The 72089-nt window shown below is 40.4% G+C and overlaps 2 protein-coding genes across 2 annotated transcripts; both read left to right on the top strand.

Moving 5' to 3' along the window:
• The first annotated feature begins 5634 nt into the window (after positions 1 to 5634).
• Positions 5635 to 7853, top strand: LOC103715348 (UPF0481 protein At3g47200-like). Its single transcript, XM_039129695.3, has one exon. The coding sequence runs from the start codon at positions 5818 to 5820 to the stop codon at positions 7582 to 7584; it is 1767 nt and encodes a 588-aa protein (XP_038985623.1). The 5' UTR covers positions 5635 to 5817; the 3' UTR covers positions 7585 to 7853.
• Positions 7854 to 58712: 50859 nt separating this feature from the next.
• LOC148703349 (uncharacterized) lies at positions 58713 to 62494 on the top strand. Its single transcript, XM_089931133.1, has 3 exons — positions 58713 to 60263; positions 60350 to 60534; positions 62477 to 62494. Exons 1-3 carry the CDS (start codon positions 59606 to 59608, stop codon positions 62492 to 62494), a joined length of 861 nt encoding a protein of 286 aa, XP_089787259.1. The 5' UTR covers positions 58713 to 59605.
• Positions 62495 to 72089: the final 9595 nt, after the last annotated feature.

The raw sequence follows: 72089 nt of genomic DNA on the forward strand, positions 1-72089 counted from the left end.
TTTGGTAATATAACATAATATTAAATTATTTAACATAACATATTAATGTATTATGATATAATGTAATGTATATTATATTTATAGTATAATACAATAATAAAAGTATAAAATATTATAATTATTAGTATAAATTAATTTCTCATAATATAACATAATATTAAATTATTTAAAATAACATATTAATGTATTTTAATGTAATGTAATATAATACAATATTTTTAGTATAATACAATAATAAAGGTATAAAATATTATAATTATTATTATAAATTAATTTTCCATAATATAACATAATATTAAATTATTTAAAATAACATATTAATGTATTATAATGTAATGTAATATAATATAATATTTATAGTATAATACAATAATAAAGGTATAAAATATTATAATTATTAGTATAAATTAATTTTTCATAATATAACATAATTTTAAATTATTTAACATAACATATTAATGTATTATGATATAATATAATATGATATTATATTTATAGTATAATATAAAAATAAAGGTATAAAATATTATAATTATTAGTATAAATTAATTTTCCATAATATAACATAATATTAAATTATTTAATATAACATATTAATGTATTATGATATAATATAATATGATATTATATTTATAGTATAATACAAAAATAAAGGTATAAAATATTATAATTATTAGTATAAAATAATTTCCCATAATAATTTTTCATAATTTCTCATAAAATAATTTTTCGCGGTCCAGGGGCTCTTATTCGTGGTCCACGCTCGAGGAGGACCTCAGCGTGGGCCGCAAGGTTGATGATAAAAAAAAAAACAATAGATTGATTTTGGAAGGTATAGAAAAGGATTAAAAGTTTTTTCTTCTAAAATGTGGTTCAAGAGATGCATACAAAAATTGAAAAGAAAAAAAACCTTTTCTTACGGAAGGGAGTCTGACGGCTAGGGTTCTTGGCTCTAGCAGATTTTTAGGTTTATAAAGGAACAAACTATGTAATTATGTTATTTTAATATGGGCATTTTTGTCAAAAATATAGCTTTCCGAAAAAGCTGAAACAGCTTCCTCCCAAAAGCTCCAAATTGGAGCTTCCTCCCAAAAGCTGTTTTCAGCTTCCCGCAAAAGCTGAAACAGCTTTTTGAAAAATTTACCAAACACAGTTTTTCATCTAAAAGTACTTTTGGAGGGCCAGAAAGTGCTTTCTGGCCCTCCAAAAGCTCTCCCAAACAGGGCCTAAGTCGTGCGCAATAGAGCACACCAGGAGGGTTTAGTTAAAGAAACATACCTTGCTCATGAATGCTTGACTTTTTACTCATAGTACTTATTGGGAGTTGAGACTAAATTCAATTGACTTATAACGAATGATAAGGATGTCATTTCATCTTTAGAGGAACATATACTTTATCTGCTCTAGGGCGACCATTAAGGAATGAGGGCCGGTATGAGTGGAAGATGAAGAAGTGAAAGAAAGTGCCGCGGGTTGTGCTCGACAAGAAAATATGGGTACAAGTTACGTTCTATTCAACTGTGATGTAGTTACCCTGTTTCAAGTGTAAGAAAAGCTAGATCTATCATGAAACCAAATTATGTACCTTGATTTCACATTTATTAATTTTATGATTCTTTGTCTATAGACAATATGAGGTAGTGATTAAGGCAAACACGTCATCTTGAAAGGATTCAAAGCTAAACATTTAAAGACTGGTTTCATGATCGAGTAAGTATAGTGAAGTATTGTTTAGTTAATTTGTTTGTATAGTGTAAATTATTATACTGATAGCTCTTAAATTGAATTAGGTTGCACGATTGGATGAAAAAGAGAATGAACAAGTCATTGATAAAATTAGGTTGTTAGCGCATGGTCCGTTGGATGTGGCAAAGAGGTACTCTGGATTTATAGTTAATGGTTTCCTGTTTCACACAATAAAATGTGAGAGAAAACACAGAATAGTAAAGTTGTTGTGACTGTTGAAGGACAAACTAATTACTACGGTGCACTAACAAACATTATCCAATTGAATTATTCTAGCAAATACAAGATTGTGTTGTTCAAAATGTAATTGGATTGATATCAATAGGGGTTGCAAGAAAGATAACTTTGGGTGCACACTTGTGAATTTCTCCCATTTGTCATATATAGGTAATAATTTGACTGATGACCCTTTTCATGTTGGTGCTAAAGCCAAAAGGTATTTTATGTCGAAGATGAGAGGGACAAGAATTGGCTTCTTATGGAGCATGCAAAAGATAGGGATATGTATGATATGGATGATGTGTTTATCTGTTGAAAAAGAGAAAGTAAATGAGCACAGGTTTGAAGATACATTTAATTCAAATTGGATTACAAATGAACATGATGATGGTGAAGGAGAGGAGGTTACACCAGAGATGGAAGACAAGAATGTGGAATATAATGAAGTAGAAGGAGATGGTGCAGATTAGAGTTCTTGGAAGAGGCCATGGACTAATGGAATGGATAAAACTTAAGTGGTGTGCAAACTTAAGATGCCAATTTTAAGCTCTGATAGTAGAAATGGATGCGCAAGGTTTTGCTCTTCCACATATTATGACACGGGGAATTTTCGAATCTCCCTATACAGAATGAAAAAGTAACAGTATTATGTAACAAACAAAATTATGCATAATCATAACCTTGTTTGGTATTGGAGTAAATGCATTTCTTTGCCTAGTTTAATAGATCTTGAATTAATTCCGATTATCCATTCCATAAGAAGTCAGATAGTGGCATATGACTTATTGGATTGACAATTAAGATATTGAAAAATAATTTTGGGACGTTTGAGACCCTTATTTGGTTAATGATGGAATTCTTGACGACTTTGCCTTCATTGGATGGTTTGAACTTCCAGTATCTGCTAATACTAGGCAATTGCTTATGTAGCCAATCCTGGAAACGAACATAAATACTTCCTTCTAAACACCTCCATTATGTTTTCTTTAAGTTATACCTTTTTTGTGTGTGATTCAACTTAACAAAGTACACATTTGTCCAACATCTCAACATCTCTACATCTCTAGTTTTCATTAAACATGGCCAAGCCGTCTGAAATTGCACCGATATTTCAGGCAACCAGAATACCATCTGATGTTGCCTTCAAAAGTCCCCTACCCCCATTGTATTTTTTGGTTTCCTCTCATCCTACTTAAAATCTGCACATCAAAACCATTTCCTACCAGGATCATCACCTACCGATGACAAACATAACCCAACAATCTGAGTCTATAGCGTGTCTAAAAACTGCTACACCCAACCTCATCATGTACACCATTGACGAATTTCCACTATGACCGAGGTCAATGTTTAACAATACATTCTATGCTGACAAAGTGGTTCTTACATTTGTTTGTGGGAATAGTTTCTATAATTTTAAATGGCACTATTGTCTGTTTCTGATGGTTGAGGTGCAATACTCTTTGACTACCTCCGCAACCTTCGCCTCGGTGCGGATGACCTCCTCCCTAATCGAGCAGTCAAAGAACGGATACCCACCGAAAATGGAGGAATATAGAGGATGCTGAAGCTGGAGATGAAAAACTTTGCCAGAGCACCACCCATGAGCCTGAACACTCGAGTACTCAGGCCAGGGAGCACCAGAAGTAAGAAGTAGAGCCTGAAGGTTGGGGCGTCCTTATATAGGGGCGCACACGGCCACGATCGAAGTGCCGGTCCGGTTATCCGAGCATATCGAGCCACATGTTAGCTCGGGTTATGTCATGGGCGATCTGTTGGATCGCTGGATTAATAGCATCTTAGAGTCGTCCGATAATGATGACATCTTGAGATGGCCTAGATCCGGTGATGCTTTGGAAAGACCGATTGATACCTTTAATGCCTCTGATAGAGGTCTCGCCTTCGATTGAGGTAACGGCTCGAGTTTCATTGCTTGAACCGGCATACGCAATCACAAGTGATATACGCATAATATGCATGAAATATTACTCATGGAACCACCTTCTACTAAAATTCTCTCTCTTTCATACTATTACTCTGTTATTCTGACAAGGCATTGGAGGGTCCCTCACCGAAAATTCTCTAGCAAAAGAATTTCTTGTAGGCCACTAGCGAAGGAAACCAGCACCCGGCGTGTCAACCAATCTACTCAGCTCATCTCTAGCCGACCTCAGAAAGTTTGAGCTACGCTCCCACCTCGGTCCGAATTTGGTGGCAACACATCTCATCCTTTTATTATTTATTTTTTTTAATATTTGAATAAGATTAAATAAAAATAAATAACTTAATTTTTAATATTTCTTCATTTATTTTTATTTATATAAAAAATATTTTTCTTAAAAAATAACATAATGCATGCATCGGTCACGTTCTAGTAATAAATTATGTTAGAGCCTAGTATAGACTAATCTGACCACCTATGCTAAGGCTGCAAATGGATCGGGTTGATCCGTGATTCGACCCGACCCATTTACACCATATCCGACATGTTTTTAAGAACCTGTGGGATTGGGTCAGGGTAGACCCACTTTATTTTCTGGTTTGGGTCTGAGTTTACTGAATCTCGGCCCGATCCGATCCAACTCATTATTTTTTGGGTCAATTTTGTATCATTTATCCGATGATCCGATTCAAACTCGGATTATTCACTTGGGACCTGCAGGCCATAAGAGGTTATCTATTTTGAACAACTGCATCGTTTAATCACTAACACATAAATATATCTATTTACAAATAATTTGTATTATTTAAAATAAAGGAAAAGCCAAAGAAGATTCCTTCCAAAGACGTAGTATGATTAAACAGTCTGCAAACATCACAAGATGCTTGTAGCGTGACGACAGCCAATGACCGCGTCAGGGCTGCATATTTCCAAGGGAAAGAAAAGCTCATAATTAATAAAAAAGAAGCAGAGTGTCGTTACTCTACCGGAGACTATATTTGCAAACAATGTAGCAGTTGTTCTACTCTACCTTCACCCCATGGAATGCACAAGGCACTGCAACAACCATTTAGGAAGAGATGCATGGATATCCGCGAGGGCTGCACCACCAACGTGCCGCACGTTTCGCGGTGTCATCGTAGGAAACACGGTCTCCTTTTTTGTCACTTATATAAGGTGGGATGGGTTATCTTAGGGAGACCTTGACCCTCTCCAGATCCGAAGCCAGCTGTCGACTGGTGTCACTTATCAGCGTCACTATGACACCGTCGGGCACATGGTTAGCAGCTAGCTTATTTTGCCGTTCATCTGTTTAGGATGGAGATGGGGGCATCACCCAACATGGGCCGACTGGAATACGAATTAGACCCGAGATCCAAATTTTTCATATTAGACCTGGATAATACATAGATCCCATCTGATCTGAATAATTTATTGGATCAAAAATTATAACTATGGACTATATCCGATCTCCTATTAAGTTAGATTTAGCTCTAAAATTAAAATTTGAATAAAAAAATAAGTCGGATAAGTATCAATTATTATCCAATCCATTTGCTTCTCCAATCTATAGGTACAAATTATTTTTTTAATATTTTTTAGTTGTGGCTCATTGGTTATAGTTATGAGGACTAATTGTAATCTAACATCCATCGGTCATCTTCTAGTAATAAATTAGTCAAAGTCTAATATAGTTTGCCCTGACCACCTATGCCTACAAGTTATTTTTTTAATATTTTTTAGTTGTCACCTCATTCACCATAGTAACAGCCTTAAGGATTCGCCTACTTAAAGGATTCGCCTACTTGAAGGATTCTAGGTCTCCCTGCTCGCCCACCGCATTCCTCCCTCCGCCCCCGAGAGTTCCCAAGCCCTTTGAGTGGCGAGAGGAGATAGAAAAAAAACGAAAAATGGACGGAAGAAGACCACCGACAGAAGCCAACCAACATGTCGCCATGGAGATCAATACGCCATGGTTGGAATCTATCAAATATAGAGCGGGCATGTCCATGCACAGAAAACCCCCGGCCGAGCCAACCATCTTTAGAGTCCCTCCGGACATGCGATGTGGCAATCGGGGTGCCTACGAGCCAAAACTGGTCTCCATCGGCCCCTACCATCGTGGCAAGTCCGAGGACTTGAAGGCCATGGAGGAGCTCAAGTGGCGGCTACTACACCACTACCTCTCCAAAGTTCCGGATGGGAGCAGGAACGAGGGCTTAAGAAAGATGAAGGATTTGGAGGTGGCGGCCCGGAACTGCTACTCGGAGGTGATCGACTTGGATAGCAATCAGTTTGTGGAGATGCTGCTGCTTGATGGATGTTTCCTCATTCAAATATTTATTACTTACCATGCCATTGCGAATACAGATGAAAGTACTTATGATGGTAATGATCTGCAAGCGGAGGAGCTCATATCGCTGCAAAAAGATAACAAGTGGTTTTTAGACCTCATCCCCCAAGACTTGCTGCTGCTCGAAAATCAACTTCCATATTTCATTGTCGAGCATCTCCTCGATACGCTGGTGATGCCAGGGTGGAATAGCTCCCGCCTTCAACAAGTTGCCATCTCGTTGTTCGCTGATCTTGTACCACAGTATTTTCAAGATCAACAGCCAACGCTGCCCGACCAAGGCTTCCAGGTGGATCATTTACTCCACTTGTTCCACAAATGGATCTTGAGTGTTCCAAAGTTAGGGAAGGCGAGAAACACAAGAAGCTGCACTAAGCTGTTGTCGTGGTGTTGCAATTCCTCGCTTTCAGAAGGACTCCCGTGTTTCACTGAAAAAAACGAAAGACTCCCACCGACTGTCCCCACCGCAACTGAACTTGCAGAGGCGAGAAACACAAGAAGCTGCACTAAGCTGTTGTCGTGGTGTTGCAATTCCTCGCTTTCAGTAGGACTCCCGTGTTTCACTGAAAAAAACGAAAGACTCCCACCGACTGTCCCCACCGCAACTGAACTTGCAGAGGCGAGAAACACAAGAAGCTGCACAAAGCTGTTGTCGTGGTGTTGCAATTCCTTGCTTTCAGAAGGACTCCCGTGTTTCACTGAAAAAAACGAAAGGCTCCCACCGACTGTCCCCACCGCAACTGAACTTGCAGAGGCTGGAGTAGAGATCAAGGTGAGGAAATTCCCGGCCAGGAACGGAGCATTCCCGGCCATTGAGATTGATGATCAAACAATTAGCTTTCTAGACATTTCATTCTGTAAAGATAGGGGGGTGTTGGAAATCCCGGCCATTGAGATTGATGATCGAACAAACATGGTTTTAGCAAACCTCACTGCTTTGGAGCAATGTTGCCTTAGACACAAGATGGACATCACTCATTATACCTTGTTCTTGGATGACATCATCAACACCCCAAGAGATGTGCAGTTGCTCCACCAGGAAGGGATCATTTACCGAAGTCTCGGTGCCGACGAGGACATTGCGTCTCTCTTCAACAAACTAGGCAGTGGTGTTAATTATGATCCACAACAAAACTACCTTCAGGGTGTGTACGAAGACTTGAATGCTTATTGCCAGTCGAGATGCCATAGGTGGCGCGCCAAAGCTGTGCGTGACTATTTCGGGAATCCATGGGCGATCATTTCATTAGGGGCAGCTGTTCTGCTCCTCGGACTCACTATTCTCCAATCAGTCTACGGTGTTTTAGATTACTACAAAATGTGAGCAGCCGTGATGGTTGTAATCCTCGACATGGCATGGCTAAGTTCTGCATTTGAATCCTGTTCTTCTTGTAGACTCTCTGCATCGTCGTTGTGCCGGTGTCTGATTTTCGTTGTTGTTGTAGCGTGATTGGTTTAGTCTCTCCTTTGGCTTTTGTGTTTATAAGGCTTATACAGTTAAACCTTTCGATTAAAATTACCAAGGCCAGGCCAAGTATGAGTGTACTTGGGGTTACATAATTAATGTATATGGGAATTCATGTTGTGTTACTAAGTAGGTTATGTTATGACGTATGTAATTATGTATTGCTGGTTATTTAAGTAACTTTGGAACCTAGACGTGATCATGGGTGTAAACTGGTTGCAAACTTTGGTCTATTAAGAAGAATTTGCTTAATGTGCAGGCTTAGAATGAATTTCATAGTATCAGAAAATCACGAAAACATATTTTTTTGATTAGTATTTGAAATTGGATGAATTGAAAGAGTCAAAACGTTTTACTCAGTGGAAAAACTCTTGATTTTCTTCTCTATTTGATGCTTCTTGGTCTTTTGAGTTGAAGTAGATAGATCTCATTATTGCCTGATAATTTAGTAAATTTATAAGTACTTGATTAACCTTTTGAAGGAGGATTCGAAAAGGAAAAAAAATCAGGATACTACAGATAAGGGTATTTTCCCAACCAGAGCATGCACTCAATTGGAATTTATGATAAATTTAAGTTATCCTATTCGAATTAGATTACTAGATTTCTCTTATATTATTATTTTCAAATTAAAAAATCAAAATTTAGGCCTTTGATTCTTTTGAGGATATCTTGATGCTATCAGTGAAATCACCGGTGAAATCTAATACTGTGTAGAAAAATTGATTTGAAAGGCTCACATAAGTTTAACCAAGTAACGAGAAACTTCTAGAGGCTTACCAAGAAATGCTCAGAAGTGAGTTGATTTGGGATCTTCTAATTGATTAGATCATAAAGTTTTGTAGGGGTTTATTGCAAATATTGGAATTTCTAGGTCTTTTCAGTTTGAGGCAGATGCCACATCCTTGGCTTGCAACTTCAGGTCGGGGATGTAACAATAATATATTACTGTACACTCCCATTAGCCTCCTAGGAAACACATAATCATATATTACTTGGTGTTTATACCATTAATGATCTGATGATCAATATACATACATGAGACATGCTCAATTTAGGAGGTCAATATCAAGTTATCTAGATTAAATTATTGTGTAACCTTTAGGCACGATCAAAATTGGTATGAATAGAGAAAGGTCCATCAATAATCAAATTAAAGGCATCACATTTGGTATATCATTCTGGGCCTCAAAAATGCCAATCAATCATCTATGACACACAAAATATTTTTTGATGAAAAAAACACACAAATTATTATCTGCTATCTGGTAGACAAGAACTATAGAGGCTAATAAATATCTAGAGATACCAATGCTAAGTGATACCATGTCTGGCCAATATATGTGCAATAATTTCAATCTAAGTATTGTAATATGATGTTGCCACCTATCTAACTTATTTCCTTCCAAATGCATGTTTCGTTTGGTGACTGTCACATACAAGCAGTTGCAGTAAAATACTTGTTCAGAAATATGGTCGGACATTGTTACGGTGTCCCCATAAGCATTATATGCACCCTTATGTAACCAAAGAATAAACAATAATACATAAGTTTTCACAGTTCCATTTCAACTCACAATTTATGCCAAAATTTAACCAAGAGAAATTATTAGTTGCAAGATCCATGCATAATCATATGATTTTCAAAATATAAAAGGATAGCTTAATATGTATGTACAAATTGTCCCAACTTTATGGATCGCCAACCTAGAGGATCTCTCAGCCACCCACTGCCAATTGCTTTTAATATATATTTTTATTTTTAAAGGATGTTAAAGGATTATTTATTTCCATAAAATATATCTTTAATTAAAAATAAAGTAAGACATGCATATATAGTCCACCATCCAGTGATAAACTTTTCCGAGCCTAGGGTAGACTATCTAGACCCCCATGTGCAAATTGTCTTTTTATAATTTTTTAATAAAAATTATTTTTAATATTTCTATGGCAAATGTTCGCACAACAACTGGCTTGATACCAAGTTGGCACTTGACAATAATGAAAAGTTATCCAATCTTTCCATCCTTTTATTATTTATTTATTTTAACATTTTATTAATATTAAATAAAAAATAAAGCACTTAATTTATTTACCACTTATACTTGTCTTTTCACATCACCTACATATTCAAAAGTTAATTTTTTGCTGCACATAATCTGTAGAATTTTTGAAAAATCTAATTTATCCCCCTCTTGGGTTGCTTCGCTGGGCAATAGTCGGTCCTAGGATGAAGGACCTGACCACCATACCCCTCTCTATTTTCTCATCTTCTCTCTTTTCCATTTCCGTATCCTCTCTCTATCCTCTTTCTATCAACCTCCACCGCTTGATCTTAACTCGAGCCCAGTTGATCAGGCGATCAATGGTCCTGATCATTGCCCTCCACCACTTGATCTTCACTTGATATCAATTGATTAAGAGATCAACAGCCTTAATCATATTATTCCTCCTCAGATCGGAATCATCCTTGATCTTGCTTGTTGCTTCATAAGTCTCTGCAAGATCCTACTTAATGATCCTACTTAATGGGCCACCTACTAGCCATAATAGATCTGGTCCCAATAAATCTTGCCATCTAGGGCCTAGAACATGATATTGTCTCCTGAGGTCAGACCCCTATTCTTGATTTTATTGAGTACCACTTAGATCTGTTAAAATTGGGAATGTCATGTACTGCCACCTGCCTGATCTTATCCCTCCCCATCTTGTGATTTATTTATTCCCTAGTTTGATGATCTTAATTATTTGGGCAGGAAGCCATCTAGTGTGAATTGTACACTCGAATGCTTGGTTGTGGTAAAAATTATAATCTCCTCATTTAGTTAATGTTCATAATTAATTTGGATTAGTGAAGGTCAAGAAAATGTACGAATTATGGTCAAATTTTTTGAATGGATGGATATCTTAGTTTATGTTTTTGATATTAGATTTTTGGAAAGTGTTAGGGCATAGTTGGATTGAAAGGTTCATTTTGGCTTTGCTGTCACATGGAGAGTTTTCCTTGTGCTTTATCAGTTGAGCTGTAGGTATCTCTACTCTAATATCTTTTCATATGCATGAATATCTTTATAATGCTTAATTATACACCGGCATTCAAATATTGATTTGAGTATTGAAATTTAAATCTGAATATTGTTCAGGCATAAGTATATTATCTGTTATGTATGCTCTACGCAACTATAAAATCCTAAAAAAAATATGATCAAGCATGAAATAATTTATTGGGTTATTAATTGCACTATTGTTGCTTTGAAACATTTTTCGATTTTATTTCTTATGATGATTTTATCTCTAGTCTGACTATGACTACACATGTTAGGATCTTGTTTCCTTTCAGACCTCCAATGTGACAATCACTGACGCATGCCAATTGGTGGCATGTTGTAACCAAGAACTAGTTTTCTTTCGGACCATGCCAATGAGGTGCTCACTAACACATACTGTTGCAAGTATATTTTTCATATAATTTTAGAGCTAATCTTGTTCCAGGGTCTCCAGTGAATTGATCATGATTGGTGCATGCCCATTGGCGATTTGTTGTAGCTAAGAGCTAGTCTTTCTCAGAGCTTTCCATAAGTCGATCATAGCCATAGTCGTAAAGGCTAGAGATAAGTGTGAATAGTTAAATACATTAATTTGAAGTTTTATTTTTTTAACAGATGCATTAAGTATTTTTAAAAATATATTATTTATTTATTTATTTTTCAGCTTACTTTTATTTATTTAACTAAAACAATTATATTTTGAGAATTGATATTCTGTGTATATTATGCTTGATCAAACTAGAGATAAAAGTGAGTTATTGGGCTTTTAGCTTATTTTTATTTTTCTCATGCTTCTTTTTAAACATTGATGAATAGTACTGTCACGCCCCGAACCCAGCACCCGGGTCCGGTACGCGACCGGCCGCATGAGCCCTAGAGCAGTGCCCTAAAGATCATGCAAGGCCTATGATTAACAAAAATTCCAATAAATCCACAAGAAATTGATAATTCAAATAGACAAATCCGACATGTCCAAATAGACAAATTAGTTCAATTACGAGCTCTTCAAATATTCATCGACATCAAGAAGAATAAACAACTAACTAACTAATGACTCTGGTGCTTGCACTCTGCGCCCAACCCATCCATGTATGCATCCTGCATCTCTGAAAGAGAAAGAAGAAGGGGGTGAGCTTTACAGCCCAGTAAGAACCCCTACACATCCATACCAACACAATAGTAATATGAATTTTGAAAACCACGGCAAAACGATGCAAACTTCATGAGATCATAAATCGGCCATCAAAAGACTCAAGTAATCAATATAAGTTTGTACGTCAAACAAACATCAATGAAAGTCCAGTCACACAAGAATGATATAGCATAGGATAACTCATATATATTCATTACTGTGTTCATTTTTTTTTTTCCATTCTATATTAACTTGATCCGGATCAATTATCTTTCCGACTTTGGGCCAAATCCCGGTCACGTTTCCAGCCCGTGACAGGGCAAACCAATAGTGTCACACTTAGAGCCTGTGACGGGCAAACCAACATTGTCACACTTAGAGCCTGTGACGGGCAAACCAACATTGTCACACTTAGAGCCTGTGACGGGCAAACCAACATTGTCACACTTAGAGCCTGTGACGGGCAAACCCATAATAACGAGACGGCCCAAAGTCAATGTTCATTTAATCAATTTCACATCCACACATCAATCCCTTTTATTTACAACTATAGACTAATCCGGTCACGTTTCCAGCCCGTGACGGGGCAACCAATATTAACAAGGTTAGTCTATAGCACCACATCCATAAATCCAATTATACAGGTGTAGGTTATGCACATGCATACAACATAATATCAATCACAAGCCAACACAATCAAAATATAGTTTAATATAACAATTTTGATTTGTCTGGATCATAGCATATTAATTCAGATCGTAGCATATTATACATATATAAGTATAAAAATATTTATATTATGCAGGATTGGCGTACAAGGATTCTGTTGCCCAGATAGACAACCCAAGAGGGGGGGGGGGGGGGTGAATTGGGTTTTTAATATAATTTGGCTAATTAAAACTTAGTGGATGATTAATTAAAAACTATAGCAAGTTATTTAATTAAAGCCTAGTGCTGTGAGTAATGTGCGGGGAAGAAGATGAGAGACAATGCACTACAAACACAAAGTTTTATAGTGGTTCGGAGCTAACCCTTGCTCCTACGTCCACTCCCCAAGTCTCACTTGGGAATTTCACTATAACCCCCTTGGATTACAGCCGGTTGTTTTGCAAGCTCACAACCAAACTTGTTGTTTTACGAGCTCACAACGAACTCGGTCGGTTTTCCCAGGCTCACCGACTAGAACCAACCCCGATTGTTTTTCCGGGCTCACAATCAAACCCTTACACACGTTGGTTTTAACTTGGCTCACCAACCAACCTTAAACCCCTTGATTCAATCCCCCGATTGAATCAAGTAAATACAAGAGATAGAAGAAAACAGAAAATAGCTTCTCAAAAAGCAGATTTAAGACAATATAATCGTAAAGGAGTTAGAAGCCCTCAAACGCTTTTAAGCTGGTGAAGAGGTATGGCTTCTGGAACTCCGGTCTCCTCTTGAAAGAGTGGTCGACTTGAATGCAGGAGGAGGAAGCTTTGATTGTTGGGAAGAAGTTGTTGGAGCAGTAAATGCAGATCTCCCCTTTTTCGTTTAAGAGCACTTGGAGAGCTTGAAAACTTGAATGCTTGGAGTGAAATGTCTGTTCTCTACCTTGCTACAGTCCTCTGTGGCTATTTAAGCCAACCCCCACGGAAACTAGCCGTTACTCTGCTTTTTCTGGCCGTTCTGCACACTCTGCGCAGCCTGACAATATGACCGTTGGTGGGTTGGAGTCGACTCGCGCGATCAGGAGTCGACTCGGCTGTAGCAGGAGTCGACTCACGCTTTTCCGGAGTCGACTCGGCAACTGTTCCAAATTTGAATTAAAGTTGCCGTCTTGACTGGGAGTCGACTCGTCTTGACCTGGAGTCGACTTGCCAACTTCTGGAGTTGACCTGGCAATTTTTGGAGTCGGCTCATCCACTGAAGTCCGTGGATCCAAATTTGAATTTTGTCCACTCGAGTCGACTCGACTGTCCTGGGAGTCGACTCGAATCTCAGAGCCCGAACTCTCGATTCTCTGTCGTTTGGTTCATCCAGTCTTGGAGTCGACTCGAACCTCCTTGGAGTCGACTCGGCCCTCAGTTTCCGAAAGTTGGTCTTCTGCCTTTTGACGTGAAGCTTGTCTTGGAGTCGACTCGAGCTGTCTGTGAGTCGACTCGAATCTCAGAGGCAGTAACATGGTCTTCTGTCTGTTGATGGTCGCTCAGTCTCAGAGTCGACTCGTGTACTGCGGGAGTCGACTCGAATCTCAGAGTCCCAAAAATGCTCTCTGACTTTTTTCTTGTGTTCCGCTGAGAGTCGACTCATGCTTTCTTTGGAGTCGACCTGCCAACCATCGGAGTCGACTCGCGTTCCACTGGAGTCGACTCGAATCTCAGACCCGAAAACTGCTCTCTGACTTTTCTGCCTGTGACTGCTTGGAGTCGACTCTTACTTCCCTGGAGTCGACTCGGTGAACATTGGAGTCGACTCGCGCACTTCAGGAGTCGACTCGTTGACAGGTTCTGAGATGAGGCTTTCTGTTCTTCTTTCTGTTCTCAGTCGGAGTCGACTCGTACTAGTCTGGAGTCGACTCGAGCTCGTGCCAGTGAACTTGATACGCTTGGAGTCGACTCGTGATACTCGGGAGTCGACTCGAGTCTCAGACATTGGTTCATGCAGACTTCTTAACTTATCCAAAATACTATGAACCAAGTCTAGAAACACTTGGACAGGTTTTTCACTGAAACACTCAATTGAATTCATTAGTAATCACAAGATATACTCAAATGCTTTGAGCTCATCAAAATCAAATGGGGTTTTAATCAATCACTCCACAATCTCCCCCTTTTTGATGATGACAAAACTTTGAGTATATGTAAAATGAATTGCTCATAAAACAATAAAGTAAAATCCATAAATGAATTCAAATGTCTGATAATTTAATTTATCCAAGTTTGAAAGGAGTGAAACATTAAATTTCGGAGTAAAAGCTCCCCCTTTCATTTGGAATTATATAAGCCTTTATATTATGCAATCAATTGTTTGGCTTATATGTCATTAATGATTTAGCTTGATTAAAATTCAGATTCTCCCCCTCAACATATGCATTCAACTATATTTTGATTTTCTGAATTTCCTCTTCATGCTTTGAAGTTTTTTTTTGAACTGAATTTTATCTTTTTAGAGGAAAAATCTGTCAATTTGTTCTTGAGTAGGATTCAGCTAATCTCCGAATATCCCTTGAATAGATTCTGGAGATTACTCCATTAGGAGCCCCAAAAGAGAGATAATGAGCCTCGAGGTACCGAATCCACTTAGAACAAATTTGTGTGTGTTTTTAAGAGTTTATTGTTTTATTTATTTCCATTGATTTCTTTCAATATTTCTCCCCTTTTACATATTTTACCATATTTTATACATATTTCTCCCCCTTTTTGTCATCATACCAAAAAGGAGGTAATCACACACAATCAATGGCACAATCAACAAATGGCACATCAAATGGCACATAATTGAAGATAAAATGTCTACTCATTGTATTGATATGAATGTGAATACATTTGAGAATACAATAAGTAAAGCAAAACAAGACAAAACACAAAAACATCTATGGCCTCTTCGAGGATGAGGCTCCCCTCTCGAGGATGCATCTCCTCCTCTGGAGGATGTGGCTCCTCCTCTCGAGGATGTGGCTCCTCCTCTCAATCGGCTCTGCTCCATGAGGAGGGTGACTGCATCTGTGACATGGCCAAGCTGTGTGATGATAGACGTGGTGGCTCTGCTATGTGTAGTGGAGAGCTCTGTCACCGACGCCTGAAGCCCAGTCACCGATGTCTGTAGTGCGTCCAGCTTGTCGATGAGTACATTCGACAAGCGCTCGGCCCCCTCGGTGGTGGTGTGCATGTCACGACCTATCTCCTCTCGCATCTGTCGAGTGGAGCTCGTGACCTCATTCATGCTTTGGAACTGGGCCTGGACCAAACTCTGGATATTGTAGATCTCTTCCCGTACATGAGCCGTCATGTCAGTCACGGCTGTCAAGGAAGGGACCAACTGAGAAGATACGGGTGCAGGAGTGGGAGCAGGCACCGCACCTCGGAGCTCCCGAAGCAGCTTGTCCCTCAGATCTCGGACGATCTCCTGCCGCAGCTCTCGGAGCTGCTCTGGATCAATCCGAACCTCCATAGATGGTGTAGCTGAGGAGGAAGGTCCGGCAAAGGTGGTAGGAGCAGGAGGAGTGGATGGGAGGTCTGGATGGTCTGGAAGGTCTGGGTAGTCTGAATCTGGCTCAGGACTGGGTGATGGTCTGGTGGTCTGAGCAGTGAGAGTAGACTTCCTAACCCAGATCCCTTCTCTCTTCCGAAATCCCATCCTGTGCATAGTCCCCGTACACAAGCGATCAGTCCATCGCAAGGCACGAGAGGGTTCCCTCTCAGGAATGGGAATCTCGTACTGCCTAAAAAGAAGAGTGAATAACATTCCGTATGGGAGTGAGAGCCTAGGTCTATCTAGGGGCTCACACATATACCTATAAATGAGCTTTGGGAAGTTGATCAGGGTGTCCTGAAGGATATAAGACATAATAGCTAAGTGCCTCTCATTCACAAAATCAAATCTCCCTGTCTTAGGGAAGATGGACCTGGACAGAATGCTCAAAAGGATTCTCACTTCAATAGGAAGTGAGCTAGCAGATACCTCATCTAGGGGGGACTGAGGTGAATGCCCTAAGACGACCGTAAGGGCCGCAACTCTATCCTCAGGGTGTGCGGGAGCCACCCCTACTAATGGAAGGTGAAGGATATGGGCAATGAGGTCCTCTGTGACACGCAACGGGACACCTACTACCGTACCCTCGATACCTCCATCTCTCCGATGGACGGTACTGTAAAACTCTTGAACTAGGCCAGGATAGGTGGGAAGGTCCAAGGTGAGGAAGTACTCTAGGCCCTGGGCTCTAAGCCTATCGCCTATGGTGAACCCCTCCCGGGAGAGATAGTCGAAATCGACAAACCTCCCGGAGGTGACGGCCTTCCCGGCCAACGGCCTAACGAGAACCACCCTAGGCGGGGAACGATCCGGAGGTGGTTGCCTCGCGGGATCGTGCCGCGCCTTGGAGCGTCGCTCGGGACCGGCCTCGGGACGGGACCTCTTCCTAACGACGGTCTTACGAGGCATCTTGACTTAAACGGGAAGAAAAATACCTAGAGGACGGTGAAGAACCGACAGAGGAAGCTCGGGACGGACCGGAAATGACCTAGGAACGGACGGAACCTCAATGTCCGGCGAAGAATCGACGGAAAAAGGGCTTGGAGACGATCGGGGATGACCTAGGAGTCGGCTCTAGGGCTTTGTGAACAGTGGCGGCTTGAGGAAAAGTGTTTGCAAAACGACAAACCTAGGGTTAAAAAGTCGGATCCCGACTGCGAGTCGACTCCCCTGATTCGCGAGTCGACTCGACCTCGAGTCGACTCCAGAATATGCGCGAGTCGACTCTCTGTTAGCGCATGTAGACTTCGAGTCGACTCCCGACAGTGTGCGAGTCGACTCCCCCTCAGCTGCCAACTTTGCGAGTCGACTCCCGCTAATGCGCGAGTCGACTTCCCCTTAGGAGCCGGCTCTGAAACTTACTCGAGTCGTCTCTAACCTTGGCACGCACCTAAAAACCATGCCATAATCATGCCAAATGAGGGAAAATCACCTAATTAAGGACTGATTTGATGATCACTGCATAGAAACTCTATTTTAACCTCATTCTAATCATCAAAATTAATTAATCTAGTGAAAAACTCCCACTAGGATGGATCAATCACTCCTAATCCCCTTCTAAGCACACTAAACCTCTCTTCACTTAGGGGTTTTGTAAAAATGTCTGCTAATTGATTATCAGTACACACAAATTGGAGTGACACATCACCATTCAATACATGATCTCTTATGAAGTGATGTCTTATCTCAATGTGTTTAGTTCTTGAGTGTTGAATTGGATTTTTAGTTAGATTTATGGCACTTGTGTTATCACAATTAATGGGAATTTTATCTTGTTTAATGCCATAATCTTCTAATTGTTGTTTAATCCATAAGATTTGAGCACAACAACTCCCGGCTGCAACATATTCAGCTTCTGCAGTGGATAATGCAACCGAGTTTTGTTTCTTGCTAAACCATGAGATTAGGTTTTCTCCTAGAAATTGACAAGACCCGCTGGTACTTTTTCTATCAAGCTTACATCCAACGAAGTCTGAATCTGTGTACCCTATTAAGTTTAGGCTAGATTCTTTAGAGTACCACAGCCCTATGTTCTTAGTTCCAATTAAGTATTTAAAGATTCTCTTAACTGCAGCTAGGTGTGATTCTTTAGGATTAGCCTGATATCTAGCACACATGCACACACTAAACATAATATCAGGCCTACTTGCAGTAAGATACAGTAAAGAACCTATCATACCTCTATAAAGTTTTTGATCTACAGATTTACCTGATTCATCTTGGTCTAACTTGCATGATGAGCTCATGGGGGTGCTGATTGACTTGTTTCCCTCCATATCAAACTTCTTGAGCATCTCCTTGATATATTTTGCTTGATTGATGAAGATGCCTCCTTCAGATTGTTTGATTTGAAGCCCGAGGAAATAGTTCAGCTCTCCCATCATGCTCATCTCAAACTCACTCTGCATCAAATCAGCAAATTCCTCGCAGAGGCGATTGTTAGTAGCACCGAAAATGATATCATCAACATAGATCTGTACTAATAACATATCCTTATTTTTCTTTTTCAGAAATAATGTTGTATCTACATTTCCCCTAGAGAATTCATGTTCTAATAGGAATTTACTAAGTCTCTCATACCATGCTCTAGGTGCTTGTTTTAGTCCATAAAGCGCTTTGTTCAGTTTATACACATGATTAGGGTATTGATGATTTTCAAAACCAGGAGGTTGTTCTACATACACCTCCTCATTAATAAACCCATTTAGAAAAGCACTTTTTACATCCATTTGATATAGCTTGAAGTCCTTAGAGCATGCATATGCTAATAGAAGTCTAATCGCCTCAAGTCTAGCTACGGGAGCAAAGGTTTCATCAAAATCTATGCCTTCTTCTTGATTATAACCCTTTGCTACTAGTCTAGCCTTATTCCTTATAACAATTCTATTTTCATCTAGTTTATTTTTATATATCCATTTTGTACCTATTATTGGATATTCAGAAGGTCTCTCTACTAGATCCCACACTTTGTTTCTAGTAAATTGGTTTAGTTCTTCTTGCATTGCATTTATCCAATTTACATCATTTTCGGCTTCTTCTATATGTTTGGGCTCAAAGTGTGAAACAAAAGCTAGATGGTTATTCAAATTTCTAAGAGATGCTCTAGTCCTAACCGGTTGTGATGGATCATCTAGAATTAGTTCCTTAGGATGCCCGTGAGCATACCTCCAAGCTTTAGTTAGCCCATGATCCACTATAGGCTCTTGGTTTGATGATTCTCCTTCAATCAACTTTTGATTACCATCTTGTAATCCCACCTTATCTATCTTTTCTTCAAGTATTTCAATATCATCATCAAAATTAACCTTCTTACTAGATGAGATGTCACTAGAGTCATCAAAAACAACATGTATAGATTCTTCTATAACTAGGGTTCTTTTATTAAAGACTCTATAGGCTTTACTAGTTGTAGAATAACCTAAGAATATTCCTTCATCAGATTTAGGATCAAATTTTCCTAAATTATCTTTTCCATTATTATGGACAAAACACCTACATCCAAAAACATGAAAGTAATTAACTTTTGGTTTTCTGTTTTTCCACAGTTCATATGGTGTTTTGTTGCCCAAGGTGACAACCCAAGAGGGGGGGGGGGGGGGTGAATTGGGTCTTTTAAAACTTTTAAACTACTTCTAATCTTTTAGATTAATTATGCTAAGTTGTATGGATGCTTAGTGAAGCTTAACCTTAGCAAGAGTATGATTCTAATCTAATCAACTATTAAGCAGTGGGTTCAATAAAAGATTAGTCTAATTTTGCCCTAGTATGCTATTCAATTTAATGATTGAGTAAATTGATTATGCTTGCAACTAAAGGATGCACGAAGAAGAGTTAAGCAAGCTTAATATCTAAGTAAGTGAGTGAGGAGGTCAGTCAACAAAGAGCATCACAAACACAACAAAAATATAGTGGTTCGGTGCATCCCAGCACCTACATCCACTCCCCAAGACCTCTTGGGAATTCCACTATAATCCTACAGATTACAGCCGGTTGTTTTACAAGCTCACAACCCAACTTGTTGTTTTACGAGCGCACAACGAACTCGGTCGGTTTTCCCAGGCTCACCGACTAGAACCTCCCCGATTGTTTTCCCGGGATCACAATCAAACCCTTACACGTTGGTTTTACCCTCGGCTCACCAACAAACCTATCACCGTTGGTTTTCCCTTTGGCTCACCAACAAACCTTAACACCGTTGGTTTTTCTTTGGCTCACCAACAAACCTTAACCCCTTGATTCAATCCCTTGATTGAATCAAGTTACAAGATATTAAAAGAAAGTGTGAAACAAATCAAAGCTTCTTAAACAAGCAGATATAACAATATAAACAAAAGGAGTAAAGAGAAGCTCTCAAACGGATTTTGGAAGATGAATGAGCTCGACTTCTTCTTTACTTGACCCTCTTCTGATTCGGCACGAAGTGGAGGATCACGGAGGCATCACACGGATGAAGAGGTAGCTTCGGGATTCACTTGGATGCTCTTTTTCTCTCTATTTCACTTTGAATGGCCCTTTTGTGCTTTTTGGGAGATTTCCCTTGGAATCTCTTCCCTAAATGTTTTCACCCACTTTCCTCAGTTCTCTCCTAGCTCTCTTCTCGTTTTTATAGCTTTAGATGGAGTGGAAACAAGAATATAGCCGTTAGAGACAAAAATAGAGCCGTTGGAACCAGTCTGCAGCTCCTGACAATATGACCGTTGGGTTTGGAGTCGACTCGCGCGATCAGGAGTCGGCTCGGCTGTAGCAGGAGTCGACTCGAGCTTTTTCGGAGTCGACTCGGCAACTGTTCCAAGTTTGAATTAAAGTTGCCGTCTTGACTGGGAGTCGACTCGACTTAACCCGGAGTTGACTCGTCAACTTCTGGCGCTGACCTGGCAATTTTGGAGTCGGCTCATCCTCTGTAGTCCGTGGATCCAAATTTGAATTTTGTCCACTCGAGTCGACTCGACTGTCCTGGGAGTCGACTCGAATCTCAGAGCCCGAACTCCCGATTCTCTGTCTTTTGGCTTATCCAGTCTTGGAGTCGACTCGAACTTCCTTGGAGTCGACTCGGCTCTCAGTTTGCGAAACACAGCCTTCTGCCATCTTGGTGTAGCGCTGCCTTGGAGTCGACTCGAGCTGTCTGGGAGTCGACTCGAATCTCAGAGGCAGTAACTTGGTTTTTCTGTCTGTTGATGGTCGCGGAGTCTCGGAGTCGACTCGTGCAATGCGGGAGTCGACTCGAATCTCAGAGTCCCAAAAATGCTCTCTGACTTTTTCTTTGTGTTCCGCTGAGAGTCGACTCTTGCTTTCTTTGGAGTCGACCTACCAACCATCGGAGTCGACTCGCGTTCCACTGGAGTCGACTCGAATCTCAGACCCGAAAACTGCTCTCTGACTTTTCTGCTTGTGACTCCTAGGAGTCGACTCATACTTCCCCGGAGTCGACTCGGTAAACATTGGAGTCGACTCGAATTCCTCAGGAGTCGACTCGAAGACTATTCTTTCGAATTTTTCCTTTGATTTTACTCCTCCAATTTGAACCTTTTGAACTTTAAACTTGGGCCAATGAATTGTAGATTTCTTCTAACTTTTCTTGAGAGCTTTTGGAGGCCTTCTTGTGTTCTTCCAACTTGCTATGTTCCTTGCAAAATAAATATCTTTCTCCTTGCAACATAAACATTAGTATCTATACTTCAAGGTTTTGTGATCATCAAAATCAATCTATGAATCAATCTTTGGGTCATCAATCTCCCCCTTTTTGATGATGACAAAACTTGGAGTATATGCAATATAAAAGATATTGTTTTCTAGAAGTAATACATAGCTAAGTTGCATGAAGTAGACAACATGTATATTTAAAACAAAACATACTTCATGATAATGCTTTAGATTTAATCAGCTTAACACAATCAAAATATTTCAGTTCAAGCTGATTATCACAAAGCATTATAAGCATATACTTAGATATTTCTCCCCCTTTTTGACAGCATCAAAAAGATAGTGAAACATTAAGCACAAAGATCAGAACACTCAAATATTTCTTTCCCTTACTGTACTCTGGTTTGAATGTTACATTATTGCCAGGATATGAATCATTTAACTCAAGGCAATAATATTGGAATCAGATTAGTGAGCACAGATCAGAGCCAATTAAGATAATTTCAGAGCAGAACACATTGAATGTGATTTCAAGAAGTTTTCTAATTTGATACCACAGATAGTTTTCTAATCAAGTGTGGGTGGAATCTCTCTTAGGTTAATTCAAGAAGTACCACAAATGATATTCAATGAAAACACGAGTGGAAATCTAACCTCTCTTCAATAATAAGTATGAAAGCTTGTTCAATTAAGACCTTTTGCCCAATCTATTAAGTATTTTATCAAACATGAGAGCAATTTTGATTAATTTTCAGAGTAAAAGATCAAAACTTATATATGTGAAAGACATATCATCATGTTGGGTCATTAATTCTTAATGACTTCAAAGTTTCTTTATAATAATAAGTGCATTTGAGCACAAATACCAAATTATGAAATCATGCAATTTGTGATACATCTTAGAGCTCTTTTAAAGACTTTCTTTTATTCCTTTTAGAAAATAAGCACAATTTGATACATAAAATAATGAATTTGCACAAAATTGAAGTTCCAAAAAGCAAGCCAATTAGAGCTCATTAGTGAAGTTTTTAAAAAAAATAGATTTTCTAAGAGATACTCAAGAAAATTTAACACATTATTCTCCTCCTTTTTCATTAAATTAGAGGCTCTTAAGATTTGCAATTTGGTTCAAGAGTGATGCATGAGATATACTAACCAAATAACACGCCTCAAGGTGTATCATAAAGATTTTCAGATTTAAATTTCAGATGATACATATTGGAGAGTATTAGGATCACTTTTCATTTAGTATTCTTTCCCTCTCCTATAGATTCATGTAATTAAGTTCCATAAGACCTCTCCTTCTGAAATTTTCTTTCTCCCCCTCAATTGATCATTCCATTTAAGAGTTTAGAATCCTAAGATAATGTTCAACAAAATTGTCAATCTCAAAAATATATTTTCTATAAGTTTCAGCTTATTTTCATAAGACTCAAGGTTTGAGATAAGACAACCTTTATAGAACTCATCTTAAGGTAATTAAAGCATGTCTTGCAATATAAGGAGGTTCATCAAAATCAATCCATAAAATTCAAAGCATGCATCAAAATAAAGTGTCTTTGGGATAGGATACTGAATATCTAAAGCTCCCCCTCAAAAGATGCATTCTTCTTTAATCATTTTAAATTGTTGAATTTCAGATTTTAGTGATAAACGTGAATAACACTGAAATTCTGTAATATCGTGAATGTAGAGTAATCTAGTATTATTCCAAAATTTGTAGTAATTACTCTTTCTAATCCTTTACGAACAAGTTATGCTTTCTCTTAATCTTAGAGAAAATGTATAGAAATATTAATCAGAAAATGATTCATTTGAAGCTCAATTTCTTTCAAAAGCATTTACATTTTCTTTCTTTTAGAGTCATTTGAGTGAACTGAAATATTTCTAGTTTTAAGATCATTCACTCTATTGATGGAAGTCTTTAATAATGTAGGAGAGAAAAATATATAGATGATCATTGAAGTATATCTATTTATAGGACTCAATTTCTTAATTATAGTTTTTCTGCAATGGATACATGAAGCACAATAAATCTTTTTAATATCAAAATAAGATCATATATTTAGAAATTTTTGTTTGCAATCAAGATCATCGAAAGACACATCATTTGGACCAATATTAGTACACTTTGAAGATAAGAAATGATATGTTTCGGATGCGTATCGGAGCAATCAACCAAAGGCATCAGAATTAATTCTGTTTTTCTTACTTTAAGATTTTATTTAGAAATCATATTGAGTCTAAGCTTGTATACAAAATCAGATTCTGAATTACATAGGATTTTCAATTGAGGCTTTCAAAATCATAATTTGAGATATGTATCTTCCACATTATAGCTCATCTTAAATCATTAAGATTGAAAACGCATATTTCAATAACATTAGAGCACTTTCAGAATCTTTGTATTTAATTTTGAGTTTTGATACAAAATGGAGGATATTTTAACAAGTATTAGGATATTATGTATCAAAGTTAGGCAAGTAGAAAGATAGATCAAGATTAATTCATTCTGCCTAAATAGAGATATCTTTCTCTTCTCCTTTTTACAAATTTATTTAACTTTCAGATTTTAAAGATGATTGTGAACGACAAATCTGAAATTTCTTTTCAATAGAACCAAACAAAAGATGTTATGTAGCAATTCAAACATTCAAACAAATTGTCCAAGGATGAAGCATTACAAAACATTGAGAACCAATAAATCAAGACATCATACCATATGCAAAATAAATCATGTGTTAAATCATGCATTAAAATATTAAGAACAAGCATGTCAAGGATCCAAATCAATATTTTTCAAATAAACTCCCCCTATTTAAATATAATCTTGCAATGATTTTATCCTTAAAGTGTGTTTTCAAGTGATTAAAAAAAAATTGACTTAATTCTACTTTCATTAACTTTGTCTTTCATTTATAACTTTCTTATGCTCTATACTCTATTTGCTCCCTATCCGGTGGAGTTGGAAGGGGCACGAGGTACTACCACTAGCCTCCCTCTTGTGCCGTCCCTAATATACCCTACACCGAATAGTTGGGTCAAATAGTGCCGGGTACTACCACTAGCCTCCCCATTGGCACCATCCCTATGATGAGCAATATAGAAAATTTATAAAGTTCACTTCAAACTCTCCCTGTTTAAGTGTAATTAATTACGAATTTTATCCCTTCCAAATGTGCCGAATATATTATGCTTGTTTTTCTTTTCCTTAAGATTGAAGTATTTGCCTTTGCTTAGATTTTACATCTCTTGAATAATATCCATTTTCTTTTCTTTATCTCTCTCTCTTTTTGTTATTCTCAAGTAATTTACATGAAAGAGCAGAATAAAGAATTAATCTTGTGTATCATATATATGTATATCATGCAAACAACATTTTTATTATGCTCATGGATTCATAACTTCTCACAAGTTATTTTACATCAAACTTTTAAGCATATACTTGTGTATTTCATGGTTATGATATAGGCAAAGAAATCATTTAGTTTAGGCAAACCATGAAACAATTTCTAAGAGCATAAGTCAATCAATACACATATAGACATGATATCAAAAATTAATAATTAAAGAATTTAATCATGCCATAATAGGATTTAAGTTATTGACCTTGCTCAATTAATTTGTGAGAAAGGTATCTAAAATTACCTATTCATTATATGTTCTTCAAGCCAAACTAGATTTCTTATGTGTGAACTTTTGGCTGAAGAAGATCCTCTCTCTTGTTTGCATGTGAATGTTTAGTGTATCTTACTTGGAGATATCCTTCAAGTTGAGATCTCTCATTTTCTTGCTCAAGGATCCTGCATTATTAACAAACTCCTTTTCTTTCTTGAAAGAAGGTCATTAGTTTCTTCAAGATACAAAACATTCAACCAACATATTTTTATTTAAACTAGATGACTCAATCATAAGATATGACAATAATCAAATGTTGAATCACTTTACTCAAGAGATTGCCTAAATATAAGCAAGCACATTTCACTTGAACTAAAGAGATAGTTTCATTAACCAAGATAGTTCAAGGACAAGCATGTGAGGCAATAGAAGATTTATCAAGGTCAATTCAATTTCTTATTTTCAAAAATAATTTAGTTTAGATTCTATTTGTTTAAGATAATTATCAATAAGATATTTTAGCTAAGTTTTAATCAATTTTATCTTAAATAGTTGTTTCTATCAAAAATTCAGATTATGATTTATTTGTTATCAATAAAATAAGATTCATTAAAGTTAGATTGAAGTCTTGCCCAAGTGCACATAATGAGCATACATTCTGGTCTATTAGCTGTATGATGAAATAATTATTCTATCAATCTTCAATACAACTTTAAACAATAGATCTACTTTGCTCATCCTATTCAAATTCTACAAGATGGGGTCTTAGATGTACCTTCTTCATGCCAATCTTCTATAAGAGTGTTCTTGTGGACTAACATTGGTCAATGAAGATCCCCTTTCTTGTTTGTCTTAATTTGGAGTTTGAGAGAAGATGTTAATTCATTCATCACACATATTTCAAACTCACCTTACATGAGCTAAGTAAAATCTTCATATAACTCTTCATTAGTAGAACCAAAACTGATGTCATCAATGCATTCTTTGAGCAAATAAAATATTACAAATTCTTCTTTTTGATCCATAGATTTATCACTATTGCTTTCTATCAAAAAGTTTACTTAAGCTTTTATATATTAAGTTTTTGATGCTTGTATCAAATCTCATATTGCTTTATCATATATGTAATGTGTATTTTTAAGTATGGTGGTTATTTTACATAGATCTCCTTTTTAATGAAATAACCACACAAGAGTGTGTTCTACACATTCATTTGATAGAAAATAACGCTCGTAAAGCAAATAAATGATAAAGGTGATTTTTACTTCTAATTATGCAAGAATCTTATCAAGATCTATTTTATCTTTTCTTAATTTAGTCTTTTAATAGTCATCAATTTTTTTATTAAGAGCATATCTGAAAAATCCAATTTGGTTCTAATTATTAACAAGTTTTTCAGATTGTTATATGTAAAAGATTAACCATATAATTTTAGTATCTTGATAATAAATCACTAGTCTCATAAAGAATCAAAATGAATTGATACTTCTACAACTAGAATCTTTTCATGAATGCTCTATATGCATTGCTTGATGAATGATATCCAAGGATAGAAATATCTTTATCAGATTTGGCATTATTTTCATAAGAGCATATCAAGCATAACATGTACGACTGAAAAGGATATGCAATGGTTCATTTTTCATTTTTCAGAAGATCAAAATTTTCATCAAAAATAGATTTAATAGAAGTCATATGTATGACAAGCAGTGATGATAGTCTTTTAAAAATTGTTTGAGTAGATGACTATCATACATAATTGTCTTTTTCATTTCTTCAAGAATTCTATTAATTCTATTTTACTTATGGTGTCCTTGGTGCTGAAATCATTGGATTTAATATTATTTTCTGTATAACTTTTATCAGGATTTTGGTTTTCAACACTGTGCCATGATACTCTTTATCTTCACAGTTTGGAAACCTTTATTATTTGAAACACTTTTACAAGATTTAGTAAATACAGAAAATTACTTCAGTTTTATTTTTCCAAGAATAAATCCAATGTAAGCTTTTGAAAAACTTAGAGATGGAAACAACATCTTTAGATTTAGAAATGATTTTTGTTTGTTTCCTTAGTTATCATGCATAGCAAACTTTGACCTATCAGAATATAATCTAAGTAAGCCTATGACAAAGTCTTTTGAAATTAGGTCCATACTAGCATAAGGTAAGTTTTCATGCCAAAAAGAATTCTTTGATCCTAGTATTTAAGCACATGTATTCAAAAGGTACACCAAGTACACATTCTCGTGTTTATTGTCAATAAGGATAATGCCGTGGATAATAATTCTTAATCAAGCATATAGAGAATTCATAGAGTTATCTTTAATAATGATTAATCATTTAGCAACTTTATCCAATGGTGAGTAAAGTATCTTATAATGTGAAGTGATTTGGTTATATTTCCAAAAATATTTTCTATATCACAAAACACATGCAATTCATACTTTAATCAAATACTAGAACAAGAATAATGATGAGATGCAAGAATTACTAATTTCCTTATTCTTATTATTATTACGTTTACTAAAAGACTATATTTTTTGAGTTTCAATGTGTCTAGAACACCCATTTGTATGAATCTATTTGGTCCATAGGTATCTTGGCACACCTATGTCTACATCCTCATATTTTCATTTTGGGTACCCAAGCTTGCTTGGGTCCTTGAGAGTTAGGACATAAGGTTCCTTTTGGAATCCAAATTTGTTTAATTCTAATAACTTTACCATTTGATTTAATTGTGTTAGAATGATGGGAAAAGTTGTTATGCCCATTCTTTTCATATTTGAAATAGGTTATCTTATTTAAGGGTTTGCTTGGTGAATTGATAACCCTTTTATCTAAAGATTTATTGTTAAGTAAAAAAGTCAAGTCAAGTTTTGATTTATCAAAATCAGCATGTTGGCTTTCAAACATTATTTTTAATCTTTCTGAACTTACAGTGAATTTGTTAATAACAGATCTTAATTGGTTAATTTCTTTGCTTAAGTTTTGATTTTCTTTAATTAGGTTCTGATTTTTCTGGATCAATTGTTCTGAGTTTGACCGTAAGGTTTCATTTTCAGAATTTAGTTTATCTTGTATTTCATCATTAGAATTTCTCTCTTTTGAAATTTTTAGATTTAGTTTCTTAAGATGTTTATTCTTCACAGCTAATTTTCTACATTCATCATACAAATCATGAAAAGCATTTAATAATTCATCATAAGAAAATTCTTCTAGAAAATCATTTGATGTAAAAGTAGGTTCAGTTTTTACCTTGTCTTCTTGTGCCATAAAGCACAGGTTAGTTACCTCTTGTAGTTCCTTGGAGCTAATATCTTCATTGTTGCTCCTAACTTTTATTTTCTTGCTTGACTCTTTCTTGGTCAAGGCTTTCTTCCTTTTTATCTCTTTCTTCCTTTCTTCTTGCTTCCTCTTCTTCTTTGTCTTTAGGAAGCTGATTTGCCTTCGAGTCGACTCGGACCTTATAGGAGTCGACTCGGTTAACTTGAGAGTCGACTCTAAAATACTTGGGGTCGACTCGACTGAGATGGAAGTTTCAACACCTTTTTCTGCAGTCTCATTGTTAGTATGCAATTGAAGTACATGTGAGCTACTTTGAGATTTCTCATAAATATTTTCTAAAGTATCCCAGATCTCCTTTGCAGATAAGCATGCAGAAATTTCATTAAACATTGTTTCTTGAATCGCACAATATAATATGTTCATAGCATTAGCATTTAATTGTGCTAAGTCCTTTTCATTAAAAGTTTGAGAGAGTGTGTGAGGGTCATTTATTATGATTTTCCAATAGTAATAGTTTTGTGATTGAATAAAGATGCGCATGCGTATTTTCCAATGTGCATAGTTTATGCCATTAAATAGTGGAGGTGTGTCAATTGCTTGTCCTTCTCCTAGAAAACTATCTATTTGAGTTGTCATGATCTTTGGCTCTAGTCGGTTAAGACTACAAATAATATTTGAGCACCTGCTCTGATACCACTTGTTGCCCAAGGTGACAACCCAAGAGGGGGGGGGGTGAATTGGGTCTTTTAAAACTTTTAAACTACTTCTAATCTTTTAGATTAATTATGCTAAGTTGTATGGATGCTTAGTGAAGCTTAACCTTAGCAAGAGTATGATTCTAATCTAATCAACTATTAAGCAGTGGGTTCAATAAAAGATTAGTCTAATTTTGCCCTAGTATGCTACTCAATTTAATGATTGAGTAAATTGATTATGCTTGCAACTAAAGGATGCACGAAGAAGAGTTAAGCAAGCTTAATATCTAAGTAAGTGAGTGAGGAGGTCAGTCAACAAAGAGCATCACAAACACAACAAAAATATAGTGGTTCGGTGCATCCCAGCACCTACATCCACTCCCCAAGACCTCTTGGGAATTCCACTATAATCCTACAGATTACAGCCGGTTGTTTTACAAGCTCACAACCCAACTTGTTGTTTTACGAGCGCACAACGAACTCGGTCGGTTTTCCCAGGCTCACCGACTAGAACCTCCCCGATTGTTTTCCCGGGATCACAATCAAACCCTTACACGTTGGTTTTACCCTCGGCTCACCAACAAACCTATCACCGTTGGTTTTCCCTTTGGCTCACCAACAAACCTTAACACCGTTGGTTTTTCTTTGGCTCACCAACAAACCTTAACCCCTTGATTCAATCCCTTGATTGAATCAAGTTACAAGATATTAAAAGAAAGTGTGAAACAAATCAAAGCTTCTTAAACAAGCAGATATAACAATATAAACAAAAGGAGTAAAGAGAAGCTCTCAAACGGATTTTGGAAGATGAATGAGCTCGACTTCTTCTTTACTTGACCCTCTTCTGATTCGGCACGAAGTGGAGGATCACGGAGGCATCACACGGATGGAGAGGTAGCTTCGGGATTCACTTGGATGCTCTTTTTCTCTCTATTTCACTTTGAATGGCCCTTTTGTGCTTTTTGGGAGATTTCCCTTGGAATCTCTTCCCTAAATGTTTTCACCCACTTCCCTCAGTTCTCTCCTAGCTCTCTTCTCGTTTTTATAGCTTTAGATGGAGTGGAAACAAGAATATAGCCGTTAGAGACAAAAATAGAGCCGTTGGAACCAGTCTGCAGCTCCTGACAATATGACCGTTGGGTTTGGAGTCGACTCGCGCGATCAGGAGTCGGCTCGGCTGTAGCAGGAGTCGACTCGAGCTTTTCCGGAGTCGACTCGGCAACTGTTCCAAGTTTGAATTAAAGTTGCCGTCTTGACTGGGAGTCGACTCGACTTAACCCGGAGTCGACTCGCCAACTTCTGGCGCTGACCTGGCAATTTTGGAGTCGGCTCATCCTCTGTAGTCCGTGGATCCAAATTTGAATTTTGTCCACTCGAGTCGACTCGACTGTCCTGGGAGTCGACTCGAATCTCAGAGCCCGAACTCCCGATTCTCTGTCTTTTGGCTCATCCAGTCTTGGAGTCGACTCGGCTCTCAGTTTGCGAAACACAGCCTTCTGCCATCTTGGTGTAGCGCTGCCTTGGAGTCGACTCGAGCTGTCTGGGAGTCGACTCGAATCTCAGAGGCAGTAACTTGGTTTTTCTGTCTGTTGATGGTCGCGGAGTCTCGGAGTCGACTCGTGCAATGCGGGAGTCGACTCGAATCTCAGAGTCCCAAAAATGCTCTCTGACTTTTTCTTTGTGTTCCGCTGAGAGTCGACTCTTGCTTTCTTTGGAGTCGACCTACCAACCATCGGAGTCGACTCGCGTTCCACTGGAGTCGACTCGAATCTCAGACCCGAAAACTGCTCTCTGACTTTTCTGCCTGTGACTCCTAGGAGTCGACTCATACTTCCCCGGAGTCGACTCGGTAAACATTGGAGTCGACTCGAATTCCTCAGGAGTCGACTCGAAGACTATTCTTTCGAATTTTTCCTTTGATTTTACTCCTCCAATTTGAACCTTTTGAACTTTAAAGTTGGGCCAATGAATTGTAGCTTTCTTCTAACTTTTCTTGAGAGCTTTTGGAGGCCTTCTTGTGTTCTTCCAACTTGCTATGTTCCTTGCAAAATAAATATCTTTCTTCTTGCAACATAAACATTAGTATCTATACTTCAAGGTTTTGTGATCATCAAAATCAATCTATGAATCAATCTTTGGGTCATCATGTTTTCTTTATGATGGGTCTTAATAAAACTCTATTTAATATATGGCAGGAAGTATTAATGGCTTCTCCCCAAAAGTACTTAGGGAGGTTACTTTCACATAACATCGTTCTAGCCATTTTCTCTAGAGTTCTATTTTTCCTTTCCACAACTCCATTTTGTTGTGGTGTCCTAGGTGCAGAAAAATTATGGGTTATCCCCTTTTTACTACAAAATTCATCAAATAATTGATTTTCGAATTCGGTACCATGGTCACTTCTAATGGCTATGACTGAAGACTCTCTAGCATTTGTTACTTCCTTATGGAACTTTTTAAACATGGAAAATGCTTGGTCCTTATGTGCTAGAAACATGACCCATGTGTACCTAGAGTAATCATCTACTATGACTAGACCATATTTATTTCCACCTAGGCTTGTTGTTCTAGTTGGACCAAATAGGTCCATGTGTAATAATTCTAGAGGCCTAGAGGTAGAGACACATTTTATGGGTTTAAAAGAATTCCTAGATTGTTTGCCAAATTGACATGCTTCACAGATTTTGTTCTTTTCAAATTTTAACTTTGGCAAACCTATCACGAAATCTCTTTTAACTAATTTAGTTATTGTGTCCATGCTTGCATGACCTAACTTACGGTGCCATAACCAACTAGCATCATTATCTTTAGTTTCATTAACAACTAAACATTGGTTATGTTTTGTAAGGTCTTCTAGGTCTACCACATATACATTTCCACGTCTAATCCCTTTAAAAACTAAACTATTATCATTAGTATTTGTTATAATGCATAGTGATGGTTTAAACATAACATCATATCCTTTGTCACATAATTGACTAATGCTTAACAAGTTATGCTTAAGACCATCAACATATCTAACATTATTTATAAAAGTAGAAGGGGTGATTTGAACTTTACAAATACCAATGATGTGACCTTGGTTGTTGTCTTCAAACGTCACAGCACCTCCCTTCTTAGCTTCAAGGGTGAAAAATTGGTCTTTATCACTCGTCATGTGCCTTGAGCAGCCACTATCCAAATACCAGCAGTTCTTGTTGACCTTGGCTGCAAAACACTCCTACACAAGCAAATCATGTCATCTTAGGTACCCAAGTTTTCTTGGGTCCTTCATGGTTAGTCAAGTTGGTTCCTTTTGGAACCCATACCCTTTTAATTTTTCTTTTAGTTTTACTTTTCCTAAAATTACATACATTTGCTTTATGGTCTACTGTACCACAACAAAAGCAGGTTATTTTCTTAGTTTTTGTTTTCCCAGCTTTAACAAAGAAGTTACTAAGAAGTTTTTGCTTATTCCTTGGTTTATATCCTAAACCGGCTTTATTAAACACTGCACGTTGACTATTTAGTATCATGTTTAATTTTTCAGAACTATAGGTAAATCTTTCAACTAAGGGTTTGTATTTGTTAAGTTCTTTAGTTAGTGTCTGATTTTCGGCTTTTAGATCATTAAGTTCTTTAGTAAGATCCTTATCTAAGGTTTGTTTATATTTTTTAAGTTCTGAAAATTCCTTAGTTAGTTTTTCATTTTCTTTAGTTAAGGTGTTGGTCTTTTGAGTTAAAAGTTGGTTGCTTGTTTTAAGTTCTATATTTTTGTTGCCCAAGGTGACAACCCAAGAGGGGGGGTGAATTGGGTTTTCTAAAAATTATGTTCCCTAATTTTTACTTTGAATAGAATGCAGCGGAATAATAAGATGTTATTTACTTAAACTCTAGGCAATTACAAGTAAAGCAGTGGAAGATTAAGCTAGAGCAATTATACTATGGCTTTAGGGTGCAATTGATCTAAAAACAACTTATAGTTGTATAATCAATTTTAATCTATGTGTATGGTAAGAATGGAGTGGAAGCTAAGCAAATCACTTATAACTCTATAGAAAACAAAGCTAGAGATATTACACAATCAAGCATGAATGGAAGGCATGAAATACAAGAGATAAGGCATCACAAACACAAAGATGTATAGTGGTTCGGTGCACCCCAGCACCTACATCCACTCCCCAAGACCTCTTGGGAATTTCACTATAATCCCTTAGATTACAGTCAGTTGTTTTACAAGCTCACAACCCAACTTGTTGTTTTGCGAGATCACAACGAACTCGGTCGGTTTTCACAGGCTCACCGACTAGAACCTACCGATTGTTTTCACGGGCTTACAATCCAACCCAGTTGGTTTTCCCAAAGGCTCACCAACCACAACCTTACAATGATTGTTTTTCGGGTTCACAATCAACCCGGTTGGTTTTCCCCAAAGGCTCACCAACCACAACCTTACAACGTTGGTTTTTCTCTTTGGCTCACCAACAAACCTTAACCCCTTGATTCAATCCCTTGATTGAATCAAGTTACAAGATATTAGAACAAGAGTTTAACTCAAGTACAAGCTTCTCAAATAAGCGAATATAGCAAATATAAACAAGTAAAGTAAAGGGAAGAAGCCCTCAAACAAATTTGTAGATGGAGGAACTCGGCTTCTTCTTTACTTGACCCTCTTCTGATTTTGCACGAAGTAGAGGATCACCGAGGCAGCACACGGATGGAGAGGAAGCTTTGGGATTCACTTGGATGTTCTTCTTCTCTCTATTTTGCTTTGAATGGCCCTTTTGTGCTTTTGGAAGATTTTCCTTGTAATCTCTTTGAAATCTCTTTCCTAAATGTTCTCTCCCACTTCCATACCCTCTTCCCTAGCTCTCCTCTTGATTTTATAGCTTTAGAGGGAGTGGAAACAAAAATCTAGCCGTTAGAGACAAAAATAGAGCCGTTGGAATCAAGAAAAAAACTAGCCGTTATGCCTCCCAGCGTGCTAGAGTCGACTCGGCTGAAGCAGGAGTCGACTCGGCTGAAATAGGAGTCGACTCGTGAATAGTAGTCTGCCGGCACTGTAGCTGGGAGTCGACTCCGCACTGTAGCACTGAAGTTGGAGTCGACTCGAGATCACTGTAGCGCTGAAAATCAACTTTCTGTCTTTTTATTTGTTCTCAGTCGGAGTCGACTCGTAGAGTATCGGAGTCGACTCGAGCACTGTTTCTTGAAACTCTAGAGTGCCAGAGTCGACTCTAAACTTCCCGGAGTCGACTCGAGGACTATTCTTTTGAATTTTTCTTTACATTTGCTCCTCCAACTTGAATTCTTTAAACTTGAAACTTGGGCCAATAAATTGTAGCTTTCTTCCAACTTTTCTTGAGAGCTTTGGAGGCCTTCTTGTATTCTTCCAATCTTGCTATGTTCCTTGCAAAATAAATTCTTTCTCCTTGCAACACAAACATTAGTATTTATACTTCAAGATTTTGTGATCATCAAAATCAATCTTTAAATCAATCTTTGGGTCATCAGTCTCCCCCTTTTTGATGATGACAAAACTTGGAGTATATGCAATATATTGTGTTCTAGAAGTAATGCATAGCTAAGTTGCATGAAGTAGAAATTATATATCTTTAAAATATACTTCATGATAATGCTTTAGATTTAATCTTAACATAATCAACACATAAAGCATTATGAGCATATACTCAGATATTTCTCCCCCTTTTTGACAACATCAAAAAGGTTGTAAGATAATGAAACATTAAGCACAAAGATAATGGTACTCAAATATTTTTTTATTTTTTTTTTGTTTTTTTTAATAGTACTCTGATTTTCAGTTAATGCATGTCAAATTATTGCAAGAATATGAATCATAAAACTCAAGGCAATAATGTCAGAACAAGATTAATTAGCATAGATCAGAGCCAATTAAGATGATTTCAGAGCAAATTATGATGAGAGCACATCGAATGTGATTCCAAGGATAGTTTTCAAATCAAGTGTTGGTGGAATCTTTTTCAAGTTAGTTCAAGGAGTATCAAGACTGATATTCAAAGAAGGCACGAATGAAAATCTAACCTCTCTTCAATAATAAGTATGAAAGCTTGTTCATTTAAGATCTTTTGCCCAATATATAAAGCTTGTTTATCAACATGAGAGCAATTTAATTAATTTTCAGAGTATAAGATCAAAACTTATATACTTGAAAAACATACCATCATGTTGGATCATTAATTCTTAATGACTTCAAAGTTTTTTTATGATAATAAGAGCATTGGGGCACAAATACCAAAATATGGATTCAACACATTATTCTCCCCCTTTTTCATTAAGTTAGAGGCTCTTAAGATCAACTGTTTGAATTGCAATTTGGTTCATGATTTATGCATAAGATATATTAACCAAATAACAAGCCTCAAGGTGTATCATAAATTCTTTCTCTCTCCTTTAGTTATAGATTTATGCGATTAGGTTCCATAAAATTTCTTCTTCTGAAATTTTCTTTCTCCCCCTCAATTGATCATTCCATTTAAGAGTTTAGAATTTGAAGATAATGTTCAATAAAATTGTCAATCTCGAAAATATATTTTCTATAAGTTTCAGCTTATTTTCATAAGACTCAAGGTTTGAGATAAGACAATCTTTATAGAACTCATCTCAAAGTATAAACTTATTATATAATTAAAGCAAGTCTTGCAATATAAGGAGGTTCATCAAAATCAATCCATAAAATTCAAGGTATGCATCAAATTAAAGTAACTTTAGGATAAGATACTGAATATCTAAAGCTCCCCCTCAAAAGATGCATTCTTCTTTAATCATTCTTTTCTTTTGTTGAATTTCAGATTTTAATGATAAACGTGAATAAAACTGAAACTTTATGATATCAAGAATGTAGAGTGATCTAGAATTATTCAAAATTTATAGCAATCACTCTTTTTAATCCTTCAAGAACAAGTTATGCTTCCTCTTAATTTTTGAGAAAATGTACTGAAATATTAATCAGAAAATGATTCATTTGAAGCTCAAATTCTTTCAAAAGCATTTACATTTTCTTTCTTTTAAGAATCATTTGAGTGAGCTGAAATATTTCTAGACTTAAGATCATTCACTCTCTTAATAATATATATATATATATATTGATGGAAGTATTTAATAATGTAGAAGAGAAAAATATATAGATGATCATTGAAGTATATATATTTATAGAACTCAATTTCTTAATCATAGTTTTTCAGCAATGTATACATGAAGCACAATAAATCCTTTTTAATATCAAAATAAAATCATATATTTAAAAATATTTGTTTGCAATTAAGATCATTGAAAGACACATCATTTAGACCAATATTAGTACACTTTAAGGATAAGAAAAGATATGTTTCGGATGCGTATCGAGACAATCAACCAAGGCGTCAAAATCAGATTCTGAATTTTCATAAGAATTTCCAAGAAGGCTTTCACAATTATAATTTGAGATATGTATCTTCTACATTGTAGCTCATCTTAAATCTCTAAGATTGAAAACACATATTTCAATAACATTCGAGCACTTTCAGAATCTTCGTATTTAATATTGAGTTTCGATACAAAATAAAGGATATTTTAACAAGTATTAGGACATTATGTATCAAAGTTAGGCAAGTAGAAAGATAGATCAAGATCAATACATTTTGCCTAAATAGAAATATCCTTCTCTTCTTCTTTTTGTAAATCTATTTAACTTTCAAAGATAATCGTGAATGATAAAACTGAAATTTCTTTTTAATATTGCTTAAAAAAAAGAACTTTATGTAGTATTTTAAACATTCAAGCATTGGAACACAAGTTAGTTTGAGGCAAGGGTGAAGCAAAGACTTGTGAGCAAAGTTAAGACATATTCCAAGTTAAGACATATTTCAATCAACTTATCCAAGCATGGAGTATTACAAAATATTGAGAATCCATAATTCAAAACAACATGCCACATGCAAAATATATTATGTGTTAAGTCATGCATTAAAATATTAAGAACAAGCATGTCAAGGATCAAAATCAATTCTTTTCAAATAAACTCCCCCTATTTAAATATAATCTTGCATTGATTTCATCCTTAAATTGTGTTTTCAAGTGATTTTAAAAAAAATGACTTGATTCTTCTTATATACTTTCATTAACTTTGTCTTTCATTTTTACTTTCTTATGCTCTATACTCTATTTGCTCCCTATCCGGTGGAGTTGGGAAGGGGCACGAGGTACTACCACTAGCCTCCCTCTTGTGCCGTCCCTAATATGCCCTACACCGAATAGTTGGGTCAAATAGTGCCGGGTACTACCACTAGCCTTCCCATTGGCACCATCCCTATGATGAGCAATATAGAAAGGTTAAAATGTTCACTTCAAACTCTCCCTGTTTAAGTGTAATTAATTATGAATTTTATCCCTTCCAAATGTGCCGAATATATTATGCTTGTTTTGCTTTTCCTTAAGATTGGAGTACTTGCCTTTGCTTAGATTTTTCATCTCTTGAATAATATCCATTTTCTTTTCTTTATCTCTCTCTCTTTTTGTTATTCTCAAGTAATTTACATGAAAGAGCAGAATAAAGAAATAATCTTATGTATCATATAGATGTACATCATGCAAACAACATTTTCATTGTGCTCAAGGATTCATAACTTCTCACAAGTTATTTTAAATCAAAATTTTATGCATATACTTGTGTATTTCATGGTTATGATATAGGCAAAGAAATATTTTAGTTTGAGCAAACCATGAAACAATTTCTAAAAGCATAAGTCAATTAATGCATATATAGACATGATATATAGAAATTAATATTTAAAGATTTTAATCATGCCACAATAAGATTTAAGTTATTGACTTTGCTTAGCTAATTTATGAGAGAGGTCTCTAAAATTACCGATTCATTCTGCATTCTTCAAGTCAGATACCTATTAGATTTCTTATGTATGAACTTTTGGCTGAAGAAGGTCCTCTCTCTTGTTTGCAGGTGAATGTTTATTGTATCTTACATGGAGATATCCTTCAAGTTGAAACCTCTCATTTTCTTGCTCAAGGATCCTGCATTATTAACAAACTCCTTTTCTTTCTTGAAAGAAAGTCATTAGTTTCTTCAAGATACAAAACATTCATCCAACATATTTTTTTTTTTAAATAGATGACTCAATATAAGATATGACAATAGTTGAATATTGAGTCACTTTACTCAAGAGATTGCCTAAATATAAGCAAGCATATATCACTTGAACTAAAGGGATAGTTTCATTAACCAAGATGGTTCAAGGACAAGCATGTGAGGCAATAGGAAGATTTATCAAGGTCAAATCAATTTCTCAAAAACGATTTAGTTTAGATTTTATTTGCTTAAGATAATTATTAATAAGACACGCTAGCTAAGTTTTAATCAACTTATCTTAAACAGTTGTTTCTATCAAAATTCAGATTATGATTCATTAGAGTTAGATTGAAGTTTTGCACAAGGGCACATAATGAGCATACAATCTGGTCTACTAGCTGTATGATAAAATAATTATTCTATCATGCTTCAATACAGCTTTAAAACAATAGATCTACTTTGCTCATCCTTTTCAAATTCTACAAGATGGGGTCATAGACATATCTTCTTCATGCCAATCTTCTATAAGAGTTTTCTTGTGGACTAACTTTGGTCAGTGAAGATCCCCTTTCTTGTTTGTCTTAATTTGGAGTTCGAGAGAAAATGTTAATTCATTCATCATACATATTTCAAACTCACCTTACATGAGCTAAGTAAAATCTTCATATAACTCTTCATTAGTAGAACCAAAAATGATGTCATCAATGCATACTTTGAGCAAATAAGATATCACAAATTCTTCTTTTTGATGTAAAGATTTATCACTATTACTTTCTATCAAAAAGGTTACTTAAGCTTTCATATCATGCTTTTGATGCTTGTTCCAAATTATATATTGCTTTAACATATTTGTAATGAGTGTTTTCAAATATGGTGGTTATTTAACATAGATCTCCTTTTTAATGAAATAACCACATAGGAGTGCATTCTACACATTCATTTGACAGAATATAAAGCTCATGAAGCAAGCAAATGATAATGGTGATCTTTACTTTTAATCATGCAAGAATCAAGATCTATTTCATCTTTTCTTGATTTAGCCTTTTAGTAGTCATCGATTTTTCTTCATTAAGTGTATTTCTGAAATTATATTTATTAACAAGTTTTCAGATTGTTATATGTAAAAGATTAACCATATACATATATAATTTAATTTTAGTATCTTGATAATAAATCATTAATCTCATAAGGAACAAAATGAATTGATATTTCTACAACTCGAATCTTTTCATTGAATGTTCTATATGCATTGCTTGATGAATGATATCCAAGGATAGAAATATCTTTATCAGATTTGGCATTATTTTCATGAGAACATATCAAGCATAGTATGTACGACTGAAAAATATGAGAGATATGCAATGGTTCATTTTCTATTTTTCAGAAGATCAAAAGAAGTTTTTTCATCAAAAATAGATCTAATAGAAGTCATATGTATGACAAGCAGTGATGATAGCCTTTAACAAAAAATCATTTAAGTAGATGACTATCATACACAATTGTCTTTTTCATTTCTTCAAGAATTCTATTAACCCTATTTTACTTAAGGTGTCCTTGGTGCTGAAATAATTAATTTCTGTATAAACTTTATCAGGATTTTGGTTTTCAACACTGTGCCATGATACTCTTTATCTTCACAGTTTGGAAACCTTTATCATTTGAAACACTTTTACAAGATTTAGCAAATACAGAAAATATTTCAATTTTATTTGCCAAGAACACATCCAATGTAAGCTTTTGAAAACTTAGTGATGGAAACAACATCTTTAGATTTAGAAATTGATTTTTGTTTGTTTCCTTAGTTAGCATGCATAGTAAACTTTGACCTTTCAGAAGATAATCTAAGTAAGTCAATGGCAAGGTCTTTTGAGATTAAGTACATACTAGCATGAGTTGATTTTATATGCCAAAGATGGTTTCTTTAATCTTGGTATTCATAGTGCATATATTCAAAAGCACACCAAGTACACATTATCATATCTATGATCAATAAACAATAATGCCATGGATAAAAACTCTCAATCAAGCATATAGAGAATTCATAGAGTTATTCTTAATAAATTGATTAATCTTTTAGCAACTTGTCCAATAGTGAGTAAAGTATACTATAAAATGAAGTGATTTGATTATATTTCCAAAAGTATTTTCTATATCACAAAATTGGTCAATACTTGCAATTCATATTTTAATCAAATACTAAAGCAAAAATAATGATGAAATGCAAGGTTTACTGATTTCATTATTATTATTATTATTAATTTTTTTTATTATTTAAAATTGCTTTTCATAAGTATGTTTTAAGTTTCATTTTTGACGTGTGTCTTGAACACCCATTTGTATGAAAGTTCCATTTGTTCCATGGGTATCTTGGCACACCTATGTCTACATCCTCATATTTTCATTTTGGGTACCCAAGCTTGCTTGGGTCCTTGAGAGTTAGGACATATGGTTCCTTTTGGAACCCAAATTTGTTTAATTGTAATAACTTTACCACTTGATTTAATTATGTTAGAACGATAGGTAAAGTTGTTATGTCCATTCTTTTCATGTTTGAAATATGTTATCTTATTTAATGGTTTGCTTGATGCATTGATAACCTTTTTCTCTAGAGATTTATTGTCAAGTAAAGGAGTCAAGCCAAGTTTTGATTTATCATAAGCAACATATTGGCTTTCAAACATCAATTTTAATCGTTCTGAACTTACAGTGAATTTGTTAATAAGAGATTTTGATTGGTTAATTTCTTCACTTAAGTTTTGATTTTCTTTAATTAAATTCTGATTTTTCCGAATCAATTGTTCTGAATTTAACCTTAAGCTTTTATTTTCAGAATTTAGTTTGTCATATATTTTAGCAATAGAATTTCTTTCTTTTGAGATTTCGAGATTTAGCTTTTTAAGATTTTTATTTTTGATAGCTAATTTTCTACATTCACCATACAAATCATGAAAAGCATTTAATAGTTCATCATAAGAATATTCTTCATGAAATTCATTTGGTGTAAAATTAGATTCAGATTCTACTTTATCTTCTAATGCTATAAAACATAAGTTAGTTACCTCTTGTAGTTCATTGTTGCTTCTAGCTTTCAATTTTTTGCTTGACTCTTTCTTGGTCAAGGCTTTCTTGCTTTTTATCTCTTTCTTCCTTTCTTCTTGCTTCCTCTTCTTCTTTGTCTTTAGGAAGCTTTTGAATTTTTTTGTTGTTCTTTCTTCCTCAAGTCGACTCGGGTTTACTTGGAGTCGACTCGACTGACTTGAGAGTCGACTCGAGATCTTCGGGAGACATCTCATTCTCAGAGGCCTAAAAGATGATTCTCTGTCTTTTGAACTGTTCTGCCTCGGAGTCGACTCGGGCCTTGTCGGAGTCGACTCAGCTAACTTGGGAGTCGACTCGGAACTACTTGGAGTCGACTCGTTCACAGGGTCTTCAAGACTGTGTCTCTGCCTTTCAGACTGTTCTTCTCTAGGAGTCGACTCGGACAAACTGGGAGTCGACTCGGCTACTGTGGAGGATTCTGCAATCTCATTGTTAGTACGCAATTGAAGCACATGTGAGCTAATCTGAGATTTATCATAAATATTTTCTAAAGTATCCCAGATCTCCTTAGCAGATAAGCATGCAGAAATTTCATTAAACTTCGTTTCATGAATAGCACAATATAATATGTTCATAGCATTAGCATTCAATTGTGCTAAGTCCTTTTCATTAATAGTTTGAGAGAGTGTGTGAAGGTCATTTATTATGATTTTCCATAAATAATAGTTTTGTGATTGAATAAAAATGCGCATGCGTGCTTTCCAATATGTGTAGTTTATGCCATTAAACAGTGGAGGCCTATCAATTAACTGTCCCTCTCCTAGAAAACTATCTATTTGAGTTGTCATGATCTTTGGCTCTTGTCGGTTAAGACTATAATTAATAAAAGAGCACCTGCTCTGATACCACTTGTTGCCCAAGGTGACAACCCAAGAGGGGGGGTGAATTGGGTTTTCTAAAAATTATGTTCCCTAATTTTTACTTTGAATAGAATGCAGCGGAATAATAAGATGTTATTTACTTAAGCTCTAGGCAATTATAAGTAAAGCAGTGGAAGATTAAGCTAGAGCAATTATACTATGGCTTTAGGGTGCAATTGATCTAAAAACAACTTATAGTTGTATAATCAATTTTAATCTATGTGTATGGTAAGAATGGAGTGGAAGCTAAGCAAATCACTTATAACTCTATAGAAAACAAAGCTAGAGATATTACACAATCAAGCATGAATGGAAGGCATGAAATACAAGAGATAAGGCATCACAAACACAAAGATGTATAGTGGTTCGGTGCACCCCAGCACCTACATCCACTCCCCAAGACCTCTTGGAAATTTCACTATAATCCCTTAGATTACAGTCAGTTGTTTTACAAGCTCACAACCCAACTTGTTGTTTTGCGAGATCACAACGAACTCGGTCGGTTTTCACAGGCTCACCGACTAGAACCTACCGATTGTTTTCACGGGCTTACAATCCAACCCAGTTGGTTTTTCCAAAGGCTCACCAACCACAACCTTACAATGATTGTTTTTCGGGTTCACAATCAACCCGGTTGGTTTTTCCCAAAGGCTCACCAACCACAACCTTACAACGTTGGTTTTTCTCTTTGGCTCACCAACAAACCTTAACCCCTTGATTCAATCCCTTGATTGAATCAAGTTACAAGATATTAGAACAAGAGTTTAACTCAAGTACAAGCTTCTCAAATAAGCGAATATAGCAAATATAAACAAGTAAAGTAAAGGGAAGAAGCCCTCAAACAAATTTGTAGATGGAGGAACTCGGCTTCTTCTTTACTTGACCCTCTTCTGATTTTGCACGAAGTAGAGGATCACCGAGGCAGCACACGGATGGAGAGGAAGCTTTGGGATTCACTTGGATGTTCTTCTTCTCTCTATTTTGCTTTGAATGGCCCTTTTGTGCTTTTGGAAGATTTCCCTTGTAATCTCTTTGAAATCTCTTTCCTAAATGTTCTCTCCCACTTCCATACCCTCTTCCCTAGCTCTCCTCTTGATTTTATAGCTTTAGAGGGAGTGGAAACAAAAATCTAGCCATTAGAGACAAAAATAGAGCCGTTGGAATCAAGAAAAAAACTAGCCGTTATGCCTCCCAGCGTGCTAGAGTCGACTCGGCTGAAGCAGGAGTCGACTCGGCTGAAGCAGGAGTCGACTCGGCTGAAATAGGAGTCGACTCGTGAATAGTAGTCTGCCGGCACTGTAGCTGGGAGTCGACTCCGCACTGTAGCACTGAAGTTGGAGTCGACTCGAGATCACTGTAGCGCTGAAAATCAACTTTCTGTCTTTTTATTTGTTCTCAGTCGGAGTCGACTCGTAGAGTATCGGAGTCGACTCGAGCACTGTTTCTTGAAACTCTAGAGTGCCAGAGTCGACTCTAAACTTCCCGGAGTCGACTCGAGGACTATTCTTTTGAATTTTTCTTTACATTTGCTCCTCCAACTTGAATTCTTTAAACTTGAAACTTGGGCCAATAAATTGTAGCTTTCTTCCAACTTTTCTTGAGAGCTTTGGAGGCCTTCTTGTATTCTTCCAATCTTGCTATGTTCCTTGCAAAATAAATTCTTTCTCCTTGCAACACAAACATTAGTATTTATACTTCAAGGTTTTGTGATCATCAAAATCAATCTTTAAATCAATCTTTGGGTCATCAATTTTCTTTGGTGATTAAATCCTTATCCTTAACTAATTTATCGTATTTATGTAGGTATGATTGATTAGTTATTTTCAGTTCTTTATTCTTAAGATTTATAGCCTTATATTCTACCATTAGTTCATTAAATGCATCATAAAGTTCATCAAAAGAAAAATCAGGATGCGTGTCGGAAGTTACCTCGTTTTCGTTGGCCATGAAACAGAAATTGGCCTTCTCTTCTTGTTCATCATCTGATGAGGAGGATGATGAGTCGGAGTCCGATAGGGTAGTCACAAGTGCCTTTTTCTTCTTGTACTTACTCCCCTTCTTCAGTAAGGGGCACTCTGCTCTTATGTGACCCGGCTTCTTGCACTCGTAACAACCAATCCCCTCATTTTCCCTTTCCTTACCTTTGTCCTTCCGGTAGGAATTTGAGGGGCCTCTCCTTTGATGATAAGACTTCTTGTGGTTGATGAATTTCTTGAACTTGCGCACAAGAAGAGCCTCACCACCATCTTCCTCATCTTCTTCTTCTTCGCTGCTGCTGCTGCAAGACAAGTCCTTGTTAGAAGAAGTAGATTTAAGGGCTATTACCTTTTTCTTATGGGAGGACTCTTCCTCGTTGTGTTGTTTCATGGTGAGCTCGTGCGTCATGAGGGATCCAAGAAGCTCCTCAAGTGGTAGCTTGTTCAAGTCCTTGGCTTCTTGAATTGCTGTCACTTTAGCTTCCCACGACCTCGGTAGACACCGAAGGATTTTTCTGACAAGCTCACTGTTAGTATAGTTCTTGCCAAGGCTTTTTAGGCCATTGACAATATCAGTAAACCTAGTGAACATGGATGTGATTGTTTCATTTGAATCCATTTTAAATAGTTCATATTTATGAACCAAGATGTTTATTTTGGATTCCTTGACTTGATTCGTGCCCTCATGGGTCACTTCAAGTCTGTCCCAAATTTTTTTTGCTGAATTACAAGTTGAAATCCTATTGAATTCATTACGGTCTAAGGCACAATAGAAGACATTCATTGCTTTAGAGTTTAATTGTGCCTTCCTCATGTCATGTTCATCCCAGTCCATTTCAAGTTTAGGTACCTTAACACCATCTACGTATATGGATGGGATGTATGGCCCATTTACTACAATGGACCACATCTCATAGTCTTGGGCTTGGATGAATATTCTCATCCTAGCCTTCCAGTATGAGTAGTCAGATCCATTGAAGAAAGGGGGTCTTTGGGTGGACTGACCCTCAATGTGAGAAGATCCAAATGGGGTTGTCATTTTGATCTTTTAACTCTTGAGTGGAAGAGTTTTTGGCTCTGATACCACTTGTTGCCCAGATAGACAACCCAAGAGGGGGGGTGAATTGGGTTTTTAATATAATTTGGCTAATTAAAACTTAGTGGATGATTAATTAAAAACTATAGCAAGTTATTTAATTAAAGCCTAGTGCTGTGAGTAATGTGCGGGGAAGAAGATGAGAGACAATGCACTACAAACACAAAGTTTTATAGTGGTTCGGAGCTAACCCTTGCTCCTACGTCCACTCCCCAAGTCTCACTTGGAAATTTCACTATAACCCCCTTGGATTACAGCCGGTTGTTTTGCAAGCTCACAACAAAACTTGTTGTTTTACGAGCTCACAACGAACTCGGTCGGTTTTCCCAGGCTCACCGACTAGAACCAACCCCGATTGTTTTTCCGGGCTCACAATCAAACCCTTACACACGTTGGTTTTAACTTGGCTCACCAACCAACCTTAAACCCCTTGATTCAATCCCCCGATTGAATCAAGTAAATACAAGAGATAGAAGAAAACAGAAAATAGCTTCTCAAAAAGCAGATTTAAGACAATATAATCGTAAAGGAGTTAGAAGCCCTCAAACGCTTTTAAGCTGGTGAAGAGGTATGGCTTCTGGAACTCCGGTCTCCTCTTGAAAGAGTGGTCGACTTGAATGCAGGAGGAGGAAGCTTTGATTGTTGGAAAGAAGTTGTTGGAGCAGTAAATGCAGATCTCCCCTTTTTCGTTTAAGAGCACTTGGAGAGCTTGAAAACTTGAATGCTTGGAGTGGAATGTCTGTTCTCTACCTTGCTACAGTCCTCTGTGGCTATTTAAGCCAATCCCCACGGAAACTAGCCGTTACTCTGCTTTTTCTGGCCGTTCTGCACACTCTGCGCAGCCTGACAATATGACCGTTGGTGGGTTGGAGTCGACTCGCGCGATCAGGAGTCGACTCGGCTGTAGCAGGAGTCGACTCATGCTTTTCCGGAGTCGACTCGGCAACTGTTCCAAATTTGAATTAAAGTTGCCGTCTTGACTGGGAGTCGACTCGTCTTGACCTGGAGTCGACTCGTCAACTTCTGGAGTTGACCTGGCAATTTTTGGAGTCGGCTCATCCACTGAAGTCCGTGGATCCAAATTTGAATTTTGTCCACTCGAGTCGACTCGACTGTCCTGGGAGTCGACTCGAATCTCAGAGCCCGAACTCTCGATTCTCTGTTGTTTGGTTCATCCAGTCTTGGAGTCGACTCGAACCTCCTTGGAGTCGACTCGGCCCTCAGTTTCCGAAAGTTGGACTTCTGCCTTTTGACGTGAAGCTTGTCTTGGAGTCGACTCGAGCTGTCTGTGAGTCGACTCGAATCTCAGAGGCAGTAACATGGTCTTCTGTCTGTTGATGGTCGCTCAGTCTCGGAGTCGACTCGTGTACTGCGGGAGTCGACTCGAATCTCAGAGTCCCAAAAATGCTCTCTGACTTTTTCCTTGTGTTCCGCTGAGAGTCGACTCATGCTTTCTTTGGAGTCGACCTGCCAACCATCGGAGTCGACTCGCGTTCCACTGGAGTCGACTCGAATCTCAGACCCGAAAACTGCTCTCTGACTTTTCTGCCTGTGACTGCTTGGAGTCGACTCTTACTTCCCTGGAGTCGACTCGGTGAACATTGGAGTCGACTCGCGCACTTCAGGAGTCGACTCGTTGACAGGTTCTGAGATGAGGCTTTCTGTTCTTCTTTCTGTTCTCAGTCGGAGTCGACTCGTACTAGTCTGGAGTCGACTCGAGCTCGTGCCAGTGAACTTGATACGCTTGGAGTCGACTCGTGATACTCGGGAGTCGACTCGAGTCTCAGACATTGGTTCATGCAGACTTCTTAACTTATCCAAAATACTATGAACCAAGTCTAGAAACACTTGGACAGGTTTTTCACTGAAACACTCAATTGAATTCATTAGTAATCACAAGATATACTCAAATGCTTTGAGCTCATCAAAATCAAATGGGGTTTTAATCAATCACTCCACAGATTCTTACCCTTTATTGAAAACTCCGACAAGTAATCACCCGCCCTCACGGTGATCTATGAACCGGAATGCTCAGGACTCTGCTCAGCGTCCTCTCGTCCAATAGATTGTTCCCCTACAGAACCAAGTCATTATTAAAATTTGTCAAAGATATAAGATGATCTAGGACCCCTGTTTAATCCTCTAAAGGGTCCTCTAAAATCTAGCATCCCAAGACTATCTAGAGTCCTCAAGGCCATGATCTTCCCGGATCCAATAGTAAAAAGGAAACCAAACAACAAATAGACAAATAATATAATAAAAGAGTTATTTAATAAGAGAAAGAGAGGGGAAAGACCCTCTCTCTTCCTCTCTTCTTCCTTCTTCCCGTCGGAAAGGGGAGAAGGGGAATCGGCCGCTGGTGGCCCACGGCCGGCGACGCCCCCCCTGGTCGTCGGCCTGTGGCGGTGCCACGCCCGGCGACGGCCGGCCGGAACGGAAGAAGGAACCAAGCCGCCGAAGCGAGTTCGGTTCTTCTAAATCCGGCGACCGGCCATTTCCCAAGGAAATAGCAACCATAGATGGAGGAGAAGGAGGAGAGAGAGCTCACCTTGCCTCCGGCGAGATCCTCCCGACCGGATCGACGACGACCGCTCCGGTTCCTCCCGCGGCACGGTAAAACCCAATCTCCCTTCTCTTTTTTTTTCTTTTTTTTTTCGGTGTGTGTGTGGAAGCCCTCGGTTGATGCCCTAGGGGAAGAGAGATGGGAGATCTTCCTGATTTGGTAGGATTTTTATCACCCTAAAATCTCTCTTCCGGTGGATTCGGGAGGGGGAGAAAATTTGAAAACAGGGGAGGGAGGATACTCTGATCGGGAGACTCCCTCCCCTCTTTTTTTGTATTGGGCCGCCTTATTCAGAGGCCGGCCCAATCCTAAGTGGGTCTTCACATTCTCCTCCCCTAAAAGAAAATTTCGTCCTCGAAATTGACATACCTGAAGTTCCAAAAAGCTGCGGATATTCGACTTTCATCTCTTCTTCGAGCTCCCAAGTAGCCTCTCTTTCCGTATGGTTATTCCATTGTACCTTCACAAAAGGAATGGTTCGATATCGTAGTACCTGATCTTTTCTGTCCACAATTCGTACCGGGAACTCCTCATAGGTTAAATCCTCCTGAAGATGTAATGGCTCATATGCTATTACATGACTCGGATCTGGTACATATTTCTTCAACATTGATACATGAAAAACATTGTGCACACTGGATAAAGCCGGTGGTAAAGCCAATCGATACGCCACCTCCCCAACCTTGTCCAAAATCTCAAACGGCCCAACATACCTAGGGCTCAATTTGCCACGAACCCCAAATCTCATCACACCTTTTGTAGGTGACACTCTCAAGAAAACATGATCTCCAATTTGAAATTCCAGTTCTCTCCTTCTATTATCAGCATAACTCTTTTGGCGACTCTGAGCTGTACGGAGTCGTTCTCTGATCACTTGCACCTTATCAACAGTCTGTTGTACTATCTCTGGGCCTAACAATTTCCTCTCGCCCACGTCATCCCAACAAATAGGAGATCGACACTTCCGACCATACAACGCCTCAAAAGGAGCCATTTGTATACTTGCTTGATAGCTATTATTGTAAGCAAACTCTACTAGTGATAAGTGGCCATCCCATGCTCCTCCTAGATCCATGACACAGGCTCTCAACATGTCTTCCAAGATCTGGATGGTTCTTTCCGATTGTCCATCGGTTTGGGGGTGGAAAGCTGTGCTAAAGCTTAATTTGGTTCCAAGAGCCTTATGAAGACTCTTCCAAAACTGTGATACAAATCTACTGTCTCTGTCTGACACAATGGTAACTGGGACCCCATGCAACTTCACAATATGCTCTATATATAAGCCTGCCAATCTCTCTAAGGAGAAACCAACTCTGAAAGGCAAAAAGTGTGCTGATTTGGTTAGCCGGTCAACAATTACCCACACGGCATCATTACCTCGTAGGGTTTTTGGCAAACTAGTCACAAAGTCCATGGTGATATGCTCCCACTTCCATTGAGGAATAAGTAGAGACTGTAATGGTCCCGCAGGTCTTTGATGTTCTGCTTTTACCTGCTGACATACTAGACACTGAGCTACAAATTGAGCAATATCCTTTTTCATACCACTCCACCAAAAATGTTTCTTTAAATTCTGATACATCTTTGTGCCTCCTGGATGCATTGCATAAGCCGAGCTATGAGCCTCCTCTAAAATTTCATTTCTTAATTCTGGAACTTTAGGGACGCACAATCTGCTACCGAATCTTAAGGAACCATCCTCATGCATATGGAATTCGCTTTGAACACCAGACTCAACTGTTCCCCTCACCCTCTGTAATTCTGGATCCTCTTTTTGAGATGACTTAATCCTCTCAATCAAGGTAGGCTGCACCATAAGATTAGCAAGTCGTACTTGAGGATCATGCAGTCGTACTTCAATTTCATATCTCTCCAAGTCCAACAAAATGTTTCTTTGTGTAGTGATCAGAGCCGCTAATTTACTTGAAGATTTCCTGCTTAGAGCATCGGCCACAACATTTGCCTTTCCTGGATGGTAATTGATAGTTAGATCATAATCTTTTAATAGCTCTAACCATCTCCTTTGCCTCAAATTCAGCTCCTTTTGAGTATAGATATACTTCAAACTTTTGTGGTCCGTAAAAATTTCACAATGTTCACCATATAAATAGTGCCTCCATATTTTTAAAGCAAAGATCACAGCTGCTAACTCCAAATCATGTGTAGGGTAATTCAGCTCATATGGTTTCAACTGTCTAGAAGCATAGGCTATCACCTTCTCATTCTGCATAAGAACACAGCCGAGGCCCTTGCGTGATGCATCACTATAGATGCTGAAGCCTCCTGATCCAGATGGAAGGGCCAATATCGGAGCTGTCACCAATCGTCTTTTCAACTCCTGAAAACTCTGCTCACAATCCTCCTTCCATTCAAATCTTACTTGCTTTCGGGTTAGGCGAGATAGAGGCGTGGCAATACGAGAGAATTCCTCAACGAATCTCCGATAGTATCCCGCCATTCCCAAAAAGCTGCGCACCTCGGACACATTAGTAGGTCTACTCCAATCAACTACTGCCTCCACTTTCTTTGGGTCGACAGAGATGCCATCCTTAGAGATCATGTGCCCAAGAAAGGTGATACTGTTTAACCAGAACTCACACTTCTGCAACTTGCCATAAAGCTCGTTTTCTCTAAGAGTTTGCAATACTATCCTCAAATGTTCCTCATGCTCTTGTGGGCTCTTTGAATAGACTAGAATGTCATCAATAAACACCACCACAAATTGATCCAGGTAGGGCTTGAACACCCGATTCATAAGATCCATAAAGGCTGCCGGTGCATTTGTTAACCCGAAAGGCATAACCAAAAACTCATAGTGTCCGTATCTAGTTCTGAATGCTGTCTTAGGTATGTCTTCAGCCTTTATTTTCAACTGATGATATCCGGAGCGTAAATCAAGTTTCGAGAACATTTGTGCCCCTTGCAGCTGATCGAATAAATCATCAATTCTCGGTAGAGGGTATTTGTTCCGTACTGTTACTCCATTTATTTCTCGATAATCTATGCAAAGCCGAAAACTGCCATCTTTCTTTTTCACAAATAGTACAGGAGCACCCCAAGGAGAAACACTAGGCCTGATGAAACCCTTGTCCAACAGCTCCTGTAGTTGTTCCTTTAGTACTTTTAATTCAGCTGGAGCCATCCGGTATGGGGCCTTAGAAATCGGTCCAGTGCCAGGAATCAAATCAATGGAGAATTCAACCTCTCTATCAGGAGGTAATCCTGGCAAATCCTCTGGGAAGACATCAGGGAATTCCCTCACAATAGGAATGTCTTCTAGTTTGAGTTCTTCCAGTTGAGTGCCCATTACCATAGCTAAGAACCCTTCATCACCTTTCCGAAGGAGTCGCTTGGCTTGTATGGCTGAGATTATTTTTGGCGGAGGTAACATTCTGTTGCCACTAAAAGTAAACTCTGGATGACCAGGGATTTGAAATTTTACTGTTTTCTTGAAGCAGTTAACAGTGGCATGGTATGCCGCCAGCCAGTCCATCCCAAGGATCAAGTCAAAATCCTTCATCTCTAGGACCAGTAAATCTGCTTTCATCTCCCTGCCTCTCATATTCAAGATACAATCTTTGCAGATAGAGTTAACTAGAATTACATCTCCACTAGGGATGGAAACACAAAATTCTGTCTCTAATGGCATGCAAATCATTGTATTATTTCTTCTAACAAAATCGACAGATACGAAAGAATGAGTAGCTCCAGGATCAATCAAAACATAAGCATTGGTGGATGAGACTTTAATCATACCTGTCACTACAGTGTTAGAGGCGTTGGCATCCTGTTGTGTAAGAGCATAGACTCGCCCTTGAGTTCTAGGCCTCTGCTGCCCTCCTTGTGGTTGTCCATCTTGAGATACTCGATTTTCTGGTGCTCCCGAAATAGGCTGAGGTGTCCGTTGAGTCTGTTGCCCACTATTATTAGCGCAGATGTCCGCCTTGTGGCCCTGTTGGCCACACGAAAAGCAATTCCCTTCGAACCAGCTGCAATCCTTTCGATAATGGGGGCCGCCACATCTATAGCATCTTATAGTACCTTTTTGTTGAGTTTTATCACTCGCAGTAGTTTGTTTCTTGGGCCTTGATTCAGTATTTCTATCCTGCTCATTTTGAAAACCAACCTGTCTGTTCCTCTTTTTCATAATCTTTTCCCTCTCTTCTTGAGTGTCATTTAAGCCCCTTTCAACTACCAAAGCTTTGTTAACCACATCCTTGTAGGAAGAAAGCTCGAAGGTAGACACCTGTTGTCTGATTCGGGCTCTAAGTCCACTTTCAAACTTCTCTGCTCGTTCTCTTTCATTCTCCACCTGTCCTGGGGCATACCTGGCCAGTTCCTCAAACTTTGCAGCATACTCTGCGACCGTCATATTCCCTTGCTCTAACCGGGTAAACTCTCGAAATTTCTGCCGTCTCACGCTTTGGGGAATATACTTGTCACGGAAAAGCTCCTTAAATCCTTCCCAAGTCAAAGATGTAGCGTTCTGTCCCATCTTTCCTCTTTCCACATTCCACCAAATATCCGCTTCTCCCAGCAGCATAAATGTAGCAAAAGTAACCCTATCCTCATCAGGGCATCTCAGAGCATTGAAAACCTTTTCCATTTCATTCAGCCAAGTCTCAGCCTCTAAAGGGTCAGAAGTGCCTTTAAAAGCTGAAGGTGCAAACTTTTTGAATTCTACCAAACTAACATGATGCTCCTGCCGACTCGTAGCCCCCTGTAGGTTCTGAGGAGTCACATGTTGCTGCTGATGTTGTAACTGTTGCTGCATAAATTGTTGCTGCTGTTCCATGAAGCGTAGTTGCATCTCCATCATTCTCATCATGTCTGATCGGGAAGCAGCTTGTTGTTGCATCATTGCTTGCATCATCTGAGAAGCACTCAGTGGTTCATTAGGCTGAATTCCAGGCTCACCCGAGGTTCCTGTCCTTGGAGTTTCTGGGGTTTCCATCTCCCGAGCACTACCAACAGGGTTGACGTGATGTTCCTGCTGGTGCACACTCCTGGTCGGCGAGGGTGGAGCACCTTCTTGTTGTTCGGAGGGCGTCCAAGCAGCGGTGCCATCGGCAAAGTGAGTCGGCCTCCTATTACGCCCACGTCCACTCCCTCGTGCCATATCAACCTACACAAGTTACTTTTAACGTTTAAAGATTGCAAAGAAAAATGTATCTATGGGGTACTTTAGTAAGTCATTTAATATTCTTCCCCCACTCACTCTCACCTGAACCTAAACCCTAGGATACCTTAACCTTAAGCTCTGATACCACTCTGTCACGCCCCGAACCCAGCACCCGGGTCCGGTACGCGACCGGCCGCATGAGCCCTAGAGCAGTGCCCTAAAGATCATGCAAGGCCTATGATTAACAAAAATTCCAATAAATCCACAAGAAATTGATAATTCAAATAGACAAATCCGACATGTCCAAATAGACAAATTAGTTCAATTACGAGCTCTTCAAATATTCATCGACATCAAGAAGAATAAACAACTAACTAACTAATGACTCTGGTACTTGCACTCTGCGCCCAACCCATCCATGTATGCATCCTGCATCTCTGAAAGAGAAAGAAGAAGGGGGTGAGCTTTACAGCCCAGTAAGAACCCCTACACATCCATACCAACACAATAGTAATATGAATTTTGAAAACCACGGCAAAACGATGCAAACTTCATGAGATCATAAATCGGCCATCAAAAGACTCAAGTAATCAATATAAGTTTGTACGTCAAACAAACATCAATGAAAGTCCAGTCACACAAGAATGATATAGCATAGGATAACTCATATATATTCATTACTGTGTTCATTTTTTTTTTTTTCCATTCTATATTAACTTGATCCGGATCAATTATCTTTCCGACTTTGGGCCAAATCCCGGTCACGTTTCCAGCCCGTGACAGGGCAAACCAATAGTGTCACACTTAGAGCCTGTGACGGGCAAACCAACATTGTCACACTTAGAGCCTGTGACGGGCAAACCAATAGTGTCACACTTAGAGCCTGTGACGGGCAAACCCATAATAACGAGACGGCCCAAAGTCAATGTTCATTTAATCAATTTCACATCCACACATCAATCCCTTTTATTTACAACTATAGACTAATCCGGTCACGTTTCCAGCCCGTGACGGGGCAACCAATATTAACAAGGTTAGTCTATAGCACCACATCCATAAATCCAATTATACAGGTGTAGGTTATGCACATGCATACAACATAATATCAATCACAAGCCAACACAATCAAAATATAGTTTAATATAACAATTTTGATTTGTCTGGATCATAGCATATTAATTCAGATCGTAGCATATTATACATATATAAGTATAAAAATATTTATATTTTGCAGGATTGGCGTACAAGGATTCTTACCCTTTATTGAAAACTCCGACAAGTAATCACCCGCCCTCACGGTGATCTATGAACCGGAATGCTCAGGACTCTGCTCAGCGTCCTCTCGTCCAATAGATTGTTCCCCTACAGAACCAAGTCATTATTAAAATTTGTCAAAGATATAAGATGATCTAGGACCCCTGTTTAATCCTCTAAAGGGTCCTCTAAAATCTAGCATCCCAAGACTATCTAGAGTCCTCAAGGCCATGATCTTCCCGGATCCAATAGTAAAAAGGAAACCAAACAACAAATAGACAAATAATATAATAAAAGGGTTATTTAATAAGAGAAAGAGAGGGGAAAGACCCTCTCTCTTCCTCTCTTCTTCCTTCTTCCCGTCGGAAAGGGGAGAAGGGGAATCGGCCGCTGGTGGCCCACGGCCGGCGACGCCCCCCTGGTCGTCGGCCTGTGGCGGTGCCGGTGGTGCCACGCCCGGCGACGGCCGGCTGGAACGGAAGAAGGAACCAAGCCGCCGAAGCGAGTTCGGTTCTTCTAAATCCGGCGACCGGCCATTTCCCAAGGAAATAGCAACCATAGATGGAGGAGAAGGAGGAGAGAGAGCTCACCTTGCCTCCGGCGAGATCCTCCCGACCGGATCGACGACGACCGCTCCGGTTCCTCCCGCGGCACGGTAAAACCCAATCTCCCTTCTCTTTTTTTTTCTTTTTTTTTTTCGGTGTGTGTGTGGAAGCCCTCGGTTGATGCCCTAGGGGAAGAGAGATGGGAGATCTTCCTGATTTGGTAGGATTTTTATCACCCTAAAATCTCTCTTCCGGTGGATTCGGGAGGGGGAGAAAATTTGAAAACAGGGGAGGGAGGATACTCTGATCGGGAGACTCCCTCCCCTCTTTTTTTGTATTGGGCCGCCTTATTCAGAGGCCGGCCCAATCCTAAGTGGGTCTTCACAAGTACATATGGGATCAAAGGCGATGAACGAGAGAACTAGGACTTGAGAGCGATCCTCATTTTTTTATAAATAAAATGCTATGTATTTCACAAAGATCAACTTAAATTTTTGTTGGAATTTGTATTTTGAATTTTTATCATTTTAAGAAATTTGAAGTATCTTAGTTTAGCTGGATGATACTATCTGAAATTTTTTTCTTAGATCTTCCATGTCCTACATATCAAATCTCTTATGGGGATGCTCACGTGCTCATTTATGCTAGTTGGACGGGAGTGACAACCTGCTTGCGTTCCTTGCTTCTATACTCCAGTTAGAGGGCACTGGAAGAGTAGCAAGCTGAGGGAGGCCATAGCCCCAGATGACTGCAAGCCTACTGTTCGGCAAATTCTCGGAACGCGCTTTAGAAAAGGTTGGAGCAAAGATGGCAGCAGCTGGCAGGCCAACTGGCTCGCAGTGATGAATTTTGCATCCGACAAAAGTCGCTAAAGACTACTAACTATGTTCGATGATTTGCTTCAAAATCGTTGTTGCAGACCAGACATGCACGTCACCTGGAACGTATACCGGCTCATGTTACGTGCTTGCGGTTCTTGGTGAACGACGCTCTCTCATGTTTTCCACATCACGGTGCAAACTTGTAGTTGATTCTAGCCATATTGTCTGGTGCCAATTTATTTCGAACTAAGGTGGAATAGTTTATCCCCCACTTCTCTCTCCAACTTATTCCCAATCATTTGTTTCTCGAGCCAGATGCATCACTAATATGGTTTTGCCGACTCTTCCCCGCCGACGCTATCAAAAAGCGTCGGCGAATCTTTATCTACTGCACCTTTGGGCTTCTCCGTTCTTCTTTCTGCTACTCTTTGGCGTGGGGTGTTGGGAGGGAGAGGATGGGGATCGATCTGAACACGATCGAGGAGGAGGAGGAGGAGGAGGCGGGCCCGCGTCGCCGAGCAAAGGAAAGGAGCGGGGCGCAGCTCCTCTTCCAAAAACAAGGAAAGGAGGCGGCACAGCTTTTCCACGGAGAGGGATGTAAGGAGTCACAGCTACTCCAACGAGAAAGAAGCGAGGAGAGCCAGTTTCTCCGTCGAACGTAGGAGAAGATGGAGCTTCTCCGTTGACAAAGGAGGCCTCATTCCCGAAGAAGAGAATGCCTTTCGTGAAGGGAAGGAGGAGAAGAAAGAAGAAGACAGCTCAGCGGAGGGAGAGGAAGCGAGAGAGACCGAGGCAATAGAAAAGCCAGAGGCTACAGAAGTGGGAGAAACCGAAGTAATTAAATGGAGAAGAAGGAAGAATAGAAGAGGCGGACGGCAAGGGAGAGGAAGGAGTTGAAGGTGAGGAGGCGGGGAAGAGAAGAGAGCTGAGTATTTTTTTAATTCCTTTGCTTTCGAAAGCCATTAATGCATCTGTTTTTAATTTTTTTTAAAAAAAACAGGTTGCTAACGCAAGCGTCGGCGTTGAGTATTTTCGCGACGCTTTCCTTAGCGTCTGAAAAGTCCTTTTTGTGCCGACGCTTTCTCTTAGCGTCGGCAAAAATCGGACCCACGCCCACCTGCCCGACGTCTGACCCACGCTTTGTGGTGCGTGGGCTGGAAATTCGCCGACGCTTAAAAGCGTCGGTAGAGACCAAAAAAACCGTCGGGAGATATCCTTTCTTTTGTAGTGATGCATCCTTTGGTTGTTTGAACCATGCCGCACACTTCGCTGCTGACCGAGCAAGGATTGATCATGTGATTGCTTATTATTTTGATCCAGGACTGGTACTTGTCTGACCATCATTCGGTTCCTCCAGAAAATTTTCCGAGCTGATCTCCATGACGTACGTTTTAGTAGGAGCCTCCATGAATAAATAGTAAGCCCGATCTGGTCATGACACCTTGTCCTGACCCCATCGTCAATGTGGGTATGTAGTTGGGTGCCGGGCTAAAATGTTGGTCCGAATCCAAAGAGCACAATCCAAGTTGGTTTGATGGACTAGGCCTTGATCAATCTTAGGCCGGGTATTACAGTGTCCGCCCTCTGACGCAAAGACACGGCGTCCGAGTACTCAATCATCAAGTTGTGGATTAGGTTGATCTCTAAATTGGATTTGAGATTATTATAAAAGGAAGTCAATGTGGCTTCATCAAGCCACGACGAGTAGAGTCTTCTTCCTCCTACAATACCTTTCTTTACTTCGGGAAGTTCTCACTGTAAGGTTTTCTAGCTGGAAAGACATGGAGCATATGCTTTCCCGTTGAGTTGAGTCTTCTTCCTCCTACAATACCTTTCTTTCCACTACAAGAAACTTGGATATTAGCAACGCTTTTTTTGGCTATTAGCGACGCTTAAAAGCGTCGGTAGAAACTGTTGCTGGAAATTGGACCCGGGGGCAGTCTTCGGTCGAGGAGAGGGAGCGGCGATGAGTTCTCACGGCGGGGCGGCGGTCCGTCGGCGAGCGGCGTCCTCCGTCTGGGGCGGTCGGAGAGAAGGGGCGGCAGGTCCTCGTGGCGAAGCGGCGATCCGTCAGTTGGCGGCGTCCTCCGTCCGGGTGCCTGCACACGAACCGGTGGCCGGGTTTTCCGGCGCCGGCCCTCCGACGCTCAAGTCAGGGAGGGGGCAAATAGTGTAGAAAGGGAGATAAATAATGTCTGTAGAGTGTATCAATCTTCCAACCCCCTCCTGAGAGGCCAAGGCTCCCTTTTATAGGCGGGGGTCGGTTTACCTGCGATGTAACAGGGCGAGGCCGTAGTACGGCTCGGCATGTTGTTCAGGTCGGCGCATGGTCAGGCGAATCATTGCTCTGATGTCGGCGGTGAGGGCGTCGTATAACCCGAACTAGCACGCTGTCAGACGAATTATTGCATTGGTGTCGGAGGTATGGCCGAGATCGGAGACTTATCATAGTTGACTAGACTCTGCTGGGCTGATTTGCCGTGGAGAGCTGAGAGTCCGTAGATGACAGGAGCCATGCGCATTTATGGTGGAGTAAGCCGGAGATCCGCATTTATTGTGGAGTAAGCCGGAGATCCGCATTTATTGTGGAGTAAGCCGAAGATCCGCATTTATTGTGGAGTAAGCCGGAGATCCGCATTTATTGTGGAGTAAGCCGGAGGGTTACAGCGACCATGCGCAATAAATGCCAGAGGGGCGTCAGGGTATGGTCCTCGGCCAGACCTCTGAGGCGCACGGCCGTAGTAGGTGGCTGACAAGAGTAGACCTCGAACATCGGGGTTTTTCTTAGGTCGGAGGTCTCGAGGTCGGGCGTTCCGAAGTCGGACGCCGACTTCGGCCGTCCGGGGTCGGAAGTTGTACAGCTTCTTAGGGGCATTTATGTCATTTGGGAAAAAATCTTATTCCCCCCAACATTACCCCCCGACTTCCGAGTTCGAGCGACTTGTGGGCTCGGACGTGGGAAGTAAAGTCTGTCACTGAGGTTGGGGGGCGAGTCTCGTCCGCCCCCTTGTGCTTCTCGGAGCTTTCATGGTGAAACCTGCGCCCTTTGGCATCTCGAGGCTGCTTTATTCAGTGAGCTTACGATGAAGCTCGTATCATTACGCTTCTTGAAGCGGAGGTGGCGTCTCTTGAATCGCCAGGATCGCCTTACGGCGGATTAATGATGGGGGTCCTCGAGCTCGTCGAGGCGGTGCCTCAATCCCGTAATCGAGGCTTCTCGCTCATTAATGAGTGTGCCGTTACGGGGTTTAAAACGGACACGCGGCGTGACCCAAGGTCGGACGCTTCCGATTTCGTGTTACTGGATCACAATTCCGGAGAGGTGGAGGCCACATCGAGGCTCCACGTGTCCCAGATCTTATTAAATGAGGGGAGCGGGGCGGCGTCCGCTCGTTCCTCAAGACGATTTGATTTTGCAGACCCATGATGAGGCCCCGAGATCCGACGGGACAACGCTTCGATTTCGTACCCGATTTATTAATCCGGAGTGAATACGGTGCCTCGGCTTCCGAGGTCGACACGTGGCGCAACCCGATCGGGGGATGGGAACCGACCCCATCGATCTGGGCCGTCAGGGGGGTCTATATAAACCCCTCGAGGTTGCCCTAAAGGTCTTGTTTGGCTGCTTCTTATTTTCGTTGCCTTTCTCCCTTGCTTCCTTTCTCAACCGAACCTTGCCGTCGGTGCCCGGAGCGATTTCCGGCGATGTCCAGTAGGTTTTCACCCTGTTTTCACTAGGGTTTCCTCTTTTCTTCTCCTCACTAGCTTCCATTTTCCGCTTTTTTTAACTTTTATTTCGTTCTTCTGTGGGAATGGGTTTGGGTCCTGAGGAAGTGGGATCGAGCCTGTCGGGGGAGGAGTTGGAGCTGATCCGCTCCCGGTTCTTCTTCCAGCCCGGGTTTCGTCTTGAAACTGCGGGGCCGGAGGACAGGGTGACGCAGCCGCCCCCAGGTCGGATCGCGGTCTACCGCGAGACACTTTGGGCTGGCCTGCGTTTTCCCGCCCATGAGTTCGTGAGCCAGCTGCTGGCCGAGTACCAGCTCGTCCCGGCGCAGTTGGCTCCGAACTCGTGGAGGACCATAATCGGGTTTTTGTCCCTGTGCCTCGGGCACGGGATCCCGATCTCGGTAGGCCTCTTCCGCCGGTGTTTTCTGTTAAAGAAGAACCCGGCGGATGCAGGGTGGCTATACTTCGCCTTTCGGGGCGGTATGTCACTCTTCCAGGGTGCCCCTTCCTCGATTCATGAGTGGAAGGGGAAGTTTTTCTTCCTGGCGTCCGAGGCGCCTTGGGGGTTCGACCCGAGGTGGGGGAACCCTCGGTTGAAGACCCTCAATAAGCTCTCCGAGCCCTCGAGGAGGGAGCTGAGGACCCTGGACTCCGTGCGAGCCCTCGGGAGGGGCAACGACCTGACCGAGCTCCTGCGGGAGGACGCCCTGGCGAGCGTAGGTCTGAGCTCGGCGCGCCCCGAGGGTAAGGGTGGTTACATTATTTTATTTTTTCTTCGTTCTTTGCTTTTACTGTCACTGGTCTGACACTTAACGAAATTTTGATTTCAGATATTCCCCGCCTGCCGACCAGCAACACATCACTTTTCTCTCGCCTGAGGAGGCGAGAGGCCGAGGCCGGGGGAGCTAGGCCCCAGCCCCGGAAGAGGGCGAGGTCGGACGGCGCCTCCAGTTCAGCCGGCACGAGTGGCCCCGAGGCGGGGGCCCCTGCAACTGACCCGAGGCGGGAGCGGGTCGTTAGTGATGCGGGCCCGTCGGCCCCTCCTTGCCCTGCCCCCCTTGCCCAGCGGGGGGAGTCGTCCATGGCCCCGCAGCAGCCAGAACCCGGGCTTGCTCGAGGCCCCGAAGCGAGCGGCTCCGGGACCTCGGGCCCGGTCGTGCCGAGCTCTTCCCGGGCTTTCCGAGAAGAGTCGGTCGAGCCAGACTCCCCTATTCCCGAGGGGAGCTCGGCCTTTCAGGATGCCGAGGTCGCGCGCTCCATGTTGCGGCGTGCGGTACTTCCAGCGGACCGGGCCGTGTTCCGGAATGTTTCGCTGGAGGAGGTCGTTGGCAGCGCTTACTGCAACACCGCCCGGGTAAGCTTCCTTCTTAATTTCCTTGAGTTACTAGCGTACTTGTGTGCTTTTCAACTCACAATACCCTCGTTTCTTTCTTTTCAGCATATTCTCGAGCTCGACACCTTGGCGTTCATCGCCCACGGGTGTCGGGAAGAAGTCCGACAGCTCGGCCGACAGCTGGAGCCGACCAAGAAAAGAGTCGCCGAGCTGGAGGCGGCGTTGGCCGCGGCCGAGGCTCGGTGGGCGGCCACCGAGGCTGAGCGCCTCGCTATGGCGGAGGGGCTCGGGGAGGAGAAGGCCGCCCACGCCCTAACCAGGTCAGCCTTGCGCGGCACGGAGGCGCGCTTAGGGGAGGTCCAGGCCGAGGTCGCGGCCCTCAAGTATGAGGACGGGGTCTCCCGCCTCCGAATCGAGCAACTTGAGGCCCGGGAGAGGAGGGCACTCGAGCGAGCCGAACATGCCGTGGAGCTCTTCAAGGAGTCGCAAGAGTTCCGCGACATGTTGGAGGAGGAGACAGTGGACGGGTTCCTCCGAGGTTTCGAGAACTTCCGGGCTCAGATGCGCCGGTACTTCCCTCAGTACGACCTCTCGACGGTCCGTCCGAGGGAGGACCTGGGCCTGGGGTCCGACGTGGAAGCCCTCCCCGCCATTTTGACATCCGAGGCGGGGATATACGAAGAAGACCCCGCCGAGCCTTCGACGGGGGCGGCCGAGGCGGTTGGCACCATAGAGGCGGCTCCGGCGGCCGAGACGGACGCCGTCCCGGAGGCGGTACCCGAGGCCCCTGCCCCCGACCCCGAGCCTATGCCGGCTGAAAACCTCGAGATCATCAATGTGCCGGACGACCCCCCGGACGTTGCTCCCGCCGCTTAGGACTTAGCGTATTTTTCCTTTCTTTTTCATTGTATCCGAGGTCGGCTCTTAAATGGTCGACCTCCAATTTTGTAATCGGCCTTCGGCCTTCTGTTAATGAAAAACACTTTCATCATTATGTGTTTGCCTTTCTTTTTTGTTGCGAACGAGGCTAGAGCCTTAGCTAACTGACTCGACGACCTCTAACTTCACATCTTAGTTTTCGGTTTGCTTAACGAAGTTGTCCCCTTTTCCCGGGCTATGTCTTACCCTTCTCGGGTTCCAGTCATTCCGACCAAAAGGAGCTCCGAGTCTTAGGTTTTTTAGAAAATTCCTCTAAGTCCCATAGCTCGGATCTAAGAATCGTGGAAGTCATCACGTTTAGCCTTTAGAGAAATCCCAAGGCATCGAGGTCGGGCCTTAGCCCTTCAAGTAAGACCGGACTAGGTCTATGCCTGCTGCTATTCGGAGATTTCAGTCGGGTTTCCGAACTTAACTCCGAACCCCTCGTAGGGAGCGCGGGCTAATAAGTAAGTCATCGTCGAAGGTTTTCGTAGTTATCGTTCTCGGACTCTGCCGAGATCTCGGTGAGCAAGGCTGGGATTTCCAAAAATTGCCTTGGTATCCATGTTTGGCTGATACACTCGTGGTCGGGACCACTTTCTCAGCTAGATGTCGGAGTTTACGTAGAAGAGCCGAGTTGGGCCCTAATTTATGAAGCCTTCGTACAGATTGCGGAGACTTGATGAACGGAGCCTGCATAATGTAGTTAGGGGGTCGATCTTAAGCCGACCCATTGGAGAGGCCCGACTTTGGGGCGAGATAAGACTCCAACGTTGGGATTCCGCTCAACAATATGTAGATAAAATTTAACAAGGAGGGCGTCTAGCTGGATGTACCTCTTGCATTCTCCGAGTCACGCTTCGCATGGTGGAGTAGGTTGCCTCCTTTCCTCGTTGACCTCTGGAGTCATTTTGACTTAAAGGGGGGCTCGGGATTCTCACGGACCCAACAGCGCCCACCGAGGTTGAGAGGATTTGGCGAGGCTTTATTGAATTGTAGCTCTCTGCGAGGTCGAGGGAGTTTCAGACCCCATGGTAAGACCTCGGGCGCCTCAACCTTGGTCGAGGGATCTTGCGTCAGGTCGGCGAGTCCGTGGACGCTTTGCTGACCTGTGGTGCCTCCCGTGGCCGAGGGAGTTTGGGACTCTACGGTCGACCCTCGGGGCATCCCGACCTTAGTCGAGGGATCGTTCGTCAGGTCGGCGAGTCTGGGCACGCTCTACCGACCTGCGACGCTTTTCGAGGTCGAGGGAGTCTGGTTCTCTACGGTCGACCCTCGGGGCATCCCGACCTTAGTCGGAGAATAGCTCGCTTCGGGGATCGGAGATCGTCGACCGCTCCCGGGGGTCCACTTCGTGGCGCCCCGGGTGGAGCCACCCTTTCCACCCCTTACGGCTTCTTCCCGAGGTCGAGGGAGTCTGGTTCTCTACGGTCGACCCTCGGGGCATCCCGACCTTAGTCGAGGGATCGTTCGTCAAGTCGGCGGGTCTGGGCACGCTCTACCGACCTGCGACGCTTCCCGAGGTCGAGGGAGTCTGGTTCTCTACGGTCGACCCTCGGGGCATCCCGACCTTAGTCGAGGGATCGCTCGCTTCGGGGATCGGGGATCGTCGACCGCTCCCAGGGGTCCACTTCGTGGCGCCCCGGGTGGAGCCACCCTTTCCACCCCTTACGGCTTCTTCCCGAGGTCGAGGGAGTCTGGTTCTCTACGGTCGACCCTCGGGGCATCCCGACCTTAGTCGAGGTAGGAGAACGAGCCGAGCTCGTCTGGTCAGAGAGGACCGTGCTCATAGGGGGAAGTTGATGGAGAACGAGCCGAGCTCGTCTGGTCAGAGAGGACCGTGCTCATAGATGGAAGTTGATGGAGAACGAGCCGAGCTCGTCTGGTCAGAGAGGACCGTGCTCATAGATGGAAGTTGATGGAGAACGTGTGGAGTGACTGATTAAAACCCCGTTTGATTTTGATGAGCTCAAAGCATTTGAGTATATCGTGTGATTACTAATGAATTCAATTGAGTGTTTCAGTGAAAATCCTGCTCAAGTGTTTCTAGACATGGTTTACAGTATTTTGGATAAGTTAAGAAGTCTGCTGAACCAATGTCTGAGACTCGAGTCGACTCCCGAGTTTCACGAGTCGACTCCAAGCGTATCAAGGTCACTGGCACGAGCTCGAGTCGACTCCTAATCAGTATGAGTCGACTCCGACTGAAAACAGACAGAAGGATAGAAGAGCAGTCTTTCAGATCTGAGATTCGAGTCGACTCCAGTGGAACGCGAGTCGACTCCCAGCGGTACACAAAGAAAGAGTCAGAGAGTATTTTATGGACTCTGAGATTCGAGTCGACTCCAGTGGAACGCGAGTCGACTCCCACCGGTGCACAAAGAAAAAGTCAGAGAGTGTTTTATGGACTCTGAGATTCGAGTCGACTCCCGCATTACGCGAGTCGACTCCAAGATTGTGCGACCATCAACAGAGAAAACCATGTTACTGCCACTGAGATTCGAGTCGACTCCCAGACAGCTCGAGTCGACACCAAGACAAGCTTCACGTCAAAAGGCAGAAGACCAACTTTCGGAAACTGAGAGCCGAGTCGACTCCAAGGAAGTTCGAGTCGACTCCAAGACTGGATGAGCCAAAAGACAGAGAATCGGGAGTTCGGGCTCTGAGATTCGAGTCGACTCCCAGGACAGTCGAGTCGACTCGAGAGGGCAAAATTCAAATTTGTATCCACGGTCTACAGAGGAAAAGCCGACTCCAAAATTGCCAGGTCAGCGCCAGAAGTTGGCGAGTCGACTCCGGGCCAAGACGAGTCGACTCCCAGTCGTGACGGCAACTTTAATTCAAACTTGGAACAGTTGCCGAGTCGACTCCTGAAAAGCTTGAGTCGACTCCCGCTACAGCCGAGTCGACTCCTGATCGCGCGAGTCGACTCCAACCCACCAACGGTCACATTGTCAGGCTGCGCAGAGTGTGCAGAACGGCCAGAAAAAGTGGAGTAACGGCTAGTTTCCGTGGGGGTTGGCTTAAATAGCCACAGAAGACTGTAGCAAAATAGAGAACATACATTCCACTCCAAGCATTCAAGTCTTCAAGCTTTGCAAGTGCTCTTCAACGAGAAAAAGGGGAGATCAGCATTTACTGCGCCACCAACTTCTCCCCAGCATTCAAAGCTTCCTCCTCCTACATTCAAGTCGATCACTCATCCAAGAGGAGACCAGAGTCAAGAAGCCATTCCTCTACTTAAGCTTAAAAGCGTTTGAGGGCTTCTAAACTCATCCTTGAATATATTGTTTCATACCTGCTTTTGAGAAGCTTATTTTCTGTTTTCTTTCTACTACGTGTATTTACTTGGTTCAATTGGGGGATTGAATCAAGGGGATAAAGGTTAGTTGGTGAGCCAGTTTTAAAACCAACGTGTGAAAGGGTTTGATTGTGAGCCCGGGAAAACAATCGGGGTTGGTTCTAGTCGGTGAGCCTGGGAAAACCGACCGAGTTCGTTGTTAGCTCGTAAAACAACAAGTTTGGTTGTGAGCTTGCAAAACAACCGGCTGTAATCCAAGGGGGTTATAGTGTATTCCCAAGAGAAACTTGGGGAGTGGACGTAGGAGCAAGGGATAGCTCCGAACCACTATAAAACTTGTGTTTGTGATTGATTGTCTCTTCCTCTTCTCATTTCATATTGCTCACAGCACATAGTAATTAATTAAATAACTTGGCATAGTTTTTAATTAATCATCCATAACGTTTTAAATTATCCAAATTGTTTTAAAACCCAATTCACCCCCCCCTCTTGGGTTGTCTATCTGGGCAACAGGTGGTATCAGAGCCAAAAACTCTTCCACTCAAGAGTTAAAAGATCAAAATGACAACCCCATTTGGATCTTCTCACATTGAGGGTCAGTCCACCCAAAGACCCCCTTTCTTCAATGGATCCGACTACTCATACTGGAAGGCTAGGATGAAAATATTCATCCAAGCCCAAGACTATGAGATGTGGACCATTGTTGTAAATGGCCCATACATCCCATCCATATATATAGATGGTGTCAAGGTACCCAAACTAGAAACGGATTGGGATGAACATGACATGAGGAAGGCACAATTAAACTCTAAAGCAATGAATGTCTTCTATTGTGCCTTAGACCGTAATGAATTCAATAGGATTTCAACTTGTAATTCAGCAAAAGAAATTTGGGACAGACTTGAAGTGACCCATGAGGGCACGAATCAAGTCAAGGAATCCAAAATAAACATCTTGGTTCATAAATATGAACTATTTAAAATGGATTCAAATGAAACTATCACATCCATGTTCACTAGGTTTACTGATATTGTCAATGGCCTAAAAAGCCTTGGCAAGAACTATACTAACAGTGAGCTTGTCAGGAAAATCCTTCGATGTCTACCGAGGTTGTGGGAAGCTAAAGTGACAGCGATCCAAGAAGCTAAAGACTTGAACAAGCTTCCACTTGAGGAGCTCCTTGGATCCCTGATGACTCACGAACTCACCATGAAACAACACGAGGAAGAGTCTTCCCATAAGAAAAAGGTAATAGCTTTAAAATCTACTTCTTCTAACAAGGACTTATCTTGCAGCAGCAGCAGTGAAGAAGAAGAAGATGAGGAAGATGGTGGTGAGGCTCTTCTTGTGCGCAAATTCAAGAAATTCATCAACCACAAGAAGTCCTATCATCAAAGGAGAGGGCCCTCAAATTTCTACCGGAAGGACAAAGGTAAGGAAAGAGAAAACGAGGGGATTGGATGTTACGAGTGCAAGAAGCCGGGTCACATAAGAGCTGAATGCCCCTTACTGAAGAAGGGGAGTAAGTACAAGAAGAAGAAAGCTCTTGTCACTACACTATCCGACTCCGACTCATCATCCTCCTCTTCTGACGAGGAACAAGAAGAAAAGGCCAATTTCTGCTTCATGGCCAACGAAGACGAGGTAACTTCCGATACGCATCCTGATTTTTCTTTTGATGAACTTTATGATGCGTTCAATGAATTAATGATTGAGTATAAGAATATAAATGTTAAAAACAGAGAACTAAAAGTAACTAATCAAACTTATATTCATAAGCATGATTCATTAATTAAGGATAAAGATAATCTTACCAAAGAAAATCTAGAACTTAAGACAAGCAATCAACTTTTAATTAAGAAGACTAACACCTTAACTAAAGATAATGAAAAACTAACTAAGGAACTTTCAAACCATAAACAAGTCTTAAACAAGGATCTAACAAAAGAACTAAATGATTTAAAAACAGAAAATCAAACATTAACTAAAGAACTTAACAAATACAAACCCTTAGTTGAAAAATTTACATATAGTTCAGAAAAGTTAAACATGATACTAAATAGTCAACGTGCAGTATTTAATAAAGCAGGCTTAGGGTACAAACCAAGGAATAAGCAAAAACTTCTTAGTAATTTCTTTGTTAAAGCTGGGGAAACAAAAACTAAGAAAATCACCTGTTTCTGTTGTGGAAATATAGGACATAAAGCAAATACATGTGACTATAGGAAAAGGAAAACTAAAAGAAAAATTAAAAGGGTATGGGTTCCAAAAGGAACCAACTTGACTAACCATGAAGGACCCAAGAAAACTTGGGTACCTAAGATGACATGATTTGCTTGTGTAGGAGTGTCTTGCAGCCAAGGTCAACAAAAATTGCTGGTATTTGGATAGTGGCTGCTCAAGGCACATGACGGGTGATAAAGACCAATTTTTCACCCTTGAAGCTAAGAAGGGAGGTGTTGTGACGTTTGGAGACAACAACCAAGGTCACATCATTGGCATTGGTAAAGTTCAAATCACCCCTTCTACTTTTATAGATAATGTTAGATATGTTGATGGTCTTAAACATAACTTGTTAAGCATTAGTCAATTATGTGATAAAGGATATGATGTTATGTTTAAACCATCACTATGTATTGTAACAAATCCTAATGATAATAGTTTGGTCTTTAAAGGGATTAGACGTGGAAATGTATATGTTGTAGACCTAGAAGATCTTGCAAAACATAACCAATGTCTAGTTGTAAATGAAACCAAAGAAAATGATGCTAGTTGGTTATGGCACCGTAAGTTAGGTCATGCAAGCATGGACACAATAACTAAACTAGTTAAAAGAGACTCCGTGATAGGTTTGCCAAAATTAAAATTTGAAAAGAACAAAATCTGTGAAGCATGTCAATTTGGCAAACAATCTAGGAATTCTTTTAAATCCATAAAATGTGTCTCTACCTCTAGGCCTCTAGAATTATTACATATGGACTTATTTGGTCCTACTAGAACAACAAGCCTAGGTGGAAATAAATATGGTCTAGTTATAGTAGATGATTACTCTAGGTACACATGGGTCATGTTTCTAGCGCATAAGGATCAAGCATTTTCTATGTTTAAGAAGTTCCACAAGGAAGTAACAAATGCTAGAGAATCCTCAGTTATAGCTATTAGAAGTGACCATGGTACCGAATTCGAAAATCAATTATTTGATGAATTTTGTAGCAAAAAGGGGATAACCCATAATTTCTCAGCACCTAGGACACCACAGCAAAATGGAGTTGTTGAAAGGAAAAATAGAACACTAGAGGAAATGGCTAGAACGATGTTATGTGAAAGTAACCTCCCTAAGTATTTTTGGGGAGAAGCCATTAATACTTCTTGCCATATATTAAATAGAGTTCTATTAAGACCCATCATAAAGAAAACACCATATGAACTGTGGAAAAACAGAAAACCAAAGGTTAACTATTTTCATGTTTTTGGATGTAGGTGTTTTGTACATAATAATGGGAAAGATAATCTAGGGAAATTTGACCCTAAATCTGATGAAGGAATATTCCTAGGTTATTCTACAACTAGTAAAGCCTATAGAATCTTTAATAAAAGAACTCTAGTTATAGAAGAATCCATACATGTTGTTTTTGATGACTCTAGTGACATCTCATCTAGTAAGAAGGTTAATTTTGATGATGATATTGAAATACTTGAAGAAAAGATAGATGAGATGGGATTACGAGATGATAATCAAAAGTTGATTGAAGGAGAATCATCAAACCAAGAGCCTATAGTGGATCATGGGCTAACTAAAGCTTGGAGGTATGCTCACGGGCATCCTAAGGAACTAATTCTAGATGATCCATCACAACCGGTTAGGACTAGAGCATCCCTTAGGAATATGAATAATCATCTAGCCTTTGTTTCACACTTTGAGCCCAAACATATAGAAGAAGCCGAAAATGATGTAAATTGGATAAATGCAATGCAAGAAGAACTAAACCAATTTACTAGAAACAAAGTGTGGGATCTAGTAGAGAGACCTTCTGAATATCCAATTATTGGTACAAAATGGATATATAAAAATAAGCTAGATGAAAATGGAATTGTTATACGGAATAAGGCTAGACTAGTAGCAAAGGGTTATAATCAAGAAGAAGGTATAGACTTTGATGAAACCTTTGCTCCCGTAGCTAGACTTGAGGCTATTAGACTATTATTAGCATATGCATGCTCTAAAGATTTCAAACTATTTCAAATGGATGTAAAGAGTGCATTTTTAAATGGGTATATTAATGAGGAGGTGTATGTAGAACAACCTCCTGGTTTCGAAAATCATCAATACCCTAATCATGTGTATAAACTAAACAAAGCACTTTATGGGTTAAAACAAGCACCTAGAGCATGGTATGAGAGACTTAGTAAATTCCTATTAGAACATGAATTCTCTAGGGGAAATGTAGACACAACATTATTTCTGAAAAGACAAAATAAGGATATGTTGTTAGTACAGATTTATGTTGATGATATCATTTTCGGTGCCACTAACAATCGCCTCTGCGAAGAATTTGCTGATTTGATGCAGAGTGAGTTTGAAATGAGCATGATGGGAGAACTGAACTACTTCCTCGGGCTTCAAATCAAACAATCTGAAGAAGGCATCTTCATCAATCAAGTAAAATATATCAAGGAGATGCTCAAGAAGTTTGATATGGAGGGAAACAAATCAATCAGCACCCCCATGAGCTCATCATGTAAGTTAGACCAAGATGAATCAGGTAAATCCGTCGATCAAAAACTTTATAGAGGTATGATAGGTTCTTTACTGTATCTTACTGCAAGTAGACCTGATATTATGTTTAGTGTGTGCATGTGTGCTAGATATCAGGCTAATCCTAAAGAATCACACCTAGCTGCAGTTAAAAGAATCTTTAAATACTTAATAGGAACTAAGAACATAGGACTGTGGTACTCTAAAGAATCTAGCCTAAACTTAATAGGGTACACAGATTCAGACTTCGCTGGATGTAAACTTGATAGAAAAAGTACCAGCGGGTCTTGTCAATTTCTAGGAGAAAACCTAATCTCATGGTTTAGCAAGAAACAAAACTCGGTTGCATTATCCACTGCAGAAGCTGAATATGTTGCAGCCGGGAGTTGTTGTGCTCAAATCTTATGGATTAAACAACAATTAGAAGATTATGGCATTAAACAAGATGAAATCCCCATTAATTGTGATAACACAAGTGCCATAAATCTAACTAAAAATCCAATTCAACACTCAAGAACTAAACACATTGAGATAAGACATCACTTCATAAGAGATCATGTATTGAATGGTGATGTGTCACTCCACTTTGTGTGTACTGATAATCAATTAGCAGATATTTTCACAAAACCCCTAAGTGAAGAGAGATTTAGTGTGCTTAGAAGGGGATTAGGAGTGATTGATCCATCCTAGTGGGAGTTACCACTAGATTAATTGATTTTGATGATGAGAATGAGGTTAAAAGAGAGTTTCTATTCAATGATCATCATATCAGTCCTTAATTAGGTGATTTTCCCTCATTTGGCGCGATTATAGCAAGAGTTTTAAGTGCGTGCCAAGGTTAGAGACGACTCGAGTAAGTTTCAGAGCCGGCTCCTAAGGGGGAGTCGACTCGCGCATTTGCGGGAGTCGACTCGCAAAGCTGGCAGCAAAAGGGGAGTCGACTCGCGCATATTCTGGAGTCGACTCGAGGTCGAGTCGACTCGCGACTCAGGGGAGTCGACTCGCAGTCGGGATCCGACTTTTTAACCCTAGGTTTGTCGTTTCGCAAACACTTTTCCTCAAGCCGCCACTGTTCACAAAGCCCTAGAGCCGACTCCTAGGTCATCCCCGATCGTCTCCAAGCCTTTTTCCCGTCGATTCTTCGCCGGACATTGAGTTTCCATCCGTTCCTAGGTCATTTCCGGTCCGTCCCGAGCTTCCTCTGTCCGTCCTTCATCGTCCTCAAGGTATTTTTATTCCCGTTTAGGTCAAGATGCCTCGTAAGGCCGTCGTTAGGAAGAGGTCCCGTCCCGCGGCCGTTCCCGAGCGGCGCTCCAAGGCGCGGCATGATCCCGCGAGGCAACCACCTCCGGATCGTTCCCCGCCTAGGGAGGTTCATGTTAGGCCATTGGCCGGGAAGGCCGTCTCCACCGGGAGGTATGTCGATTTTGACTTCCTCTCCCGGGAAGGGTTCACCATAGGCGATAGGCTTAGAGCCCAGGGTCTAGAGTACTTCCTCACCTTGGACCTTCCCACCTATCCTGGCCTAGTTCAAGAGTTCTATAGTACCGTCCATCGGGGAGATGGAGGTATTGAGGGCACGGTATTAGGTGTCCCATTACGTGTCACGGAGGATCTCGTTGCCCATATCCTCCACCTCCCACTGGTAGGGGTAGCTCCTGCACATCCTGAGGATAGATTTGAGGCCCTTACGATCGTCTTAGGGCAGCCACCTCAGTCCCCCCTAGATGAGGTATCTGCTAGCTCACTTCCTATTGAAGTGAGAATCCTCTTGAGCATTCTATCCAGGTCCATCTTCCCTAAGACAGGAAGATTTGATTTTGTGAATGAGAGGGACCTAGCTATTATGTCTTACATTCTTCAGGACACCCCGGTCAACTTCCCCAAGCTGATTTATAGGTATATGTGTGAGCCTTTAGATAGACCTAGGCTCTCCCTCCCATACGGGATGCTATTCACTCTCCTGTTTAGGCAGTACGAAATTTCCATTCCTGAGAGGGAACCCTCTCGTGCCTTGCGATGGACTGATCGCTTGGGTACGGGGACCATGCACAGGATGGAATTTCGGAAGAAAGACGGGATCTGGGTTAGGAAGTCCACTCTCACTGCTCAGACCACCAGACCATCACCCAGTCCTGAGCCAGACTCTGATTACCCAGACTCTCCACATCATCCAGACCTTCCATCCACTCCTCCTGCTCCTACCACCTCTGCCGGACCTTCCTCCTCAGCTCCACCATCTATGGAGGTCCGTATTGATCC

The sequence above is a fragment of the Phoenix dactylifera genome, chromosome 5 (genome assembly GCF_051530095.1).
Source record: "Phoenix dactylifera cultivar Ajwa chromosome 5, Ajwa_hap1_PhDact_Kaust_v1.1, whole genome shotgun sequence".
Taxonomy (NCBI): domain Eukaryota; kingdom Viridiplantae; phylum Streptophyta; class Magnoliopsida; order Arecales; family Arecaceae; genus Phoenix; species Phoenix dactylifera.

Excerpts from the sequence above, each read along its gene's own strand:
- LOC103715348 (XM_039129695.3), top strand. The coding sequence starts at position 5,818 with ATGGACGGAAGAAGACCACCGACAGAAGCCAACCAACATGTCGCCATG.
- LOC148703349 (XM_089931133.1), top strand. The coding sequence starts at position 59,606 with ATGGGTTTGGGTCCTGAGGAAGTGGGATCGAGCCTGTCGGGGGAGGAG. Across the intron at positions 60,264-60,349 it reads GAGCTCGGCGCGCCCCGAGG|ATATTCCCCGCCTGCCGACC; the intron begins GTAAGGGTGGTT and ends TTTTGATTTCAG.